General features: G+C 46.4%; 1 protein-coding gene across 1 annotated transcript; it reads left to right on the plus strand.

The window, feature by feature from the left end:
- Positions 1–23,333: 23,333 nt before the first annotated feature.
- Positions 23,334–56,682, plus strand: LOC310776300 (puratrophin-1-like; the record flags this gene model as incomplete). The annotated part of the gene is made up of 13 exons (XM_083636503.1): positions 23,334–23,463; positions 27,056–27,239; positions 30,317–30,566; positions 31,319–31,396; positions 35,166–35,390; positions 37,440–37,610; positions 38,391–38,571; positions 50,416–50,532; positions 50,818–50,959; positions 52,769–52,872; positions 53,277–53,464; positions 55,541–55,601; positions 56,591–56,682. 12 exons carry the CDS (start codon positions 23,334–23,336, stop codon positions 55,577–55,579), a joined length of 1,809 nt encoding a protein of 602 aa, XP_083492629.1. The 3' UTR covers positions 55,580–55,601; positions 56,591–56,682.
- Positions 56,683–72,089: the final 15,407 nt, after the last annotated feature.

Raw genomic sequence — 72,089 nt, forward strand, 5'->3', positions numbered from 1 at the left:
GCTTAGCGGCCTACTCACCACTAGGGATGCAACGGTATGATTTTTTGACGGTATGATAACCTTGGACAAAAATACCACGGTTTCACGGTATCGCGGTATTGCGGACCTTTATGTGGCATAAAAAATGCCAATGAACAGAAAAAATAAAGTCATGTTAATGTAACCTCCAACTGTAATGACAAGTACAAGTACAACAAGGACAAGTACAACTGGCAAGTATGTGTGTGCTTTGGTAATATAGTATGTAAACGATTTAGTTCATCTAATCAATTTGATGTAAAACTAAAACATAACAATCAAATACACGCTTCTCTTTTGTAATGGGTGAACACTGGACACAAATAATGATTGTTTCCTCACACATACACCCCCACTCTGTCTCACAGGAAACATACATACACAGCCCTGTCCCTGTCTCTCTCTCTCTCACTCACACACACACACACACACACACACACACACACACACACACACACACACACACACACACACACACACACAGCCCTGTCCCTGTTTCTGTCTCTCTCTCACACACACACACACACACAAAGTTTGTGCATAATTTTCCACTGCCAGATTGGAGGAGTCTTTCGTCATTTTCTAATGTTACTTCTCTTCAGTGCAATACGTTTTGATAACGACCTGCTGTACAGCGACGTTCAGTCAACTAACGTGTTGTTAATGTTAGTTAGAGGAGAAAGATAGCTGGTGTTAGCTAGCTAATTAGCCATGTTAGCTGCCTCAGTAGGTAACATTAGCCTATAGAGAGTATTTATCTGACGTTTATGTTAGCTACTCCTCAAACCTGCGGGTGGAAATGGTTTATGCGATGCGATGTATGTTGAAGCAAGACAACGTTTTAATGTACCTTGAATTTGACAAATTACGACGGGTCGTGCTCCGATCTAAGCCCTGGTCATCCTAGGCATCCTAGGCCTGGCCATCTGTATTTTTATAATAGCCGAAATATTCCCATACAGCCGACATTTTTAGATGGGGGAAAGTTCAGGGGGGTCCTTGCGTTCTCCTGCCTTATCACACACACGGTTGTAAACACACAGGGACAGCTCCTCACAGCTCCTCACTACTGTGCGTCTAGGTAGGCATGCAGCAAGGGGGAGGGGCCGCGTAAGCTGCACTCTGCAAAGCGACCTGGGCACGTTGTTTTGGGGAAACAACTGCGGTATACCTTCAAACCGGAAACTGCTGCATCCCTATTTGGGTGGAGGAACATCGAACCACCTCTATCCAAAGGGACTAGTGGACAGCCCGCTGTACCACCTGAGCCACGCCAGGCTACTGTACCAAGAAGGTAATTATTACTTTGATATAATTCTAACTATAGGGGAAAGCGTTACCATGCTAAAACTACTGTAAGGCCACAACATGAAGCTGCTAGCTATCGTTACTGTAGGCTACATGTTACTGCAACATTGGCCTGCTTTGTTTTATTGTTAAATGTAGGCCCACATACAACATAAATACACTGCGCATTACGTGAAAACCATACCAGAACAGATTAACTTTTCCTTTCGATCGGTTGGTGCAGCTGATTGGAGAACAGGCCGGCATCTTGCATCTCCGTGCACAAATCTTGCAGTGAAAAGAGGGTTTCTCTCGGCACGTTCGACTTTATAAAGGGGTACAATATGCCCATATATGGTTGTGCACCTGCAGCCCATCAGTGTCATTGGCCAGTGTACTGTAGACACTACAGAACAGAGCCTGTCCTCCCGGAGTCCTTCGCTCCGTTCAAGCTTAGCTTGTTTCGAACCGAAAAGGTATGATTTTCTGTTTATCCTGTCGCCTACAAAAGGTGCAATCATAGTGTCGGTTATATTGTTCAGAAAATCCCAATCAAAACAAAAATATAAGGCTTATATCTTTAGTGGATTTCAACTTTGTAGCTGCTAGCAAAGACGTTCCCTCTGCAACCTCCTTGGTTGTAGGTTCAGGTTGGTTTTAGTCAATGGTCAAAACAATCAACTACCTAGGCTACTAATAAGGTTTTTTTAATGGTACATTTAGATTGTATGTCTCACAGGCTTTTGAGTTTTACATAGCATACTGTATTTCTCCATTAGATTGTTTAAAGGTTGAATTAATGTCGGCTAATGTTTCCATACAGTATGAGATTGAGTGCTTGCAGATGTGGTAGGCCTAAAAGTAACGTTAGCCAATGAAATGTTTAAATCTGTATCTGCACAACTAGGCTACTGTAGATTAATAGGTATACACAGATGATGGAGAAAAAGGCAGGTAAGCACAAATTGAAGTATTTAAGTCTTTTCTCATTAACTTCTAGTTTGTGATGGCTACCACTGTGGCACAGAGGAGAGCGAGGGAGAGTCATCGACAAAGTGAGTCTTTAGCTGTCATTAAATGTAAATGAGAATCTGTTCTCCAAATCCATCCCGCTGAAGCTCATGCTGCTGGATGCTCTGCTCAAGGTCAGTGTCTGCAGTGTGACATCACACACAGTAGGGTCATCTCATGTGACACACTTCAGTGGCTGACTGTATTGGTGCTCCTTGTGTTGTGTGTCTCGGGCAGGAAGACATTCTCAGCATCTGAGACCTGTCCTCCCTCCAGGTGCTGCTCGAGATCCCCATCCCAGACCATCCGGCTCCAGAGGAGGAGGTGAGACACATCTACCTATCTATCTATCTATCTATCCAACACGTTCTCACACCGAGCACGTAGCATATTGACGCTTTGTCCCGTCCCTTATGCGCCACTTGTTACTAACATGGTACCCTTGAGCGACCCATGAAACGACTTGGGCTTTCCGACTAAACTCAATGCAAACCCATGGAAGTCATCTTTGACGCTTATGGCAACTGCTCCCCCATTAGCCTAACTGCTCCCCCATTAGTCAACTGCTCCCCCATTAGCGTCTGGGGGGAGGTTAGGTTTAGGCGTGGGGGGTGGGAGAGGTTAGGTTTAGGGTCTGGGGGAGGTTAGGTTTAGGCATGGGGGTGGGAGAGGTTAGGGTCTGGGGGAGGTTAGGTTTAGGCATGGGGGGTGGGAGAGGTTAGGTTTAGGGTTAGGGTCTGGGAGAGGTTAGCTCCTCCAGACCCTAATGGGGGAGCAGTTGACTAATGGGGGAGCAGTTAGGCTAATGGGGGAGCAGTTAGGCTAATGGGGGAGCAGTTGCCATAAGCGTCAAAGATTACTTCCATGGGTTTGCATTGAGTTTAGTCGGAAAGCCCAAGTCGTTTCATGTGTCGCTCAAGGGTACCATGTTAGTAACAAGCGACGCACAAGGGACGGGACAAAGCGTCAATATGCTACCCGCTCGGAGTGAGAACGGGTTGATCTATCTATCTATCTATCTATCATTGTATTTTCTACAGTGGCACTGGCATTGCACCAAAACCACAAAAAATAAATAAATACCCTTTGTTCTTTGTTTTATGACAATAATTATTCACCATGATGTACTACGGAGATAAAAGTACCCAAATCACTCAAAATACCTGCAAAACTAATTTTCAAACTTCTTTTGTTCATTGCCAACAATATGCAGCAGCGACATGTGAAGGGTTTCTGCAGGCCACACACACACACACACACACACACACACAAATAATATCAGATATACATATTTAAAATATCCACTTTACACCACACCTATTCTATAGTACTGTAGTTACTGTAAATGTTTGAAAATGTTTAAATGGACCTTTCTTGTCTGTTTTAACTTGTGCATACGTTTTTTCTGTATGTGAGTACTTGGCTAATAAAGCTGATTCTGATTTTTAATCCACAGAACCAAAAGTATGGCTGATTGGCAGCAGCTACATCCGGCGTGGAGAAGAGAGAGCGAGGCAGACCATGGGTACGGACCTTGGACTGGATGCTCAGGTCCAGTGGTTTGGCAGGGGTGGACTGAAGTGGGATGGAGTTCTCCCCATTTTCTACAAGGTCCTTGGAGGAAGAACAGCCCCGGATGTCCTGCTAATTCACTGCGGCAGCAACGACTTGGGTAACATCAAAGGTGTGGGGCTTGTCACAGCGATGAAGCTGGACCTGCAGCACCTCCACCGATGCTTTCCAAGGATGAAGATCATCCTGTCAGCGATGACCCAAAGACGCTGGTGGAGGAATGCTGCTAAGCCGGGGAAGATCAACAAAACCAGAATATGGGTGAACAGTGTGATGGGTGCTTTTGTTCGGGATTTTGGTAGGAGCGTGGTACATCATCCTCGCATAATGTTTGACAGCCCTGGGCTCTTTCTGGGTGATGGAGTTAATTTCACTCATATGGAGGGTGACTAATCCTCCTTCAAGTCTTTGTAGAGGGCAAGCTTCCATGATGTGTTGCATTGTCTGCTGCTCTCCACAAGCACACAGTGGGCTTGGGCTGCTGCCCCACTTGTGAAGGCTGGCCAAGCAGGGGCCATGTCCAGTCCAGAATCTATGGGTCTGGGTGGGGTCTGACACCAGGTGTTTGTTTGGGACGTCCTTGGACTATCATTGACATAGCATCAATCTCAATCACAATAAAACTGGCATCTAACGATTAAAAAGCACTGGGTAAAAACAATTAGCACATTTTAGTCGGCTCACTAGATCCCAGTATATTAACTCATTGAGTGCCAGCCACTTTTGGAGAACGGACACTCCCAGTGCCAGAGTTTCAGAGCGTTTTCAGTGATTTCTCGAGGCCCACAGAATATTGTGTGATATTACTATGTAAACACCGAACATGCACAAAGAACGATGAGACTCTCTTCTATCATCTGCAAAAAAAAGTGTATTGATATAATCTTCCGTTCTTTAGTTATCAGCCGGAGAAGATAGGTTGATTTAAGCAAAAACACACGTTTCAATTTAGAAGCTGAGATATTCAGCCTTTTGTGAAATGAACCATTTCAAGCACATCATTGACTCTGAAGCTAATATTTTCTGATGTAATGACACCTCAAAAATAATTTCCTTCAATAAAACAGTGAAAACAAAGGAATTTTGTTTGGCCAAATAATATTTTTTAGCTGCAACCAGCAGCGCTGGCCCCTGCGTGCGCAGACCCTACACCTTCTTGCTGGTCTTGATTTACTGCTGGTGGGCATCAGATATTCTAGCTTGTTTGCCTGTCTCTGTCTATCGAGCCTGCTGTCTGGGTCTGTGTTTACTGTCAATGGTTGTATGCTGCCCTGCGTGCCCCACCCCCCTCCTCCTCCTCCGTGGGAGTGTCTGGTGGCTCTGCTGCGTTTGCTCTGCACTGAAAAGTGCGCTGCACCCCGCTTTTACACATCGTGTCGCCGGCTCCCAGCTGAGAATAATGTAACTTTTCAGAAAGACACTGGTGTCGGCAACTAAATCATATGGAGGGGCTATCGCAGCTGAGACGAAGGGGCTCAATTGTGGCAGCAGATTGACTGCTGTTCACAGGCACAGCTAACGTTATGCTTCATGCATATCGATGCGATTTCCATTTCCCCATTACTTCTTCTCTCTTTTTTCCTCGCCTTTCTCTAATCTGGAGAGCACTGTCGCCACCTAATGGGTCCCTAAAATAGCTTTTACACATTCAACATCCACCATACTTTCACAGGATATGGATCTGGCTTTGATCCACGTCCCACCGTCAAAAAACGCAATTGATGAACATACTCGTCCTTGGCACTCTACGTTAGTATTTGAATTGACGAACATACTCGTCCTTGGCACTCAATGAGTTAATGTGATGTCAACAACTCAATCAATCTATATTTATATAGCACCAAATCATAATGACCACTCAACAGGTAGAAGCTACTATGGACTTTTACCACACAGGTCATGTGTCAATTAAACAATTTTGAGATTAGAGAAAAAACAACATGAGAGCGATGGTGATGAGACAGATATCTTTGAAAGCTATATCTTTCAAGTTTATTTATGACAATAAACAACAAAATCCTCCGATCAATCCTGACCCATAGGCTCTGGCCGTCTTCTCTCCATCGTCAGCCACCCCCTGAGGAAACAAAAATGTCATTACTCACGTTAATGTAAACGAGCTCATTGTAGCATATTATGCTAACGTTAAATTTCCATGCAGACCTGTTAGCCGTTTGACATACAATTCCAACAGCAAAAAGATGTGTTCATTATGCATATAAACCCCTAATACTGTCTAATTAAAATCTGCAACCGCACGGCTAACCACCTCTAAGCTGCTCTAAAGTTGTCCGAAGTGAATTAGTTATCAATTAGTAATGATATTGAATGCAGAAATGTCAAGAAACCTACCGCATTTCAACAATGGCTGCTCTTTCAACTTGGCTGTCTCTGGCTGTCTCATGAACGCGCATCTTCGGTGGGAGACGTCATGGAATACATCATGGCACACATGCGCACTTCGCCTTGGGCTACATGGTCAGGAAGTAAAACCCGGAAGAAACCCCCCCCATGTTGGCATCATGCGCCAATGAGCAACCTCCCTCCGAATGCATGGGTGTGCACGTCCCCTATCCAGTTCTTCTAATACATCCATGGTCTCAACCAATACATTAACGACCCACCGCGCAGCCTCTCCTGGTGTCTCCTCAAAGACACTGAGTTTACAACATGCAACAATGTATTCACTGGCATTGTGAAAACGCTGACAAAAAAGGGACTCGATATGACAGTCCATCAGACGTCGATATCAGAAGATGATTTCAAAGCTATCAAGAAAGCACTGGATCCCAACACACCGGAGGGACTAGTAAACAAAGTATGGTTTGACGTTCAACTTCACTTTGAACACATTAGATCTGCCCCTACTCTGCCTATTTTTAAATCCAAGCTAAAGACCTTTATGTTTACTCTTGCTTTTAACTGCTACTAAACTACTGCCTCTCTCGGCCTGTAATTTAAAAAAAAGATTCCTGTACATTTCCAACAAATGGACTGTGCATGTAATAATAATACTGAAGAATGCCTTGTAACTTATTTAAAACAGAAATAATGTTTCATGTTTGTTAATTTGAGTATATATTTTAACTAAAACTGTCGGCTGTGTTTTTTATGTGTTTTTTATATGTGCATTGCTTTGCTGCTTGTTTTTTCGATTATTTTTTTGTAAAGCACCTTGAATTGCCTTTGTGTATGAAAGGTGCTATATAAATAAGATTTGATTTGATTTGATTTTGATTTTGATTTGGGCGCAGGGGAAATGAGAGCAACAGGCAGCTCAAACCCACGTCATTCACCACCAAAAGAGACGAAAATGGACTAAAGTATGCAACACTGACCTTCAATGAACACAATGAATCACAATGACCCACAGGCAAAAAATGAAGAAAGCACATGTTTGAACAGCTTGGAGATCCTCTCTGCCCTGTTTCATCTTTAGAGAAATATCTCTCCTACTTGCCCTCGGACGCACCAGCCTTTTATCTTCACCCAAGAAGAAACGTTAGCATCGGCGTCGACAATGTTTGGTAAGTAAATCAGGCATAGTGCATATTAAGGTGATTGCTAGATTAGGATATCTACTAAAAATCTAATTTGCTGTGTTGCAAGTATACGCGAGAGCCAATGGGCATAAATCACCTCACCACAATGTTGACCAGATTATGCCACCAAGCAGGAAAGCAGCAGAGATACACTAACCACTGCCTCCGCAGTACCATGGTTCAGAAACTGTCAGATGCAGGTCTTGCAACCACATAGATTATGGCCATAAGTGGACACAAATGCAAAACGTATCTTCACAGCTATTGGCAACCGAAGCTCGGGGACCGCAGAAAGTGGAGCAACATCCTCGCCTCGTCAAGCAACACACCTTCGCCTGACAAAAAATGCAACCCTAGTACAAGCAGTTATCCCAGTAATGATGCGGTCCCAGCACGTCGCCTCGGCTGGTGCCTCGCAGCTGACTTAGAACTGGTGGGGACCAGAGGAATGTGATTTCTGCCCAGTTCTTTAAATGTCAAAGTGAAGAAATTGAATAAAGTGCGGGTAAACGGCCAGAGTAACTATCACTCTCTTAAGGTAGCCAAATGCCTCATCATCTAATTAGTGACGCACATGAATGGATGAACGAGATTCCCACTGTCCCTACCTACTAGCTAGCGCAGTGGTTCCCAACTTTTTTTGTGTTATGTACCCCTTGAGCTGTTTTTCCATGACAATAGTACCCCTCACTCATGCGTGTTCATGATTACATACAAGTAAATCTATACAAAATATATGTTTCACTGAACTGCCGGTGTTTGGGCTTTTTAGTTGTTGTTTTTTGCCATTATCAGTAGCAGAACAGTGTAGCAGTTGACACGTGCCAGCAGAACTAGTTGCGGCACACACATCACATTTTAACAATGGGCTATGAAATGACTTGGATATATATATTTATTTATCATTTTGGAAGTAAATTGTATTCCCCAATCATTCCAAGTACCCCCTGCAAGCTGCTCAAGTACCCCTAGGGGTACACGTACCCCTGGTTGGGAATCACTGAGCTAGCGAAACCACTGTAGTATATAGTGCCGCGGACTGATATGGGGGACGGGGAAGTTTGATGGTGTGGCACCACCGGATATAGAGAGGGCAGTTGTGCGCATGTGTTAGACGGTTGCTGGTTCTGTAATAAACACCGAGCGTAGCTCATTGGATTTAAAACATAGTCTCGTGCATATTCCTACAAGTCATCATGTACAGCAGTCAGATGAAACTATAACAACCACAGCCAAGGGAACGGCCTTGCCAGAATCAGCGGGGACAGAAGACCCTGTTGAGCTTGACTCTAGTCTGGCACTGTGAACAGACATGAGAGGTATAGAATAAGTGGGAGGCTTCAGCCGCCAGTGAAATACCACTACTCCTATCGTGCCCTGGAAAGCGTCGCGGTTCCGGCGTCATCCGGTGAGCTCTCGCTGGCCCTTGAAAATCCGGGGGAGAAGGTGTAAATCTCGCGCCAGGCCGTACCCATATCCGCAGCAGGTCTCCAAGGTGAACAGCCTCTGGCATGTTAGACGAAGGTGGGTAAGGGAAGTCGGCAAGTCAGATCCGTAACTTCGGGATAAGGATTGGCTCTAAGGGCTGGGTCGGTCGGGCTGGGGTCCTGAGTCCTGGGGAGTGAGACCGAGAAGCCCCGTCTGTCCAAGAAGCCTTGTAGGGCCATCCAAAAGAAATGCACTCCCGTGGTCATGGTCGAGCTGATCGATTGGTAAACAAAACTTGCCTTGGGGGGCCCCCGCCAGCCGACCCCAGTCGGGTTCGGATGGACGGTTCCCCCGCCTGCAAGTCTGCCTCTAGCCTAGTCCTGGGGAGCAAGACCGAGAAGCCCCGTCTGTCCAAGAAGCCTCGTAGGGCCATCCAAAGAAATGCACCCCTGTGGTCATGGTCGAGCTGGTAAACAAAACCCGCCAATGGGGGGCCCTACCGGCCGGCCCAGTCGGTGTTCGGGTGGAAGGTTCCCCCACCTGCGGGTCTGCCTCTAGCCTCAGTCCCAAGGAGCAAGACCGAGAAGCCCCGTCTGTCCAAGAAGCCTCGTAGGGCCATCCAAAGAAATGCACCCCTGTGGTCATGGTCGAGCTGACCGATTGGTAAACAAAACTCACCTTGGGGGGCCCCCACCAGCCGACGTAGTCGGTGTTAGGGTGGACGGTTCCCCCGCCAGTGAGTCTGCCTCTAACTGTAGCCCCAATGAGTGAGGCCGAGATACCCGATCGGCCTGAGCAACACTGCATGGCCACCAATGGAACCTCGAATTGGACCACCGCCCTGGCCCCTGGGCAGGATGGGAGAGCCAGACCAAAGCCCTGGGAGAGCAATAAAACTAACTCCCAAAACTCTCAAGTGTCGTTTGTTCTAATAAAGAGTGATACAACACTAGCAAAGTAGCACGACTCATGCTTTGCCTGGCCTGTATGTGCATCCCGCTGCTGATATGAATGTATCCCTGGTAGCTACCCTGCCAACCCTGCATGAATGATTGCTTGCTTTCGCAGATTAGAGAATGCCGCCCATAAGAAGGAGATACGGAGACAGGAGGCTCATGAACCAGAGTGCGGGGAGGCGAAGGAGATCAGCGGATGAGGTTAAGGGGGTGAAGATCCCTGACAGAGTGCCGCAGCGGCTGAGGTGGAGAGTCGGAGCGGCACTAGGTGCAATCACCGGCTACCTCGAGGACCAGGAGGTGGTCTTCCCGAGGGACGGGGGGCTACAGGCAGTCGTCCCGGAGGATAAGTACCAAATGGTCATCCACCTAGAGTGGCAAGCACTCTTTATCAAAGTCATCCCTATAGACAGGAGTGAGAACTGGGATGCCGGGAGAGCCATCAGCCTGGCAAACAGGAGAATAATGAGCATGGTGGAGCGGCTGAGACGGGAGGGAAAGATCAGGGAGGAACAAACTCCTGTCCCCGTCCCCCTGATACTGCCAGAGGGCAACTTCTGCTGTGCCGGCTTAGACCGGCTTAAGTTGTATATGGGATGGGGTGACAGCACCCTGGAAGACACTCTGAAAGCCCTATAGGGAGTGTTTGCACTGCTGCTTGCTTGCGTTGATGTTGATGGTACTATGCATGTGTTACAAATAAAAATGTGTTTTTGTTAACCCTGTCTCATGAGTGGTAAATGTGTGGCCTCATTACATCAATGGTGTGTGGAGAATAAAGGGGGTCTGTTGGGATCTGAAGCGGGAATTTGGTGAAGGGTCATACGCTTCTTTGAAAAGGTGGCGAGGGGAGAGGAGGATGACTGAGACCTAAAGAAGGGAAGAGAAGATCGAGGGATTCGCCGGAGGACATCAACATGGAACGCCCACCAGCGAGGACGAGGACGGTGCCATGGAGGGGATCAGAGGAGACATCGACAAGAGACGCCTTCAGCGAAAACGAGGATGGTGCCATGGAGACGCAAGGAGATCGGCGGAGCACCCTAGAGGTCGCCGAGGGGCGACCTGGGGCGAGCACAAGTATTCAAAAGAGTGAAACCCTATAGGTCGCCGAGGGGCAACCTGGGGTGAGTACATGGATTCAAGAGGACAATACCCTATAGGTCGCTGAGGGGCGACTTGGGGTAAGTACATGCAGTCAAGAAGCCCTAGAGCTCAACGAGGGTTGTCCTGGGGTGCATGTCAAGCCCGCAGATGGGTGGTCAATCGATCATGGGCAAAGAGGAGAGACCCACGCACTGGAGACGACCAGAGTGGGACTCAAGAAACCCCGGAGAGGGCGAAAGGAGAGCACACTCCTGAACCACTACAGGAACTTCAGGCACTACAGCCTAAGCCGACTCCGAAAGGAGACTCAGGCAAAACCGGACAACTCACAACAACGAGGATTGACCAAGGTCCTCTCTGAAACTGCCCAGAGTAAGACGCAGGCAAGGCCAAGTGCCTGACAGTCACCTCGTGTGGCCTGTCCACTAACGGGACATGTGGAGATGATGAATACTGCCCAACTACCAAGAATGAACGCCCAATAGATGCAGTCTCGAATGCCAAGAAGTCTGAGACGAAAATGCAGAAATGAAAGATGGTGGGATGACATACCAGCGGAAACCCTAGCCTCACGAGGCAGGACAAGAGGGTGAAGACTGGGGGGCAACCCCCCAACACACAACGCATACTGCCCAACTACCAAGAACGAACGCCCTAACAGATGCAGTCTCGAATGCCAAGAAGTCTGAGATGAAAATGCAGAAGTGAAAGAAGATGGGATGACATACCAGCGGAAACCCTAGCCTCATGAGGCAGGATAAGAGGGTGAAGACTGGGGGGCAACCCCCCAACACACATAAGCAGAACTGGAGTCCAAACCGACCGAATGGCAAACAAGACCCACCTCAAAGGGCCCTCATTGGCTGGCCTCGCCAGTGTTCGGATGAACAGTTCCTTTGGCCTGTGGGTCGGAACGGAGGGGGGTCAAACCCCCTCAGACAAACAAGAAGAAGCCCAATAAAAAGACTCTCACATGAAATGTTTGGCAAATTATTATTGGCATGAAGTGATGATATTTAAAATGTTTGGCAACTTATCTCTGGCATGAAGTGATGATGCAGTACCCAATCAAACGCTCCTAGTACCACACTTCCACTGAGTAAATCCGGGCCTTGCCCGGTAATCGAAGCTGTATCTTAGATAGATGAGAATACAAGGGTGACAATCAGACGAAAGGACACGGTTAGCCCATGTGAGTGCAGGAGCAAAAATGAGGGGAACAACTTAGGGGCCTCCTACACGAGGTATCAGCACAGTACAGAGATTAAGCTTCAGCAAGATATCGGTCCAGCTGATAGGCGCTGATGGAAGCGAGGGTGTGCGGTGGCTGCGGGGCCATCAAGGTGCTGGGAGGGTCTGCGTCATACGAGTGTTGTCCGGCTCTGCCTCTTAGTAGCAAACCAGAGCGGTGATCCGGCTTAGCCCTTACCTACCCACCATGACGGAATCGTAGAGGGCACTGGGCGGGAGGGGGCTGGCCGCCTCGTTGTCTCTAACCGCTGCGGGGGTAGGCACGTCGGTGCCCTCGCCCAACTCATGTGTCCCTCTTCGGGGGGAGCTGGGAGGGCAGGGATTCTCAATGAAGCAGCTTCCCTCACCCAACTCGCTGCAGGTACTAACGAACAATAGGAGGCAGACAAGAAGTAGATAGATACCCTACTAACCAATCCCCATGTCTATTTTCTGTGTATAGGACTGTTGGGGCAAGCATGAGCGGGAGGAGCCGAAGACAAAGGAGGAGGGCGGACGCGAGGGCGAGGAGACTCAGGGAGGCAAGAGAGAGGCGAAGAGGAGAAAAGGCCAAACTAGCATTCATGAACGCGGCCTACAGAAAGGGCTGTAGATTCTTCTTAAGCGAGATGGGGATCACCTGCAGGGACGGCATTAGAAGGAACTTCCCCCTTTGGATGTCCATAGGGACTTCTTCCTTCCTAGTGAAGATGATCCCAGGATGTGGAGAAAGTGAGGAAGAACAATTAGAGGCGAAGCGCCAGGCGGAGGTGGAATTAGACCTCATCGCAGAGGCTATGGCGAGCTGGGACTCGCCACTAATCAAACTTATTTACCATGTGGCGGTCCCAGTTCCCAAGGAAGACAGAACCATAACGGCCTGGTGCCTATGCGCGTTTCTAATGCTGCTGGGGGTTGAGGAGGAGGAAATGGAGGAGGAAATGAAGGAGGTGTGGACGATGGGGGATGTGCACTGCATTTGTGTACTATAAGAGGAGGTGAGGATAGAAACAGGGGACCCTAGAGGGTGGGGACGAGAGAGGGAGAGCGGGGGCCTGACGAACTTTCAGACTAAAAACAGCGATATCTGAAACAGAAAGCAATCCAAATAGTGCATATGGTCTGCATTTTTAACCCGCTTGTATGTATTACTTACTTATGTTACAGGTACCACAAATGGCCGATAATAGGAGGGTCGTGCTGGGGAGATGGCACCTCCAGCGGGAAGCAAGGATCAGGGAGCTGGCGAGGGACCTGAGGACAGCGGGAAGAGACACCACTGGCAGCTGGCAATCGGGTGCTTCGTGGGAGAAGGGATTATCGAACAATGGGACTATTACGAGATCAACAAACCGATGCTAGTGGAGGGCGGCCCGGTCAAAATAGACCTCATCATGACAAAGGACAGGAGGGCCATTATGGTGGGGGTAGTAACCAACCCACCCAGAGGAGAGGGCAATGAAGCAGCCATGAGGGCGAGAGCCCGGCTGGAAGAACCAGCCAGACACTTAAGGATTTGCAACCCGTGGCTGGAAAACATCACAACTTTCGGCGCTGCCCTAGCCGACATCGGACTGTGGTGCTGCCGAGCGCGGCCGATGTATTGGAGGCGATAGGGGTGGAGGATGACAGATGGGTAGAAGCCCACGAGAACCTTAAGTGGCTCAGGCCCATGAGTCTGGGGGCCATCCGAGCCCGTAGGTAGAGTCTCACATGAGAACTCCCAACAAGGACTCTTTATGTTAGCCAAGTGCTAGTTTGCCAAAGTTCAAGGACTCTTATGTTAGCCAAGTGCCAGTCTGCCAAAGTTCATATGTTCAAACCTCAATAAAATTCCTATGTTCAATCCTGTCTGTTGGTGTCACCTTACTTATGCGGGCTGCTTGCGGCAAGTCAAACAAGGGGTAGGGCGAGTAGAGTGAAACGCAGAGTCTGGGAAGGAGCACGCAAAATCAAGAAAAAGCCATAGCGATAGAGAGAATCAAGGTGTCAACTAGGAATAGAACAGAAGCACATAGTCCGAGGCCCCTACAACTTCACCACTTAGGGGGTCGATTCACGGTGTTCTCTGTGGATGGATTTCCCCTACCAGTGGAAAATTATAAATGGGTGCAGGCCCATTCATCTAACCACTTATTAATCGCAGGAACAGACAGGGAGCGGATGCTAAATTAATAGATTACACGGTTCCCCCACAGGAGGACCTGGAGAGAGCGCCGGGCAAACATTAACAACAGAATAGTATTATTTATCGCCCGTCTTTGTGTGTCTTACAGGTTTCACAGTGAGAAAGGCTCCCTGTAAGAGGCTCCACAACGCAAAGCCTAGATTCGCCAGAACCAGGGATCGACAGGGGGTCCAGACTGTCACCAAGGCTAACTTAACGGAGGAGAAAGCTTGTATTCAGGGAGGCAAGGGTGCTAGACCCTCTCCCTGAAGCCCACAGAATGAGTGAAGAAAAGGCCTTGAGCCGCTCAGCGCCAGGGGCACGACACAGCTCCAGACTCGGCAGGCCCCTGGGCGTAGGGACAAGCAGTAGGATCAATTTGTCGAGGAACAGTTCAACACCCAGAAGAAGGAGGTCTAATATAGCAGTAGAGGGGGCAACTACACCCCAAGAGACAACCCCAACACTCCAGGCACAGTCACCAACGGAAAGGGTAAAGGGTATCAACCGCCTCAGAAAGAAACTCTTCCTACCCGGCATCCCAATCAAACCAGTCTTCTTTATGAGCCATCTAAAGGCAGCGATCCCAGAGATCAAGAAGGGTCAGAAGGTCAGAGGCCTGGGCAAGGCAGTGAAGGTGGGCCTAAGACTGCCCTTTGATAGACACGCATGCCAACTTTGTAGAACATTCCTGACCAATGCCCACGCAGCCCGCAACCACTTTGCCATGAAGCACAGGACCAGAAACATTGCATATGTTTGCAGGCACTGCTCAAAAATGGGCCCAAACCTGAGGCCTATCGCCTGTCACGCAGCCAAATGTAGGACAACTAAAGTAGCTCCCCCCAGGGTAGGGACAGCCAAATGCACCACGTGTGACAGGAGCTTCTCCACAAAGGCAGGGTTGACTAATCACCGGAGGAGGTCACACCCCACTCTGGATAGAACACAGACAGACACAGCTCGTAGCCCCAAGAAAGCCCCTATAAAAGGTCAGGGAATGCAAGCAAGGGAGGTCACAGGGCCTTCAACATCACCCCAGAAGTGCAAAGTCTGTGACAGGACATTCGCCACTAGGAGAGGCAGGAATAGACACATCAGCATTAGACACCCAGGGTCAATAGTGGACACACCACCAAGACAGGCACGTCCGAGCGGAATAGCCAGGGTGAAATGGTCTCCTAGTAAGATAAAGACCCTAAACTCCATCTTAGATGATAGGGAGAATACCCCCGGACTCTATAGTAAGGCAAAAAAGATGCTACCCATGTTCACCAAAGAACAGATAAGATATAAAGTCCAGAAAATGAGGAAGGTCAGGGGAGAAATCGGAACCATTCCGACGAGTGAGGCCTCCTGGCAAGAGATGGTAGACGGCCTAGGGAAGGAAGAGACCAGACCCCTACCCCCAGACTTAGCTAGGTCCCTACTCATCAAAAACATGGCAGAAGCCACAGAGAGCCCTCCCATACCCCTCAGCAAGTTATCCGTGAACCCGTCCTGTGGCGAGATTGGCAAATATCTAAAGAGAATATTTAAGAAAATCAGCCCCAAGATGAGCGCTCCAAGAGGGACAGTGAGGCCCCAGCGAGGAAACAGAGTGACAAACCGCAGTAAAAAGCTCCAAGACATGTATGCGAAAGACAGAGGGGGACTGGCGGACATGATCTTCTCTGGGGTGGAGAAACTCCAATGCACCCTTGATCCCTCTGTGGTAGAGAAAGCTTATAGGGACAAGTGGGAAGCCGCTGACAGATTCAGGAGCCTAGGACAATTTAAGCCGTTTGCAGGGTGTGACAACTCGTTCTTGGAACAGCCAGTCAGCAAAGAAGAAGTTAGGGCCACCATCAAGAAGCTGAAGAGTGGTACAGTGCCAGGGCCGGAGGGAGTGACTAAAGAACAGATAGGGACGTGGGACAGGGATGGCAAGAAACTAGCCTATCTGTTCAACAGAATCCTTATACTGGGCAAAATCCCCACCATCCTCAAAGTTAATAGGACCACCCTAATCCCCAAAACCAGCGACAGGGAGAAGATGAAAGATGTAGCACTGTGGAGGCCAATCACTATCGGACCAGTAGTCCAAAGACTGCTCTCCGGAATAATGAACAAAAGGCTGGAGAAAGCCTGCGACTTAAACCCCAGGCAGAGAGGGTTTATAGCGGCGCCCGGCTGCGCAGAGAATCCCATGCTGCTAGACGGCATGGTCAAGATGGCCAAACGAGAGGGGAAAAGCATAGCGGTAGTGCTAATAGGCTTTGCGAAGGCCTTCGACTCGGTCTCCCACAAACACATCCGCGAGGTGCTAATGGCCAGAGGGGTAGACACCCTCTTCCTAGACTTCTTCAAGTCAGCTTATCAAAGGTGCACCACGACCATTAAAACGTCCACCAAGGACACTGAGAAGATAAGCCTCAAAATAGGAGTTAAACAAGGGGACCCCCTCTCCCCTCTACTTTTCAATCTGGCAATAGACCCTCTCCTCTGCAAACTGGAGGAGCAGGGGGTACCACCCTTTCATCACCCATGGCGCTGTCATGTCAGACAGGTAACGGAACGCAACCGTAACACATTGTAGCTTAAAGCGTTGCTTAAAGCGTTGCTCTAGGCATGTGTGTGAACCGGCCGTAACTCATGAGTGGTCGAACTATTGAGAGGTCGGATGGAAGACTATGACCCTATTATGTGAGTGTTGTCTGCGCCTTCATCCCTATTACGACATGCCTCTATGGGGCGGAGCACATGAGCGGGCCTTTAAACCCAATAAAGCTTGACATTGTATGCTTTAACATAGCCTACATGCCCGCAACAGCGGGGCTTACAAGCATTAACACATGTAGGCTAAGAGGAGAAAAATACTATTTCCCCGCCCGCTCATGTGCTCCGCCCCATAGAGGCATGTCGTAATAGGGATGAAGGCGCAGACAACACTCACATAATATTTAAAAAAGGCCTGGTAATCCCCGAGACAGAACTCAGAAATGATGGTGGGGAAAAAAATTACGTAGTCGGCAGGCCCTTTCCAAATGTTACGGAGAGTGTTGTCTTTTGATTGAATCACGCGATCATATGAGGTAGGCTGTTTTTGGCATTTCGGGAGAAACATCGGACCAGGGAACACAGCGCTGAACATAGGACCCTATTTGGGAAAAGCGGGGAACAAAGGACCCTTTTTCATAGAAAGGGTTCTATGTTCCCCGGTCCCACAAAAACGGGGAACATAGGACCCGGGGAATATAGGACCCGGGGAACATAGGTACGCTCCCAATATAGCCTACCGTTTCAAAACATGAACCCCTTGTTCTTTTTATAGCGGTATAACATCCATGAAGTCGGGACAGTTTTAATAAAAACGAAAGCTAATTTAATTTGAACCTTAATCTCGAAGAATCAATCAAGAATAACGTTTATCCAGTGCTCCTGCACACACAGGCTATACGAGACATGAATATAGCCTATACCGTAGGATTATGGCAGAAACTATTTTTTTTTTTTTTTTTTTTAACGTGGGCGTCAAGTCTTTGTGGATCGGACATCACAGTGTAACCAATTACAATCTGTGTAAGCAGAACCCCGAAACACATTAACACCGCTCAATGCTACATTCCAAATTACAACTCATAAATGTATAGTTTACGCCTCTCTTTCAAAACAATCTGGCAACAAGATATGCATGTGAGACAATTGCAGGATTCCCCCGCAATTCATCTCCTCGTAGTCCGACCTCCATGAATAAATAGTTTGTTAATCAGGGCAGATTGCACATGCAAGTGCTGATCACCCGGATTTTGGATGAATAAATAGCCCAGGCTGAGAAATACGTGATTGATTGCAACCATTTAGTTATCCTCATGGGTATTTCAGTGGTGAGTGCAATTAGTTGGATAGTGATACAGTGATAATCTGGGCCTGATCTGACGTCATGATATGACTTGAGCTGGCCCCGATTGGGCTCTCTCGATTCGTCCGGGTCCGTCCTTGCTTGCTGGGATGGGCTTTCCGTCTGACCAACCGCAAAGTCCTGAGGTGCCGGCGCAAACTCGACAGACAGACATCTATATGACTTAAAGACATGAGTATCTCCCAATGTCTCAAACTGAAAATAAAGTAAAGCTGGATTAAACTAGACAGGGACATGTTTACTTCCATGCAATCGAGCTCGAGAGCCTTCTCTTGTGATTTTGAGATAGCCTTTTTTTGTTTTTTTACTTAACTCGTTAATTCAGAAAAACAGGACTGAATTTATTCTTTTAAATATTATCTCGTTAATTCAGAAAAACAGAGCTGAAAATAATTATTTTGTGAAAATGTATCTCATTAATTCAGAAAAACAGGGCAAATATTTTCTTTTCAAGTGAATGCAATTCGCCACCATAGAAAATGGCCACTTTTCCAGCCTTAGGTGGCTCAGAGTGGAGGAAAGAGTGAATCAAATTAACACATTGAGTGCCAGCGACGCCATATGGCGTCATTAGAAATTTACCGTAGGCTGCCAGCGACGCCAAATGGCGTCAATAACTCGAAATGGTTTTTTTGACGGGGGGGGGGGGGGGGGTGTCGATCTATGCTTCTTACATCGCCTCTTACAATATGAGAGCTATTGAATGTGTCTAACCTATTTTACAGAACCCTTAGGTGGCGACAGCGCACTCCAGATGAGAGAAAGTGGAGTTAAACACACAGAAGAAGTCGTTGGGGAAAAGGAAATCGCATCGCATCCGTCCGTATGCAGCTGCTTCATTGAAGCATAACGTTAGCTGTGCCCCTGCAGCAGCCAATCTGCTGTCACAATTGAGCACCTCCGTGTCCGCTGCAACAGCCCATTCGCATGATCAGCCGTGGAGTTATTATTCTCAACTGGAACGCGGCTGTAAAAAAGCTGGATGGAGCAGACTTTTCAGTGCTGAGCACACGCAGAGCAAACGCACTCACAGCAGAGCAGAGCAGAGCAGAGAGACACTCCTCCCACAACGGGGGGGGGGGGGGGAGGAGCGGCACGCAGGACACTACAGCATACAACAGACCCAGGCACTGCAGCAGGCTCGATGCACAGAGAGCAAACAAGCTAGAATAGGCTATCTGATGCCCACCAGCAGTAAATCAAGACCAGCATGAAGGTGTAGGGTCTGCGCACGCAGGGGCCAGCGCTGCTGGTTGCAGCTAAGGTCGGGTTCACACCAGCCTTGTTTAGTCCGGTCTATCGGACCTTTCCCCTTTAGTACGGTCCATAGGGTCGGTGTGAACGCTCCTACTCGAACTCTGGTGCGGACTAAAACCCGCGCTCTGGTTCGCCTGTGAGAGGTCGGTCTCGGTCCGCTCTCAAGCGAACTCTGGAGCGGCCCATTTCTGGTGTGAACTCCACCCGTACTAGTCAGAGGAAGCACGTGATTTTTTGTGTTGATTTTTTTGGTTATTTCCTGTTTTGGAACTTGCTCCCGCGGAAGAAGAAGCTGCTTGCTAGCTGTAGCAGCAGTTAGCTAGCAGCGCGACATCACAAACAGACAAACATGACGAGTGGCAGGGGACAAACTTGGAGTCGGGAGGAAGTCAGATGCCTTCTGAATATATGGGGTGAACAGAGTATTTCCCAATTAATGGAGAAGGTGCACAAGAAGGCCGAGGTGTACCAAATATTCAGCGACAAAATGAAGGAGAATGGATACAACCGAACGGTCGACCAGTGTCATGTAAAAGTAAAAAAACTGCGTCAACTATATATCAAAGTGCGCGACGGGTTGCGTAAAAGTGGTGGCTCTTCAGACGTGAAGGACACATTTGAGTGGTATGACGACATCGATAAAATCCTTAGCACAAGACCCATTGTGAACCCAGTAGATTGTGTTGAGTCATATTGTGAGGAGAGTAGTGATGGCTCAGCCTCCAACACGCCATCAACGTCGTCTACATCTCCTGTCCCAGATCATGTTGACCGCAGTGCCTCCGCCTCGGCTGATGCAGAGGAAAGCAACAACAATGGTAAGTTGCTCATTTATGAAATACATACAATTGAAATGCTTTACCCACATGCTTTGAGGGCAAATAGCCTGTTTGTGTGTGTGTGTGGGGGGGGGGGTGATATATACACACACACACACACACACATATATATATATATATATATATATATATATATCAATAAATCACTGTCATAGGCCATGCCAATAACATACTGTCTGTCTGTCAACAGGTGACACTGATGCAGGCGACAGTGGACAGCCAGAGCACAGCCAGAGCACAGCCCAGTCTCAGCAGCCAGGAAAGAGATGGGCTATTCCTGGGGCTGCGTCCAGAAAGAAGAAGGCAAAGACCGCTGTGGACACCAGAATGAGAGAGTACATGGCTGAGCAAAACAAACAACTGACTGCCATGATGGAAGCTGAGCAGAGCCACCAGCGGAAGGAGGCTGCTGCCTTTGAGACGTATCTACGGGTACAGCAAGAAGCTGAAGAGCGAAGATTCAGGGCCTTACAGGAGGAAAAACAAGAAAGTAATAGAATGTTCATGCATCTTATTGGAACTGTGGTCAATGCCATGGCGAGCCAAACATCACATCCACCTCCGCCCAATTGGATGTCAATGCAACCTCAGACAGCATACTCCATGCCCCTGCTGCCACCACAATCCATGTCCCACCTGCCCACTCAATCAGCCATGCACACACCACCTTTCAGAGCCACCCGACTATTCATGCCCACTCCTTCAGCCATGCCCACCCCTTCCACCATGACCACTACTCCAGCCATGCCTCCTACTCCTCCAGCCAGACCAACTCCATCAGTGTCGACTCCTCCAGCCATGTCAACTCCATCGGGGACCCAAGAGTCTACACAGCCCATACCTCTGACCATATGCCTCGAGGAAGAGAATGATGGCGCAAGAATCTCCTTTATGTGAGCCAGAGATGGGGACTTGGACTTGAGTCGCACCCACACAGTGACTTGAGACGTGTCCTCAAAGACTTGAGACTTGACTTGGACTTGACGGTTTGGGACTTGTGAAGAAGAAATCTATTTTTCTTAATTTTATTTTTATATTTTTTTGGTGCTTTAACATTCAGGGAAATGTCTACAAATGTAATCTATCTGTGTGTGTGTGTGTGTGTGTGTGTGTGTGTGTGTGTGTGTGTGTGTGTGTGTGTGTGTGTCTGTCTGTCTGTCTGTCTGTCTGTTGTGTGTTTGTGTGCAGGTGGGAGATGAATCATCGCTGCCACTGTATTCGATAAGGAATTTTTAGTTTGCAGCAGATGCTCATACGCAAGAGACTTGAGACGACTTGGACTTGTGACCAAAGACTTGAGACTTGACTTGGACTTCCAAAAATGACTTGTGAGCATCTCTGTGTGAGCACAGGGTCAAATGCACCACACCCAAGTTTGCACTTATGTAGCACTTATTTTACTTTATTATGTTGAAAAGCCTGTTTGCACACATTGTTATTGTGATTACCCATTGTTTATTCTCAGGTACACATGTAATACATGCATACAGTATATTGAAATGTTATGCCTTTCCTACCTCAAAGCTGAAAGTACTTTCAATTTAATTATTTTACTTTTTTCAACGTATGCATTCTACACTGGAGTCAGTGTTGTTCCCCTGAAGAAATGGGTAAGGAGAAAATATAAACGCAGTTGTTCAGCAATGTGTTGTTCTATACCTCAAAGGCTCAAAACAATAGCATGCTGTGTCATTGCTACCTATTTTGCTACCTCAGTAGTTGTTATACTGTAGCAATTACATAGTTTTTGCTCTCGAGACATTTTTGAAGTTACAAAATAAACATGAATGTTTAACAAAAATGCAGCTGCATAGTGATTGATTGATTTTATTTTGGACGATGAACAAACTCCAAGGGATAACATGAAAAAGTGTTAACACTTATTTAGTGCGTTGAGGAAATTAACACCTGACCTAGGGATGCCGATTTTGATCAATTTCCTTAATCGATTAATTGGTCATGCTAACAATCAATGCATCGATACACCATTATATTACAAAATTGCTTGATGGAATATAGAATATATAAAAATACAAAATGCAGGTTTTACTTCTGTAGATGGATGCAACAAGTTGATCAACCAATTAAACCTCCTGCATTAGCTGTCATTGTGCTTGTGGACGTGACATATTTCAACATTGTACAATGTTTACAATACTGTTGTCTTTTTTGGTGTAATTCTCCAACACAGGACATTCTGCCTGCTGGCTTGGCTTGCTTATTCACCAAGGCACTGTCCAACCCTGATGCTAAACTCTGGCAAAATAGGCACAGAGGGCATCTCTAATGTCACGCCCAGTGCCAGGCTGATTCTGCTGTGCTGCAGCATCGTCCTCTCCTCTGCCCTGGCCAGCCTCCCTAACCCTTCCAAAAGCCTCTTCATCATAATGTTCATTATGGAGTTCACAAAAATTGTGAAGCACACAACAGGCCATTATCAGCCTGCTGATGAAGGTGATGTGGGTGTCATTTCTTTTGAGTAGACACCTCCATCTACCCTTGAGCCTTCCAAATGCTCTCTCCACTGTCATCCTCGCCTGACTGAGCCGGTGGTTGAACTGTACTTGTTCTGGTGTAACACCTCTTCCCTCGGGAAAGGGCTTCATGAGCCATGGGAGGAGAGGATATGCAGAATCCCCCAGGATGAGTAGAGGCACATCCACCCCCTCGAATGTCTCTGTCCATCCAGGGAACAGGGTTCCAGCTTGGCCGCGGCGGTAGAGTGAGGAGTTGGAGAACACTCTTGCATCATGGACTTTGCCTGAGTAGCCTATGTTGATGTCCCAAAACATCATCCGGTGATCCACCACACCTTGCAGCAGCACAGAGAAGAACCCTTTGCGGTTGTAATAGTCGGTAGGGGTATCGCTCGGAGCCTGGATCCCAATGTGAGTCCCATCAATTGCTCCAGCAACTTGTGGGAAGTGCCATCTGTCCCGGAAGGCTTGCATGATGGCTCTCAGCTCAGCTGCAGATGGAGGTTTAATGTGCGTCTTGCTCATGGTGTTGTTTATGGCCATGACTACTTCTTGGGTGATCATGCAGGCAGTAGATTTTCCTACTCCGAATAGGTGGGAGAGGGACCTGAACTCCAAGTTGGTGGCCAGCCTCCACACAGTAAGGGCAACCCGCAGCTCAACAGGGACAGGTTGGCGGTAGTGTGTGTTATTCCTCGTGAGACTAGGCCGCAGGAGGTCACAAAGGTGCATGAAGGTGCCCCTTCTCATGCGGAAGTTTAGCAACCATTGACTGTCAGCCCAGGTCCCACTCACCTCCTGCCACCACTGTGAGGTTCTGGGTTCAACCCACTGGCTCCTGTGGCAGGGGAAAAAAAATACATTATAATATAAATATTAACAGAATAAAATGTAAATAGCGCAGCACAGGCTACTCTCCTAACATCTGGTTGATGATAGACCTGCAGCCCGCCTGATCAGCTGATTTGACCAACTACAAAATACTAGTACAGATGGCTAGGGTGGCTACAATTTATGCAACTTTGTATACAAAAATGAAAAAAAATCGGTATGTAGCCTACATTTTATTGCCAATGTATACATCCAGTAATTAGGCTATTATGTTATAGCCTATAATATTTCATAATTGTATTTTATAGGCTTATTTATTGATGAAAGAAGGGTGGCAACCTTTTTTATGAGTAGCCTCTACAGTAGCCTATGTATTCATTCATTCATTCATTCATGGAAATAGCCCATGGAGATGCTTTTATGATAACACTTTCGCCTTCAGCTATTTGCTTTGGCCAACGTTGTGATTTATGCATGTTTGTGAATGTGAACGTACCTCACTGGTCCCCTTTGTAAGATCAATGCAAACAAGTCGTGGTAAGATTGCATTACAGCCAGCCGTCTTCTCTGATGAGCGCGTCTGATAGCAGAGCGTCTCCCACGATATGCATACGTCATTAAATTATTGAATGCCCGCATTCTGATCAGACGTTCATGTTCTCGTTCCGCTAAAGACTGTTGATATGCCTGCCAGATCAACAGCAACAGCAAAATAACCCGCCGATTATGCTCCATGATGCCGATGGCGATGAGATGAGATGACAGCAGCAACGCTAGACCATTGACTGTAGGTTCCCAGATGACTAGTGGGAGGGTTTGTTTACTTTTGCCCCGCCAAATTGTATGGCCAATAACAGAACGAGATTTCTGCCCACGTGACTTTGGTTCGTGTGGGCAGGACTAGTGGATTTTGGCCTTGTGAACGCAAACTGAACCAGCTGAAAAACGAAACAATGTATCATCATCTTCTCTGGCCCGAACCAAGGACCCGGACTTTCTGGTGTGAACCCGACCTAAAACATATTATTTGGCCAAACAAAATTCCTTTGTTTTCACTCTTTTATTGAAGGAAATTATTTTTGAGGTGTCATTATATCAGAAAATATTAGCTTCAGAGTCAATGATGTGCTTGAAATGTTTAATTTCACAAAAGGCTCATTATCTCAGCTTCAAGAAAAAAATTGCTGTTTTTGGCTAAATCAAGCTATCTTCTCCGGCTCATAACTAAAGAACGGAAAATGGGATCAATAAACTTTTTTTTGCAGGTGATAGAAGAGAGTCTCATCGTTATTTGTGCGTGTTCAGTGTTTACATAGTAATTATTAAAGAAATTATATGACTGTTTTAAAATGCATTGCGGCCTATGTGGCACAGTACAGCACCTTTTGCCCAAGGGCCGTGGCACTCAAAGTGTTAAGCTGTGCCTGGTCCATAAGATCTTGCATAACTTGGTCCCCAAATATCGCCAAAATTATTTCATCAAAGTAAGCGATGTCCATAACTACTCCACCGAGCTCCCACAACGTTGTCCCCACTAAATTTAAGAGTTGTATGAACAAAAACTCTTTCAAATACTCAGCCGGGCTGCTGTGGAACAGCCTTCCGGACAGCCTGAAGCTGATTGACACATTGAGCAGTTTCAAAATTTCTCTCAAAAACTGGTTCATGGCTGGTTCTGGAACATACATGTAAATATTTTGAGTATTGTTAATTCATAGCCAGTTTAAAGTTATTTTATTTATTTTAGACAGATTGGTTTTTTGTTTTTGTTTTTTAGCCTTTTTAACTCATTGAGTGCCAATGACGACTTTAGTCGTCAATTCATTTAGTGACGTAGAGTGCCATTGACGACTAAAGTCGTCAATTGCGTTTTTTGACGGGGGGATGTCGATCTAAGCCTCTTACATCGCGTCTTACAATATGGGAGCTAATGAATGTGTCTAACCTATTTTACAGAACCCTTAGGTGGCGACAGTGCTCTCCAGATTACAGAAATGTCAGGAATACATCCTGAAAAAGCCGTGATCAAAGCGAAACCGCTCATGCTGCAGCCCAGAGCCATGTAGATTGCTCTGGCTGCTGCTTGACGGTGCCTGCCAACAGCAATCAATCAATCAATCCGCCTCTGTCTGTCTGTCTGCATATAGTTTCTCCACACGATTACCCACCAGAAAGGCAGCACCCGACCCCGAAGGGCAAAACCCCTTTCACCTGCAGTCCCGTTTGGCATTTCCTTGTCGCGCTGTGAGCTGTCGCGCTGTGAGCCGCACCGCCCGCAAAAAGAAAATAGACTGGGTGCGTGTGGGGAGGAGTTTGCAGCTGAGTGGGGGAGAGGGGGGTGGGGCACGCAGGCTCCACAGAACTACACCAGGTCACTACATCAGAAAAGTCAGTGAATGTGCTTGAAATGCTGCATTTCACAAAAGGCTGAATATCTCAGCTTCTAGATAGAAATGCATGTTTTTGCTGTTTTTGACCTATCTTCTCCAGCTGATAACTAAAGAACGGAAAATGGTATCAATAAACTTTTTTTTGCTGATGATACAATAGAGTCTCCTTGTTCTTTTTGCGTGTTCGGTGTTTACATTACAGTAATATCACACAATATTCTGTGGGCCTCGAGAAATCACTGAAAACGCTCTGAAACTCTGGCACTGGGAGCGTCCGTTCTCCAAAAGTGGCTGGCACTCAATGAGTTAATGTCCGTAACATCATCACTGATGACATCATCATTGATGATGATGTCACAATGTCTACGACAATAACCGATGGCTGTCACAAATTACATTGTGACAACATGATAACTGGGACTGGCTGCAGCAATGGCGGATTCATGCTTGTTAAATTGCTTTTCATTTGCTTGTTATCATTCCATTTTCAAAAAGCCTTCTGTGACAGCGGATACAATAACATATTCTTCCATATTTGAAGAATATTTGGGAATCAACTTGATCAAGTTTGGTCAGAAAAGTCTGTCTATTCAATGAAAACAGCACCAGTGCGACCTGTCGTGTGTGATGCTACTGTACCTTCAAGCACGAGGACGTCTGAAATTAGTTATTTTTCAGTCACCGATATGAAAATGAGATACCTAATTAATCAACTATCGAGTTAGGAAGCTAGGTGATAGGTAGTCTCTCTAAGTGAACTCACAGTCCTTCACACCACAAACACCCAGAATAACATGCAGTAGGCTGCAGTACGCTCCTTCACCATGTGGGCGCAGACAGTCTGGGCCTAACACTGTCTTGCTGCTGCAGCCAGTGAGGAGCTGACAGTCACTCTCTGTCCTCCAAGAACCCTGGTGGTGAAGCTCTGGTCTAGAACCTCGTCCAACTAGAAGGCATTCAGCCAGCACAAACCTCCAACACTAAATTACTCTCCAAACACATGGCTCCTTTCACTTCACTTCTCAATTTAATTGATTTCTAGACTGCAAACTTCGCGGCAACACCAGCGTCTTCATCCGCGGCCTGGAGGTCAGCAGCACCGAGGCGGCCGACCGCACGCTCTGCCCCCGGACGGCCGAACACAGCTGGGCCGGACAGGGCCCGCGCACCCCTGCCACCCCCAGGACCCCCGGTGGCCCCGTGGCAGAACCCCGACCCAGGGGAAGGTGGGTGATGGGCTGGGGGGAAGGGGGTGGGCGGAGTCACCTGGGTGCCTGTTTAATGATTGACAGGAGAGCGAACTGACACACTGAGCTAGGGAAGGAGATAGCGGGCTAGTGTGAAGGAGATAGTGGACTAGGGAAGGAGATAGTATGGAAGGTGATAGGGGCTAGGGAGCGGATAGAGGGCTAGTCACGGAGATGGTGGGTTAGGAAAGGAGATAGTGGGCTAGAGAACGAGTTAGTGGTGTGGTCAAATCAAACAAAACTTAGAAGACAAATGATAAACAAACATGCTGCAGGTGGGATAACTGTTGAGTGTTGTTGGTTTGCGGTCTACTGAGTGACTTATTGTGTGTCCAGTATATTTAACTTTTATTTTGTAACCTGTAACACCTGTGTGTGATGTCCCCACAGTAAGCTGCGTCACATCGTGTGTAACCTGTAACACCTGTGTGTGATGTCCTCACAGTAAGCTGCGTCACATCATGTGTAACCTGTAACACCTGTGTGTGATGTCCTCACAGTAAGCTGCATCACATCGTGTGTAACCTGTAACACCTGTGTGTGATGTCCTCACAGTAAGCTGCATCACATCGTGTGTAACCTGTAACACCTGTGTGTGATGTCCTCACAGTAAGCTGTGTCACATCGTGTGTAACCTGTAACACCTGTGTGTGATGTCCTCACAGTAAGCTGCATCACATCATGTGTAACCTGTAACACCTGTGTGTGATGTCCTCACAGTAAGCTGCATCACATCATGTGTAACCTGTAACACCTGTGTGCGATGTCCTCACAGTAAGCTGCGTCACATCGTGTGTAACCTGTAACACCTGTGCTGTGTGTGATGTCCCCACAGTAAGCTGCATCACATCGTGTGTAACCTGTAACACCTGTGTGTGATGTCCTCACAGTAAGCTGCATCACATCGTGTGTAACCTGTAACACCTGTGTGTGATGTCCCCACAGTAAGCTGTGTCACATCGTGTGTAACCTGTAACACCTGTGTGTGATGTCCTCACAGTAAGCTGCATCACATCGTGTGTAACCTGTAACACCTGTGTGTGATGTCCTCACAGTAAGCTGTGTCACATCGTGTGTAACCTGTAACACCTGTGCTGTGTGTGATGTCCTCACAGTAAGCTGCGTCACATCGTGTGTAACCTGTAACACCTGTGTGTGATGTCCTCACAGTAAGCTGCATCACATCGTGTGTAACCTGTAACACCTGTGTGTGATGTCCCCACAGTAAGCTGCGTCACATCGTGTGTAACCTGTAACACCTGTGTGTGATGTCCTCACAGTAAGCTGCATCACATCGTGTGTAACCTGTAACACCTGTGTTTGATGTCCTCACAGTAAGCTGCATCACATCGTGTGTAACCTGTAACACCTGTGTGTGATGTCCCCACAGTAAGCTGCATCACATCGTGTGTAACCTGTAACACCTGTGTGTGATGTCCCCACAGTAAGCTGTGTCACATTGTGTGTAACCTGTAACACCTGTGTGTGATGTCCTCACAGTAAGCTGTGTCACATCATGTGTAACATGTAGCACCTGTGTGTGATGTCCTCACAGTAAGCTGCATCACATCATGTGTAACCTGTAACACCTGTGTGTGATGTCCTCACAGTAAGCTGTGTCACATCGTGTGTAACCTGTAACACCTGTGCTGTGTGTGATGTCCCCACAGTAAGCTGCGTCACATCGTGTGTAACCTGTAACACCTGTGTGTGATCTCCTCACAGTAAGCTGCATCACATCGTGTGTAACTTGTAACACCTGTGTGTGATGTCCCCACAGTAAGCTGTGTCACATCGTGTGTAACCTGTAACACCTGTGTGTGATGTCCTCACAGTAAGCTGCATCACATCGTGTGTAACCTGTAACACCTGTGCTGTGTGTGATGTCCCCACAGTAAGCTGCATCACATCGTGTGTAACCTGTAACACCTGTGTGTGATGTCCTCACAGTAAGCTGCATCACATCGTGTGTAACCTGTAACACCTGTGTGTGATGTCCCCACAGTAAGCTGTGTCACATCGTGTGTAACCTGTAACACCTGTGTGTGATGTCCTCACAGTAAGCTGCATCACATCGTGTGTAACCTGTAACACCTGTGTGTGATGTCCTCACAGTAAGCTGTGTCACATCGTGTGTAACCTGTAACACCTGTGCTGTGTGTGATGTCCTCACAGTAAGCTGCGTCACATCGTGTGTAACCTGTAACACCTGTGTGTGATGTCCTCACAGTAAGCTGCATCACATCGTGTGTAACCTGTAACACCTGTGTGTGATGTCCCCACAGTAAGCTGTGTCACATCGTGTGTAACCTGTAACACCTGTGTGTGATGTCCTCACAGTAAGCTGCATCACATCGTGTGTAACCTGTAACACCTGTGCTGTGTGTGATGTCCCCACAGTAAGCTGCATCACATCGTGTGTAACCTGTAACACCTGTGTGTGATGTCCCCACAGTAAGCTGTGTCACATCGTGTGTAACCTGTAACACCTGTGTGTGATGTCCTCACAGTAAGCTGTGTCACATCATGTGTAACCTGTAGCACCTGTGTGTGATGTCCTCACAGTAAGCTGCATCACATCATGTGTAACCTGTAACACCTGTGTGTGATGTCCTCACAGTAAGCTGTGTCACATCGTGTGTAACCTGTAACACCTGTGTGTGATGTCCTCACAGTAAGCTGCGTCACATCGTGTGTAACCTGTAACACCTGTGTGTGATGTCCTCACAGTAAGCTGTGTCACATCGTGTGTAACCTGTAACACCTGTGTGTGATGTCCTCACAGTAAGCTGTGTCACATCGTGTGTAACCTGTAACACCTGTGCTGTGTGTGATGTCCCCACAGTAAGCTGTGTCACATCGTGTGTAACCTGTAACACTGTGTGTGATGTCGCCACAGTAAGCTGCGTCACATCATGTGTAACCTGTAACACCTGTGTGTGATGTCCTCACAGTAAGCTGCATCACATCGTGTGTAGCACCTGTGTGTGATGTCCTCACAGTAAGCTGCGTCACATCATGTGTAACCTGTAACACTGTGTGTGATGTCGCCACAGTAAGCTGCGTCACATCGTGGAGGAGATGGTGACCACGGAGCGGGAGTACGTGCGCTCGCTGCGTTACATCATCCACCACTACTTCCCCGAGATGGAGCGGGCCGACCTGCCGCAGGACCTGAGGGGCAAACGCTCCGTCGTGTTCGGCAACCTGGAGAAGCTGCTGGACTTCCACAGCCAGTTCTTCCTGCGAGAGCTGGAGGCCTGCTGGAAGCACCCGCTCAGAGCCCCGCACTGCTTCCTGAGACACGTAGGAGGCACACACGCGCACGCACACACACACACACACACACATACACACTCACACACACACACACACACACACACACACACACACACACACACACACACACACACACACATACACACACACATACACACGCACACGCACACACAACTAGGTCTGCAACTAATGATAATTTTCTTTCCGTCAATTATTTTCTTGATTAATCGATTAGTCGTTTGGTCTGTAAAATATCACAAAATGGTGAAAAATGTAGATCATTTTCCCCCCAAAAGCCAGGATGATGTTCTAAAATGTCTTCTTATGTCCTGACCAACAGTCCACAACCCAAAGTTAATCAGTTCACTGTCATATTCACCTTATGTTCCAACACAGGGGTCAACCAGTTACTTCCTATTGTGTTGACACTTCCTGTGACAGTACAGTACTAGTGAGCAGTAAAACAGAACACTTCCTGTGACAGTACAGTACTAGTGAGCAGGTAAAACAGACGGTGTTTTGAGCAGGAAGTCATAACACAACTGGGTCAAGTGGGCGGGGCTACATAACGTGAATAGAAGACAAAAGAAACCAGAAAATATTCACATTTATCAATGTGGGCATTTTAGTCTACATGCATGTCTGTCCAGACTCATACAACCAGAAATACCTTGAAGCCCACAGCGCCATGGTGTGGCCATACAGCCTTATGACACTTTAGGCAATGTTTGTGTGGCTGAATGTCGAATGTGATGAAATGTTGTTTTGTGTTGGAGCAGCAGGAGCAGTTTGGACTGTACGCGCTGTACAGCAAGTCTGACGCCCTGCTGGCCAGCCACGGGAACAACTTCTTCAGGGTTAGGACACACTCACACGCACACACGGTGACCTTTAACCTCTGCTGTGTTGTAGCCATTTCATTTTAAAACTAAAACGATCTCCGTCCAAACGAGTGTTTCAGAAACGATCTCCGTCCATACATCACATGACCATTCACATACACTGGGCAGGCACGTGCCGGTGTAAACAGGAAGCAGATTGTCTACTCTGTGTTTGATTGGTCAGTTGCAGAAAAAACTACAGACGAAGAACAGCAATGGCAGCATTTTCAAAAGTCTTCATTTAAGGGGTTTGAGAATGGAAAGAGAAAGTTATGTGTTTTAAAACGAAAACGTATTAGTGTGGATCAGTGGTGGCTGGTGAGATTGGTAACAGGGGAGGTAGCGGTCGCCGTCGAAAAAAATTTGGGCGTTTTTTTTTTTCTCTTTTGCTTAACACGTTCACTGCCAACAACGAGTTGAGTCGTCAAACACAATCCAGCTGTTCACTGCCAACGACGAGTTGAGTCGTCAAAAAAAAAAATATATATTTTTTACGGTGCTACGTGGATCAATGCCCCCCGCGTCTCCTATGGAGATATTGGAAGTATTGAATGTGTATAATCTATTTTACCGACCAGCTAGGTGGCGACGGTGCCCTCCCGACAGAGAGAAAGTCAACCAAAAGCAGCCGCCTCCCGCGGCTGCTTCCTCCATTCTCAAGGAAATGGCTTGCCGATTTTACAGTCATCAGTCACCAGACTCGCCGCTCTCGGGCCGCGCCAGCAGCAGCACACGGGGGATTGCAAATTTGCATAATATATTATGGGTTAAACACACTTTGAAACGCCCGCAGAAAGGCCAGAATCGCACGCATTCCGAAAACCCAGAAACGAACGAGCCTCATTCTCATACTGTAGGCGGGGACGCTTTCGCGCTGCTGCGGTGGGGGGTTCCAGAAATGGACTGGGTGGGCAGCACAAAGCCTAGAGTCGCACGGGGCTTCATCGGGGCTCTCAAACCCAAGAGACGAGTGAGCCCTATCCACACTCGCTGCCAGGGAGGGAGGCTGCTCAAACTCGCTGCCAGGGAGGGAGGCTGTGAACTCGCAGCAGCAGCAGCAGCAGCAGAGCACTCGCTTGTGACAAACGCAGGCTGAAAGCCACTAGACCCGCCCACGGAGGGAGGAGTTGAAGGAGAGGGCGTTCGGAACTATATTGTTTGGATGTCTGATCTCTCACTGATGCCAAAAATAAATGGTTAAAGTGACTGTTCTGCCTGTTTGATTGAATTTCACAAAACTGCGATTATCTCAGCTTTCACTCTCAGACAGCTGAAACCATGCTGTACTCAACGGCTAATATCTACATAACTACTAACTCTACAAACTAACTCTTTTAGACAGAGAAAGCACACATTCTATTAGTACTTTTGTGAACTTTGTGTTCACAAACTCCAAGCAGAAAAGAATCCTCGGCTCTTTTAAAATGAGCCAGAATCCTCAAAAAACGGCCTGGCAGAAGCTACCTACAGCAAAAAAAAAACGGCTGGCAGTCAATGTGTTAAAACGCCCAAATCTCATTTTAAATTAGCATTAGGATTAGACTGTTGTGATGTCATTATTCAGTTTTAACCATCAATAATTGTTCCTTTTCTCATTATTTCATTTCTCAGAGTAAATACTGTATATTTATTTCGAGATTTTTGTCAATTATTTGTGCTGTTATGGTTATAATTAGCCTAGTTACTCACTTCTACACTATCTTAGATTGTGTTACTTATGGATGGCATGGAATTATAGTGAAAATAGATTATCCCCCCTTTTTGCTGGGGACCCCACTTTGAAAACCACTGGCTTAGGCTAGAACTGTTGCGAGAAGTTTTCAGGATTTATCTCTATGCATTAGGCTGTGATTACTATTTATATAAATCTATTTATTCACATAGATTCATGATATATTATGGTATACAGCCTACCTGTGACATCAATGTTTTGATTAATCTGCGCCAGTACCGAAAATGTAGCCTATTACTGCATGACTGATCCTATGATGTCTCACACTCAGGTGTGCTTTCCCAAGACAGGTGTTGTCCATTCAATCAGCCAACCTGTCTTTATAATGGCTGTCTTGCACTGTTTGTATGATACTTGACAAAGTCTATGGCCGAAACTGTTGTCAAATAGCGTTAAATTACACGTAATTGCATCTGGAACGAGAGTGTGTCTTCCCGTGCACAGTGCTGCACTACTCTAGTTACATTCCAATTCATCAACTTTGGAGCGTTATTTACCCCCCCTTCCCGACATCCTAGGTTGACATGCTTCATCCCAATCGATTCCTTATTTCTTCTACTTTCATATGATATAAAGATCACCACTCAAGCTTTAAAATTGAGCTCGCTGTCAGCTATCGATTTACAGGCCAAATTCAGTTAAAAAATGTGTGAATTTAAGGTTCGCGGGTTTTATTATAAAAAATTACAGGATGAAACTTCAATACGACAAAAATAGCGCTGCTCGGTGAACCATTTCCACGCCGAATTTAATAGAAGGCTCGGATAACTTGAAATCAATTGACTTACTTGAATATCCATGCTGTCCGTAGTGGAAACGCTGCAGTCGAGACGTTGCAAATATTCCAGTTTTCTGACATTGCAAAAAGCCCAGTACCGCGCAGCGCACCGCAAGGCTGAGGCTCCCGCAACTCGAAACTCGTTTTGGGTGTAATCCAATACAACGACTGTCTGGCTTGTGAACACTTACTGATTGATAAAAAAGTAAATAAAAATAAGGGGTAAATATAATATGCTGCTACTGTCTCAGTAAAAGTCGTAAATCCTTCCTGTCAGGTCATCACAGGCACTGGATTTCACTTCCTACTTTGATTCAGCTTGAGAGACCAGACAGTGGACAATACAAATGTCAATCAATGTCAGCAATCTATCCAACCAACAACCAATTAGATTTCACCTGGTTTAACCAGGGTAAGGGCGTGCTCACTTCCAGCTCAATCTTATTGGTTGGAAAACACATCACTCTCACGTGTTCTCTGTGAATTGCAAATGTTTTTCAACCAATCATATTTTTCATTAGATAAATTACCAAATAAATAAACGCCCACAGGGCGAATGTTTTTTTATCTGCCTACTAATGGCTGGGACCAGGGCCAGAGTGACTCTCTGCATGGAGCTCTCCTTTCCGTCAGTTCAGGTCACTGTTGTTGAAGCATTTTAAGCATATAAGAATATAATGAATGAAAAAATGAGCGTCTGCACATAAGAAAAAACACATTTGATTGATATTTTATTATAAAAAAAAATGAAAAATGAAAAATGAAAAATGAAAAATGAAAAATGAAAAATGAAAAAAAAAAATATATATATATATATATATAATATTTTTTTTTATATAAAATCCCCAATCTAATAGAGGAGGACCATCCTCCTATGCTCACTGGAAAAACCTCCTCTGGTGTGGATATAGCCAAAGTCGACCGCCACTGAGCCTTCTTCACCCAGTGACAGTCTTCTCCTTTTCTCCCCTCTCTCCTCCTCTCCTCTCTGCTCTCCTCTCTCCTCCTCCCCTCTCTCCTTCTCTCCTCTCTCCTCCTCCTCTCTGCTCTCTCTCCTCTCTCCTCCTCTCTCCTCCTCTCTCCTCCTCCTCTCTCCTCCTCTCCTCTCTCCTCCTCTCTCCTCCTCCTCTCTCCTCCTATCCTCTCTCCTCCTCTCCTCTCGTCCTCCTCTCCTCTCTCCTCCTCCTCCTCTCTGCTCTCCTCTCTCCTCTCTTCCTCTCTCCTCTCTCCTCCAGAGGAAGCAGGCAGAGTTGGGAAATAAGATGGATCTGTCCTCCTACCTGCTGAAGCCGGTCCAGAGGATGAGTAAATACGCTCTGCTGCTGACCGACCTCACCAAGGAGGTGGACGTGGCCCAGGAGGCGGAGCTAACGGCGCTGCAGGCCGCCGCCCACATGGTCAAGTTCCAGCTGCGCCACGGCAACGACCTGCTGGCCATGGACGCCATCCGCGACTGTGACGTGAGTGATGATGATGATGGTGTTTACATTTGCATTTGACTTGTCACTGTTCACATACAAGCCTATGTATACAGTACATTCAACTACCTATAGCATACATGGGCAAACTACGGCCCGCGGGCCGGATGCGGCCCGCGGGCGCCACCTGTGTGGCCCGCCATGGAATTGCAAAAAAAAAAAAAATTTTTTTTTTTTTTTTACACAGTGCACCTGAACGCAACATGCAAGATACCCGCTGAATAAGTGTCCAAATGTTCATGTCATTCTGGCCAATACTCCACTTCTGTTATAGCATTTCAGTCTGGAATATGGAATATCTTTCAATAATATTTATGACTAAAAGGCTACATTGAATTAGAAATTTAAATAATTAACTCATTGGTTTTGGATTTATTTAGCTTCAAGACTGCATTTTTGTTCGTGTGACCCTCAACACAGGCTTTGATCATCCCGGGCCACTTACTGATACTTATGCTTAAATTAACCCGCTCATATTCTGATTTATTTCAAGAAAAACATTTTGGCTAGTGGAAATTCTAATTGGCTGGTAACTTTAAAATCTAGCAGCCATATTGGCAGGTGGTCAAAAAAGTTAATTTCAAACCCTGAGAGCAGGTGGTGACATAGGAGTGAGTGAGAAAAGGATGAAATATTGGTGGTTAAGACTGAATAATGACATCACAACTGTTAATTTAAAATGAGTTATTCCTCTAAACATGGCTTCAAATGCACCAAATTTTTCACGCTGGCGCCGTTCGGCCCTCAGCAAAACCTGGTAGCGAGGACATTTTTTGTGGCCCTCTCTATCATCAAAGTTACCCATCCATGGGTTACGGCATGACAATATTTGTTCGGCCCCCGGCAACAATCTGGGTTTCTCATGTGGCCCCCCATGAAAAATAATTGCCCACCCCTGACCTATAGGCTAAGACAGTGGTTCTCAAATGGGGGTCCGTGGCACTTTGCCAGGGGGTCCGCGAAAGGTTTTCAGGAAAATACAAATAAAAATGTTTTTTGTTGTTGCAAAAGCTTCATAGTTCAATAAAAATATTTTTTGCTTTAAATCTAAAATGGTTCATGGATTACATTCTAATCTAACAAACCTATCAATTTAAAAGTCAAGCACGTTACCATGGAAACAATTAAGCAGACAATTACAAAAAAATATATGTAAATAAAAATATCTGTATATATACAGATTTTATATATATATATATATATATATATGTATATATATATGTACAGACACATATTACTGGTGCATGTCCGAGAGAGGGAGAAGAAAGACCTGAGAGCCTTTTATGGACGCAAGCGAGCGTGAAATGAACGCTAGTTACACATAATCATAAACAAACCCGGGACCCGGGTTTTTAATACAATGGAACCCGACCCGGACCCGATTGACCATCATTAAACGTGAACCCAAAACCTGACCATCATTAAACGTGAACCCAAAACCCTACGGGTCCTGGGTCGGGTGTTGGATCCCACGGTCCAGGTGAAGACCTCTTTTCTGGTAGCCTCGTGGCTTAGGTAGTCTGGTAGCCTAGTGGCTAGGTAGTCACCAGGCAAGACCGCGGCTTCGCTAAACCCCCGCCTGCGGCCTAGCGGACTTTTTCTTTCTCAAAACAATTGAAAACCACCGTCATGTTCAAGCTGAGCAAGGAGATTGATTTGATTTCACCAGAGCCGAAGGCAGCAACACAAAATAAATAACTTCTGGAAATAACAGAAGAGAAGGTAAGCCCCACTAAACTGGTATCCAGCATTGACAGTAGATGCCTACAGTAAACATGATTCTGCCTGACCAATCAGTCGTCTGCAGTGTTTTCACGTCACCGTATGGTACCGGGTCCACAGCACTGGAACCTCAACAGAGCAGGGACCAAAAGCAGCACGACTCAACCCCGATCGGTGGAATGAGACAAAAAAGCGAGACGAGGTGTGCGGGGCCGCGTTGATACCAGCGGTGGAAATGGGCCATTGGTAGCCTGGTGGCTAGATGTGATGTCTCTCTCTCTCTCTCTCTGTCTCTCTCTCTCTCTCCAGGTGAACCTGAAGGAGCAGGGCCAGCTGGTGCGGCAGGATGAGTTCACCATCTGGAGCGGGAGGAGGAAGTGCCAGCGCCACGTCTTCCTGTTCGAGGAGATGGTTCTGTTCAGCAAGCCCAAGAGAGTGGAGGGGGGCCTAGACGTCTACATCTACAAACACTCCTTCAAGGTAACGCACACAGGCGCGTGCGCACACACACACACACACACACACACACACACACACACACACACACACACACACACACACACACAGACACACACACACACACACGCAGCTGCTCTTTCCTTGATTTGTGTCAGTGTTTTCCGCTAGCTCAGAGAACGTCCAGCTAGCTGAAAGTAGCCGGGCCCCCGGGAGAACACTTTGCACGTTGAGAGCAAAGTTAGAGGTCTCTCTGTCTGTGTGTGACTGGCAGCAGACAGCAGACGTGGGGCTGACAGAGTCGATAACAGCGGGCTGCGTTTCCTTAATCCTAAACCCTAGGAGGGCTCAAACACACCTGACGCCTATCCTACGCTGAAGCAACGCCGCGTGGAGGCAGTTTCATTTTGGCGCCCATGTTCACAGGGGAGACTGGCATGACGTCAATGCAAGTTGTGACCCGGCGTGGGGCAAAACAGAGCGAGGCGTGGAGCAAAACAGAGTGCTTCTGGTGGGACTGGTGTAGCGTGGCACTGGAGCTGACAGGAGACGCTTCTGTGACGCGCTGCTTCTGTGGTGCTTCAGCTGTGAACCAAGAGTAACCTTCTCTCTCTGTGTGTGTGTCTCTCTGTGTCTCTGTGTGTGTCTCTCTGTGTGTGTGTCTCTGTGTGTGTCTCTCTGTGTGTGTCTCTCTCTCATGTCTCTGTGTGTCTCTCTGTGTGTCTCTCTGTGTGTGTCTCTGTGTGTCTCTGTGTGTGTCTGTGTGTGTCCCTGTGTCTCTCTGTGTGTGTCTCTGTGTGTCAGACAGCAGATGTGGGACTGACGGAGTCGACGGGGGACAGCGGGCTGCGCTTTGAGGTCTGGTTCAGACGGAGAACCGCCAAGAACCAGACCTTCACCCTGCAGGCCACCACGCCCGAAACCAAGCTGGCCTGGACCAATGACATCGCCCGCATCCTGTGGACCCAGGCCAACCGCAACAAAGGTACAGAGGGGGGAGGGTGTGTGTCCGTGTTTGTGTGTGTTGTATATTAGAAGCTTCTTCTTTACCTTGATAATGACCAGAACGGGTTTGATGAACTGAAACTTTATTTTCTCCAACGTAGCTGCAGCATGAGGAGATAAACAGTGGACCGCAGGTCCATCTTGCAAACACAATACACTCTAGCGAGGTTAAGCTAGTTCACTGCATAAGGCAGACACATCCGTCTTGGAGTTTCAAAGTAAAAGCGCCTATGCATGAAACAGGAAACGAACATGAAATAATCCGTGCATGACAAGTAAAGCATAAATGAAATTATCATTACCAGATTTCTTAATACATGTCGCATTTGTAGTAAATATAGTAACTGTAAATACTGTAAATATCACATATTTTAGCTATGATGAGAAACTATAATCTTTTGACTATTGATATTTATTCTATTTATTACTATTAATTGCCTTATTTAATTACTCAAATCAAACAATTCACAACACTCCCGCCCGATGAACAACTGTTCATCACTCCTTATTAGTCATCTCTTTAACTAATCTCTAAAGGATATATCAACTGAATGGGTCTCTTCAACAAACTGCCCGTGGTGGTACGAACAGTACATGAGCGTACGAGTCCATCTCTCCCTGGAAAGAGCTCTGTTATCCTGCCCATTTTCCAGGTCTGCCGGGGTACATTGTCCTCACCGATCAGGACGACATCTCCCACCTTCAGCACAGTGGGTACAGGTGTCTCACACTTGTGAGCCGATTTCAAGTCCATCAGGTAGTCCTTTCTCCAGCTGTTCCAAAAGCTGGTTAGGAGTCTTTGCCGGTACTTCCACCTCCGACCCATGTCCTCTCTGCTCACATTGGTTGCCTGAGATGGTGGAAGCATATTCTTTGGTGGCAGAGAAGTTAGTCTTTTCCCAACCAGGAAGTGTGAGGGTGTAAGTGGCTGCGGCTCTGATGCATCACTGTCCACATACGAGAGTGGCCTGGAGTTTAACACAGCCTCTACCTCAGCTAGCATGGTTGTCAGTTCCTCAAAGTTTAGTGAGGCCTTCCCCAGGGTTCTCTTTAGACATGTTTTTACAGATCTCACAAGTCTCTCCCAGAAGACACTAGGGGCGCGGCGCTGCTGCTGACCCTGCGTTTCACCTGTTGGCGTGTCTACTTTTATTCGTGTTTTTTGTCAGTTTTAAGTGATTGGACTCGTATATTTGTGTGGGCAAAATGAAGATCATACTGGGTATGATTTTGTGGCTGACTATGTGCCTTCTAGGCTGCCTGATTACCGAAGGACGAGGTTTCTCCGGGAAAAATCACGGCGTCCTCACTTACACACGTGAATGCCTGCTGTCGCTCAAGCCCCCAGCAAAGCCAGGAGGAGTTTTTAACGTGAACATTCTGGACAACTTTCCCGAATTAAAAAGGACCGGGACGCGAGGAAGGATTAAAGTAAAGAAAAGAGGCTCAAGAGGAGGAGTGAGACAAAGAGTAAGGAGACGCGGCTGCAAACATCCCCTGCCGGTAATCACTCTTTCTAATGTCCGCTCTTTGAGTAACAAAATGAATGAACTGACGGCGAAAGTCCAGTATGACAGTGATTTTAGACAAAGCAACCTCATCTGCCTCACGGAGAGCTGGTTAAAAGAGGGGATGACTGATCCAAACCTGCCCGGTTATACACTGATAAGGGCAGATCGGGACAATATAGAAACACGGAAATCCATCGGTGGTGGTATGTGCCTCTATGTTGATAATCGATGGGCAACGCAGTACAGCATTCGGGAGAAAGTCTGCACCCGTGATTATGAAATTCTGGTGGTGTCGTTCCGACCCTTCTATCTGCCTAGAGAATTTGGCCAAATCACCATCATATTAGCCTACGTACCTGGGCCAGACTTTGAAGGGGCGGCGACTAGGATTGCAGAGAGCTACAACAGCGCACTGTCCCGAGCAGCTGATCAACCTGTGTTCGTTCTGGGGGATTTTAATTCCTGTGACTTGTCTAATCATCTGCCCACGTTACAACAGTATGTGAACTGTCCGACCCGTTTGACGCGCACCCTGGATAAGTGCTATGGCAATGTGTTAGACGCCTACAAATCCACCTGCAGACCAGCCTTGGGAAAGTCTGATCATAACGTCATACATTTGCTCCCACGATACAGGGCAAAGCTGAAACGGGAAAAGCCATTGACTAAGGATATACAGATATGGTCAGATGATTGCAAGGAGGAATTGAGAGACTGTCTGGAAGAAACGGACTGGCAGTTATTTTTTGACTCCTGTGAAAATCCACATGATTTAACGGACACAATCACATCTTACATTATGTTCTGTGAAAGTAACATCATCCGTACAAAAACTGTTCGTATTTTCCCAAATAATAAATTATGGATTAATAGCGATTTAAAGGACTGTATTAACCAGAAGAATATCGCCTTTGCTAATGGGAACACAGAACTTGTCAAGGAAAAGAGATGTGAATTAAGAGCTAAAATGAAGAAGGCAAAAATAGAGTATAAGGATAAAGTAGAGAAACACTTTTATTCTGGCAGTGCTAAAAGAGCATGGGAAGGTCTGAATCAAATGATGGGCAGAGAGGAAAAGCAGAAACATACCCCTCTCTCCCACCTTTCTCCATCGTGGGCCAATGATTTGAATGTATTTTATAGCCGATTCGATAAGACAGATTTCTCTACTGAGCGGGATGAAGTGTGTAGCTCTATCCCAGAATATGTCCCAATCACACTCTCAGAACAGGAAGTTGCCTCAAGTCTGGCCTGTATCAAGCCCAATAAGGCTCCAGGACCGGATGGCCTTAGAGGTAGAGTGTTAAAGGATTGTGCTTACCAATTAAAAGGTGTTATGACCAAATTATTTCAGTTCCTGCTTGATTCATGTACAGTACCGAAAGCATGGAAGATTTCAAATATTGTGCCCATTCCCAAAAAGCCAAGAGCTTCTGAACTGAATGATTTTAGGCCCATTGCACTCACCTCCATCTTAGGAAAATGCATGGAGAGAGTCCTAAGCAGACACATGACATCATCTGTATCTAGCTGCCTAGACAACCTACAGTTTGCATATAAAAGTAAGAGAGGTACAGATGACGCAACTGTAACTTTGTTCAACACCATAGCGAAGCATCTACAAGCCCCCACTAATTATGTTAGAGTTCTTTTTATTGATTTCACATCTGCTTTTAATACCATGCAAATACATACACTTCTGCAGAGACTACTCGACCTAGGGGTAAATGGTGGCATTATTCACTGGATCAGAGATTTCCTCTCTGACCGCCCCCAAAGAGTCTTGGTTAATGGTTGTGTGTCAGATGAGATTGTGTTGAACACTGGCGCACCACAGGGCACAATTTTTTCACCACCGCTCTTCTCTGCGTACACAAATGAGTTTATGATTGATCAGGGGCACTTTCGTTTATTTAAGTACGCAGATGACATGGCGTTAGTTGCTCTCCTGCAGGAAGGGGACATAGAGAGAGAGAACATGTATTTTGATCATGTTACGAGCCTCCATAACTGGTGCTCTACAAGCTCTTTAGAAATTAATGTTGCTAAGACTAAGGAGCTTATCCTACAGAACAACAAAAAGTCAATCCAGCGGCAGCCCATAATCATTAATGGACAAACAATTGAGATGGTCAGTGATTTTAAATATCTAGGCACGTACATAGACAGTAGCCTGACCTTTAGAGCAAATACCGACCACATTTTCAAAAAATGCTCACAGCGTCTCCACTTGCTACGCAAGCTTAATAATTTTGGAGTGAGCCAAAACATTCTTGAAACAGTGTATAAGAGCCTAGTGGAAAGTATCTTATCTTTTAACATGATCATGTGGTATGGTAATCTGAACGTTAAATGGAGAAACAAGCTGCAGAGAATAGTGAATATGGCCTCTAAGATCCTAGGGAAGCCACAGAAACAACTGAGTAGTCTGTACGATGAAATAGTCACAAGTAAAGCTGAGAGTATCACTAGTGATCCGTCCCACCCACTTTTTAATGAATTTGAGTTCTTACCCTCAGGGAGGCGGTACAGACAACCGATGGCAAAGAAAAACCTCTACAAGAGGTCATTTGTCCCAGATGCCATTATGGCTTTAAATAAAACTAGGAAGCGATAGACTATGCTATGCTTTTTGTTTATGCCTTTTTGGCGTTGCTGCGGTTTTTTGCACAGTAGGTCTTTTACATTTTATATTTTATATTTTTAATTTTCAATTCTTAATCGACATGCTGTAGATCCATTGGGTCGTACTGCAAATTCCAAGGTGTACTAAGTTTGAAGGTGGATGAATGTGTGTTAACTGTATTGTATTGTATCGATATGTGTACTGTCATCTTTAACACCTTGTATTGTTTTTGTGTTTTTCAAGTTTGTAAGACACGTCTTGGTGAAATCAAAGACAAATTTCCACCTGTGGACAATAAAGTTTTCGTATCGTATCGTATCGTATAAGCCCCCCCACCAAGCGGCTCGCTCGGCAATAAACTTCCAGGTGATCCCTTTGTCAGTGAAGAACTGCGTTAGCTCTGATTCTCTGATTGACTGCCATAGCTCTTTCAGATCCTTGTCTGCTCGTTTGAAGGTCTTGGCATTATCCGAGTAAATAACTTTACACAGCCCTCGCCTTGCAATAAACCTCTTTAAAGAGCATGGGGCAGGTTAGAGACCCCAATCAGTCAATGTGTAGGTGAATTATGGAGGAACTTGATTTTCACATTAAGACACTTACATATACACTACAGTGACTTCTGGGGTCGTTTTATTTTTTGAACTTTTATTTTGACATCTTGGACCCCAAAACTCTGACGTCAGAGTGGGGAGTCGCCAGGCATGCCCGTCTGTCCCTCTGTCTGTCATCACTTAGGTCAGGGCTGTCAGTCACACACTATGGATGCTAACGCCGGTTTTCAGGAGGAAGAGGAGGTAGCAAATGTTTATGTACATGAATACGATGGCCTCAGCCTAATTTTGACAGTGAAAGAGAGCAGGAACAGCCCAGCTATGAAACAACGGACCGCGGAGAGAGTTGAGAAAGCAAGCGAGGCGAGCGGAGGCGGGCCGAGGTGCGGACTGTAATTCGATACACACGCACGCACGCACACACACACACACACACACACACACACACACACACACACACACACACACACACACACGCGCGCAAAAGTGACGTATGTGTCCAGCCATCTGGCCGAGTTTTCGAAGTCCCGAACACAGTGAGAAAACCTCCCGAAGCTGCTGCTGCAGCGGGGTGCATATTGTCCGGCCAGCCGACCGAGAGGCATGCGAGCCGGGCACAGTTGGGGTGTGTGAGGTGGCTGGCTGTGGAGGTGGCGGTTTCTCCTCCTCCTTCTTTCTCCCGCACAGCAGAGCAGACCCCAGGCTGCACACAGCCCGGCGCGGCGCAGAGCAGAGCAGAGCAGAGCAGAGCAGAGCAGAGCAGAGCAGAGCAGAGCAGCGGTGCTGTGCTGTGCGGGGAGGAAAGAGCCGCAGCCTCCCCCTCCCTCGAGTGAAGAGAGAGCGTGTCACACAGCGTAGACACACACACACACACACACACACACACACACACACACACACACACACACACACACACACACACCGAGTGAGAGAGAGAGAGAGAGAGAGGGGGACTGACGGAGGGCCCCTCCACTCGCTCTTTCCCCTCCCTCCCTCCCGGAGCGAGTGAGAGAGACGAAAAAGAGAGATAGAGAGCGTGTCACCGCGCAGACAGCAGGTACACACACACACACACACACACCGAGTGAGAGAGAGAGAGCGAGTGAGAGAGAGAGAGAGAGAGAGAGAGAGCGAGAGAGAGATAGAAAGAGTGTCACGCAGACAGGCAGCAGCAGCAGAGTGGAGCTGACTTGTTATCTGCATGCAGGAACCTGGCGACACCCGACCCAAAACTCACTGACAACGACTTACTACAGGCAGCTACTGACTAAATGACTAACTATATACTAAAAACTAACTAGTGATTAACCTACCAACTAACCGACCGACTAACTGGCTGACTGATTGACTTTGACTAGCGTAGTACCTGACCTGACTATCTGTCCTGAATATGCGACTGATTTGACCATGCAGTGGGAGGGGAGAGGGACACACGCACGCGGGAGCCACTCCCCACTGTGACGTAGCAGACTTTGTCTTAACAGAATAAAAGTCTGTTATTTCCTTCTGAAAAAGGAAGGTGTTTTTCTCCATATTTTTTTTCAAACTTTTTTTTTTTTTTTTTTAATGATGCATTAACTTTTCAAATATACATAGGGACAAGGTTAAGTATACATTTAGCAAAGGAATTACCCTGCTCCATGCTCTTTAAGGCTAAGAGAAACCTTTCAGTTGTCAGATCTGTGACGAGCTCTAAATGCACTGCCCTGGTGACAGCACATGTGAAAAGTGCAATATATGCCTTAGCCTGACCACTTGACTGACCACTAGACTTGACATATAATGGCCCTGCAAAATCTACCCCCGTAACTTCAAAGGGTGGGGACTCTGTGACTCTGTCTCTGGGTAGTGGCGCTGTCACTTGCTGCGCTGGTTTCACCTTCAGTCTCCTACAAATGTAACAGTGTGAGACCATTTTCTTCACTAGCTGTCTCCCCTTTAAAACCCAGTATCTTTCCCTCATCTGTACTAGAGTATCTCTGACCCCAGAGTGCATCAGTCTCTCATGGCAGTCCTGAACTAGTAACTCAGAGTATCTGTGTTTTGTAGGTAGCACCCATGGGTGTTGCTCCCTGAAACTAAGATCTGAGTGTTGTAGCCTGCCTCCTACACTAATTAGGCCATTCTCATCCAAGAATGGTTTCAGGTCTTTGATTTTTGACTCTCTCTTGATGTCCTTTCCAGATTTCAGCTGACTGAGTTCTTGGTGGAAGCTATGCTCTTGTGTCACCTTCACCCAATACATTTCTGCTGCACTGAGCTCCTCTGCAGTTAACTCTCCCTGAGTCCTTTGACTAGAGCGGGCATTGGCTATGAACCTTCTCACCCATGCAGTTATTCTCAGCACCTTTTTTAACCTGCTGTACTTCTCTAGGTCTAGCAGTGGCTCAGCTTGTTCAGTACTGGTGAACTGTACTACAGCCTGAAATTTAGACCTAAGCTCAGTGTTCATCTCACGTGCAACACAGTCCTCATCAATGCTCTCTGAATCCTCAGGTGATGACAGTGAAGTGGGTCCGCTCCACCACAGCTGGCTCTGGATGAGGGTCTCGACGCTCTGGCCTCTTGTAAGTAGGTCTGCAGGATTGGTCTTGCCGCTGCAGTGAGACCACGACCCTGGATTTGTGAGACTTTGTATTTCAGTCACTCTGTTCGCCACGAATGGCTTCCATTTATGTGCTGTGCTGCGTATCCAGTGGAAAACAATCATCGAATCAGTCCACATGTTGAGCTGATTTGTTTCCAGGTTCAGGGGCTTGAGAAGATTGTTTCCTAACCTTGCTCCAATCAGTGCGCCCATCAGCTCCAGTCGTGGCAGGGTCATTTTCTTTAATGGAGCCACCTTTGACTTGGAGGCTACAAAACTGGTCACAACTTCCCCTTTCTTATTGTGTCCTTGCAGATACGCAACAGCACTGTATGCCTTTTCACTCGCATCGCAGTAAACATGTAGTTTCATTTTCTGCGAGTTTGGTTGAATCTCAATTTGGTACCATCTCGGAATGGCCACCAGGTGGAGCTTTGGCAGCTCTTCACACCATTTATCCCATTTTTCAGCTAAGTCTGTAGGAAGCTGCTCATCCCAACTGATTCCCCTTTCCCACAGTTCTTGAAACAAACACTTCACTCGTATGGTGAAGGGAGTCAGAAACCCAATGGGATCAAATATACGAGCTGATGTCTGTAGCACACTTCTCTTTGTGTTTTCCTTGCCCTTTAACATGTTTAACAGTCCCTTCAGGTCAAACGAAAAGTCATCCTTCTCTGGTCTCCACACTAATCCTAACACCTTCAGCACATTTCCAACTGTGTCTGTTTCGGGTGCATGCTCAAATCCCTTTTCTGTCCACTTGGCTCTTAGCTCTGGGGAATTTGTAACCCATTTGCACAGGTTCATGCTTGCATGTGACAGAATCTCTTTTGCTGTTGTGGTAACAGCAAGTGCCTCATCCACATCATCTGAGCTGGAGATAAAATCATCTACATAGAGAGACTCTCTCAGCGTCTCCACTGTCTTAGACTGCTCTGTTTCATACTGTTTGATATGTTTTCTTATTGTTGCAGCTAACAGGAATGGGCTGGGTGAGACTCCAAATACTACTCTACTCATTCTCATGATGCGCAGCTCATTTTCACAGTCTTTGGCTGGAGGTCCATGTAGCCACAGGAACCTAACAGCATCTTTGTCTTTCTCTGCTAGAGCTATCTGCAGGAAAGCCTTGGTAATATCTGCAGTGAAGGCGATCTTATGGAGTCTGAACTTGATTAGCACATCTAGTAGATTTGGGTTAAGGTTTGGCCCTGTCAGTAAACAGTAATTTAGGGATGGGCAGCCCTCCTCGTGTGATGACGCATCAAATACTACTTTCAGTTTTGTAGTTACCTTGTCCTCTCGAAGAACAGCATGATGTGGCATGTAGTATTTCACAGTCTCTGTTTGTTCTGCTGCTGAAGTGCTCTTTGGTACATCCTCACAGATGCCTTGCTCCAGGTAATCCTGCATGACATCATTGTACCTTGAATACAAGGTTGCATCCATTTTTAGTCTCCTCTTGAGGCTTTCAAACCGTCCTTTTGCGACCCTGAAGTTGTCTGGAAGAGCTGAGCTGTCGGGGCGCCATGGTAACTCAACTTGGTAGCGGCCATTCTTGCATGTTGTAGTCTGTTCAAAGTTCTGGAGAGCCTCTGTTTGCTCTGGGATCTGAGTTTGTTCATGAACAATTCCCAGTGACTCTACCTCCCAAAAGGCGTGCAGCTGTTTTGAGATCTGGGTTTCCTCGCATACACTGATGTGCATGCATGTGGCGTCGGTTACACTGGATGATGAGACTGGCCCTTGTAAAGCCCAGCCAAAGGTGCTTTCTATGGCTACTAGTGTTTTTGTTATCCTCTGGACCTTGCCAGACACTATTTGCCAGTAATAGTCTGATCCTATCAATACTGACAGTTCTGGATCATTAGCGCCCTCCAGAGGAAAATCAGCAAGCTGCAGACCATTTTTCTTTAACTCTTCTTGGATGGGTAAACTAGGGACCTTTATTATAGCAGTGCACACTTGAGGGGTTTCTACTGCTTCGATCACAATTCTTTGCTGTGTGTTCCACACGTTCTCCAGCGATACCTTCACAATGTTGCGTTGTGCTGTTACAGGAGCAGTAGATCCAAAGGTGTGTAGATTCAGTGTCTCTTGCCTCACCACTGGAAGTTTTAGCGCCTTCACCACACCCTCATGAATGAAGCTTCTCTGGCTGCCTCCATCTAAGAGACAGCGCACAATTTTTCTCCCAGCTGGGCCCTCTGTCCATGCCTTGACTGTCTGGAGCAGTACTGTGTCCTGAACGTTAGCTTTCAGTTTCATGGTGCTGGACACAGAGGAGACCACGGTGTCTGTATGGGCATTGTCACTGTCTGGCTTTTCTTCACTTTGATCACAGACTGACTGGTGATGTCTGCGACCACACAAGGCACATGAAACACCTTTAATTCTGCAGAATTTGGCGATGTGTTTCGGGCCTAAGCATACGTAGCATCTTCCCAATTTTCTCAATTTCTCTTTACGAGCAGCCACAGAATGTTCTGGACAATGTTCTGGTTTATGGTTAGCACTGTCACAATATACACATGTCTGAGGCACAGTACTCGCTGTGTGCAGTGTAGCTGCTGAGGGCATACTCCATCTTTTAGGTCTGGTTTCACTGAAGGAGGATGGCTTACTGAATGACCTATTACTTGGCGGAATGTCCCTTTGATCTGGTCTGGTTTGATTTGGTCTGGTTAGCTGAAGTGCTCTCTCTCTGCTTTGCACTTCATTTTGCAGGAACTGTATTAGTTCGAGCACCTTCCATTCACCGCTGGAGTCTGACTTGCGTGTGTAGGCTAATGCTATGTCATCTGGTATGAGCTGCAGTAGTACTGGGCATAGCAGGCAGCCATATGTGTCACTGTGAACCCCTAAGGATTCTAGACTGCGAATCTGTATTTCACATTCATCGTACAGGTGCCTGAGAGCTACTATATCTGCAGATCTTTTCACTGGAGTTAAGGTGAGTAATTTTGACATATGTGCACTTACTACAATGTCTTTTCTTCCAAAACGGTTCTGTAGCAACTCTATTGCTGCATCATAATTCCCATCGGTCATAGCAAGTCCTGCTACAGCTCTTGCTGCTGCTCCAGTCAGATACGATTTTAGGTATGTGAATTTCTCCCTCTTGCACAGCGTGTTGTTGTTATGAATAGCTGTTTCATATTGAGACCAGAATTCTTGCCACTGGCTTATCTCTCCACTGTATTTCTCTATCACTAGCTTGGGCAGTTTAACAGTCTGTTGACTTGGTGATCTGACTGAATTTGAACTTGCATCGCTCACCCGCACTCTCACAGGCTCCTGTGTCTTCTCAATAAGCCTGCTGGCTCGAGCTTTCCATGTGAGAATGCGGTCCTGGTAGTCCTGTGTGCTTGCAATCTCTGCCTCCAGATCGTCCGTATGAGTTTTATCCTCAATGCCTTTGTCTAAATCCAGTAAAGTTTCTTCTTTTGTTGACAATACTGCAAGCATTTCACGGAGTTTCTCATAGTCAGGCAGATCTTCCCCCACCTCCTCTTCCATGCGCGTTAGCAGCTTTGTTGTTGAGGCACGGATCGTCCCCCGTTTCTTCTTCATCCTTTCAAAGAGCTCGGCCATTTCTGTTGTTAGCGTTAGCTACCGTTTAGCTAACTTAGCTTCCAACTTCAAAGTTCAATCATGTATCGATCTGATTCCCGCGTTTTCGGCACCAACATGTTGTATATTAGAAGCTTCTTCTTTACCTTGATAATGACCAGAACGGGTTTGATGAACTGAAACTTTATTTTCTCCAACGTAGCTGCAGCATGAGGAGATAAACAGTGGACCGCAGGTCCATCTTGCAAACACAATACACTCTAGCGAGGTTAAGCTAGTTCACTGCATAAGGCAGACACATCCGTCTTGGAGTTTCAAAGTAAAAGCGCCTATGCATGAAACAGGAAACGAACATGAAATAATCCGTGCATGACAAGTAAAGCATAAATGAAATTATCATTACCAGATTTCTTAATACATGTCGCATTTGTAGTAAATATAGTAACTGTAAATACTGTAAATATCACATATTTTAGCTATGATGAGAAACTATAATCTTTTGACTATTGATATTTATTCTATTTATTACTATTAATTGCCTTATTTAATTACTCAAATCAAACAATTCACAACAGTGTGTGTCCAGGAGGCCGGAGCTAAGTGTGCTAAGGCTAGGTGTTAGCTTCGCTCAGACCTGTGTGTGTGTGTGTGTGTGTGTGTGTGTGTTCAAATCTATGTATCCATCAAAGGAGGAAATGTGACTTGGAAATGGACTGTCGCACAAATCAGACTTAAAACCATGTTTAGCGAGCTAACGTCACAATATTGATTTAAGTATTTCAGCATACGAGCGATTGTTTTGCTTGCTATAAAGAAAAGGTAGATAACGCATTGAAATAACATGAAACTAAGATAAGAGGATGGTTATCATCTTTTTTCAATCTTTATCAATGAAGAAAATACTTATGTGTGCGTGCGTATGTATGTGTGTGTGTGTGTGTGTGTGTGTGTGTGTGTGTGTGTGTGTCAGAGATGCGGTTGAAGGAGATGGTGTCCATGGGGGTGGGGAACAAGCCGTTTCTGGACATCCAGCCCAGCGAGGCGGCCATCAGCGACCGGGCCGTCCACTACATCATGAAGAGCAGAGGTAAGACACGCACGGCCTCAAAGTTTGATAAAGTCACCTAGTTCTGCTTGTGACCCCAACTTTATGAGCTTCAAAACTATATTTAGCGTTTAAATTCCACAATAATCGTCACACAGAATGAAAGCCAATGCTTTATTTATATGCTGGACGCTAGGTAAACGTAGCAAAATTTATGCGTTTTGAACCAACAATGTAGCCTATGACACACACCACATCCTGGTAGATTTTTAACAGGTCTGTGTTGATGAAATAATAATCAGTGTGTGTGTGTGTGTGTGTGTCCAGGAGCCCGGACCCGGGCGTCCATCGCCGTCTCTCTGTTTGACCACTCGAACCCGTTTAAGCGCGGGGCGGAGCGGAGGACCTCTGACCCCACCGCCTTAGGCCCCTCCTCCTGCAGCCTGCTGGGCCCGCTCAACCTGCACATGTAGAGGTAATTTAGCTTGATGTAGACTAGTTAATGTAGACGCTCAACCTGCACATGTACAGGTAATTTAGCTTGATGTAGACTAGTTAATGTAGACGCTCAACCTGCACATGTACAGGTAATTTAGCTTGATGTAGACGAGCTAATGTAGACGCTCAACCTGCACCTGTACAGGTAATTTAGCTTGATGTAGACTAGCTAATGTAGACGCTCAACCTGCACATGTACAGGTAATTTAGCTTGATGTAGACAAGCTAATGTAGACGCTCAACCTGCACATGTACAGGTAATTTAGCTTGATGTAGACAAGCTAATGTAGACGCTCAACCTGCACATGTACAGGTAATTTAGCTTGATGTAGACTAGCTAATGTAGACGCTCAACCTGCACATGTACAGGTAATTTAGCTTGATGTAGACTAGCTAATGTAGATGCTCAACCTGCACATGTACAGGTAATTTAGCTTGATGTAGACTAGCTAATGTAGACGCTCAACCTGCACATGTGCAGGTAATTTAGCTTGATGTAGACGAGCTAATGTAGACGCTCAACCTGCACATGTACAGGTAATTTAGCTTGATGTCGACCAGCTAATGTAGACACTCAACCTGCACATGTACAGGTAATTTAGCTTGATGTAGACGAGCTAATGTAGACGCTCAACCTGCACATGTACTGGTAATTTAGCTTGATGTAGACGAGCTAATGTAGACACTCAACCTGCACATGTACAGGTAATTTAGCTTGATGTAGACTAGCTAATGTAGATGCTCAACCTGCACATGTACAGGTCAGTTAGCTTGATGTAGACAAGCTAATGTAGACGGGACAGACTAAATGCCCTTCCTGGGTGTTCCTCCCCACATGACAACGTTGAATTATGTCCCAAAGGTTGGTGTTGTGGTTGTGGTCATGGTTAGGCAAGTAAAACAATGGTGAGGGTTTGGATTCAATAAGAAAAATGTTCGTTAATATTTTTTATGTAGCCGAGCAAGACCATTGGTTCCCAAACTGTGGTCTGCGCGGACCACTGGTGGTAACATTTACTTTCAGAGGCTGCAGCAGGCTCAGTTTTAAAGCCAGAGTGAAGTTTCTGGTATCATATGAAACTGGAAGACCTAAGGAATGGATTTGTACCAACCATGTCATGCTAGTTTGTCAGGAAGGTAGTTAAATAACACTCCAAAGTTAGGCTACATTTTGGCGAGGGACAAAAAAACATTTTCAAAGGGGTCCTGTCCTCTTTTTCACAGCCTAATGTTGGCAGGTGTGTGTGTGTGTGTGTGTGTGTGTGTGTGTGTGTGTGTGTGTGTGTGTCTGTGTGAGTCCGTGTGTCTGTTTTGAACCAGCTAGTAGCCTTATATTGTTATTTAGCCTTTCTGCTGCTATTGCATGGTTAAATCAGCTAATTTTATTTTTAGGGGGGGGGGGGTGGTATACAAGTGCTCCCTGGGAAATTTGTTTTGGTACGTAGTGGTACTTGGACGGAGAAGTTTGGGACTCCCTGATGTAGACAAAGCAGTAGAGCTGACTTGATTCATATCGCCCTCATGTGTTCAGGAGGTGTAATATTTTTATTATTTTTCACAAAAAGAAGTCTGCAGTACAAAACAAAGAACTGCACAAAAGGGTAGAGACAGGGCAAAACACAATGCCACCCATCAAAACACTCTCTCCTCTCCTCTCCTCTCTCCTCCTCTCTTATCTTCTCTCTCCTCTCCTCTTCTCTTCTCTCTTCTCCTCTCCTCTCCTCTCCTCTCCTCTCTCCTCTCCTCTCATCTCCTCTCCTCTTCTCTCCTCTCCTCTCAGTAGTCAGAGTGTCCCCTCCGCTCCGCCTACTGAAAGCTCCTTCATCACTTCCTGTATCGAGGAAGACGAGCAGGAGCATGAGACCAGCAGCCAGCCTTCAATGAGTACGTGCACGCAGCAGGCGCACACACACACACACACTCACACACACACACACACACACACACACACACACACACACACACACACACACACACACACACACACAGTCAGTTAGTGTCTGCAATCTTACCCAACTACAACAGGCTGTAGAAACTTTACTAACACTTTCTATGTATTACATTCTAATCCTACTTATAACACATCATGCCATCATCATGCATTATAATACATTTTATTTATAATTATCCATAGATGGCTAATGCTGTACTTATAATCTGTTATATCTTCTTTTTTAAATTATGATTATAACTATACTTATAATGCATTGGTGATTGATGGAAAAGTTATCATCATTATTATTAATATTATTGTTGTTGTTATAAAAGTGTCCCTCTGTTCCTCTCAGCCACAGAGAGCTCTGGTTCGTCGTCTCGGTGTCTCTCCGGCTCCACTGGCTCAGACAGCGGCTGTGTCTCCTCCCACCTGCAGGAGGCGCTGGCCGAGGAACTGAGCGCTCCCTGCCGGCTCCCTGGCCTCTCCCCCGGCCCCCCGCCTGGCCACAAGCAGCTCCTCAATGGCCGATACATTTCAGCTGTGAGTAGTACAGATACATTCAGCTGTGAGTAGCACAGATACATTTCAGCTGTGAGTAGTACAGATACATTTCAGCTGTGAGTAGTACTGATACATTTCAGCTGTGAGTAGCACAGCTACATTTCAGCTGTGAGTAGTACTGATACAGTTCAGCTGTGAGTAGTACAGATACATTTCAGCTGTGAGTAGTACAGATACATTTCAGCTGTGAGTAGTACAGATACATTTCAGCTGTGAGTAGTACAGATACATTTCAGCTGTGAGTAGTACAGATACATTTCAGCTGTGAGTAGCACAGATACATTTCAGCTGTGAGTAGCACAGATACATTTCAGCTGTGAGTAGTACAGATACATTTCAGCTGTGAGTAGTACAGATACATTTCAGCTGTGAGTAGTACAGATACATTTCAGCTGTGAGTAGTACAGATACATTTAAGCTGTGAGTAGTACAGATACATTTCAGCTGTGAGTAGTACAGATACATTTAAGCTGTGAGTAGTACAGATACATTTCAGCTGTGAGTAGCACAGATACATTTAAGCTGTGAGTAGTACAGATACATTTCAGCTGTGAGTAGCACAGATACATTTCAGCTGTGAGTAGTACAGCTACATTTCAGCTGTGAGTAGCACAGATACATTTCAGCTGTGAGTAGCACAGATACATTTAAGCTGTGAGTAGTACAGCTACATTTCAGCTGTGAGTAGCACAGATACATTTAAGCTGTGAGTAGTACAGATACATTTCAGCTGTGAGTAGTACAGATACATTTCAGCTGTGAGTAGTACAGATACATTTCAGCTGTGAGTAATACAGATACATTTCAGCTGTGAGTAGCACAGATACATTTCAGCTGTGAGTAGTACAGATACATTTCAGCTGTGAGTAGCACAGATACATTTCAGCTGTGAGTAGTACAGATACATTTCAGCTGTGAGTAGTACAGCTACATTTCAGCTGTGAGTAGTACAGATACATTTAAGCTGTGAGTAGTACAGCTACATTTCAGCTGTGAGTAGCACAGATACATTTAAGCTGTGAGTAGTACAGATATATTTCAGCTGTGAGTAGTACAGATACATTTCAGCTGTGAGTAGCACAGATACATTTCAGCTGTGAGTAGTACAGCTACATTTCAGCTGTGAGTAGCACAGATACATTTCAGCTGTGAGTAGTACAGATACATTTCAGCTGTGAGTAATACAGATACATTTCAGCTGTGAGTAGTACAGATACATTTCAGCTGTGAGTAATACAGATACATTTCAGCTGTGAGTAGTACAGATACATTTCAGCTGTGAGTAGTACAGCTACATTTCAGCTGTGAGTAGTACAGATACATTTCAGCTGTGAGTAGCACAGATGCATTTCAGCTGTGAGTAGCACAGATACATTTCAGCTGTGAGTAGCACAGATACATTTAAGCTGTGAGTAGTACAGATAGATGACATAAGTGTATGAGTATGAAAGACAATGAGTTTTGGCCTGTCAGATGTGACTGGGGGGAGGGCATTCCAGAGGGAGGGGGTGGCTGCAGCAAGGCCCTGTCAGAGGCCCCCCTGTCACAGCTTTAGCAAAGAGATACCTGTGATTCTTGTCAAAGTGGATATAAATTGTATGATCATATTCAGCCAGACAGTGAGATGAAGATTTACAATGGTGAGCAAAAAAAATATATATACAAAATATAAAATAAAATATAAATATCTCCTCCTCTCTCCTCTCTCCTCTCCTCTCCTCCTCTCTCCTCTCCTCTTCTCTCTCCTCTCCTCTCTCCTCTCCTCTCCTCTCTCCTCTTCTCTCTTTCCTCTCCTCTCTCCTCTCCTCTGTCGTGCTCTCCTCTCCTCCTCTCTCCTCTCCTCTTCTCTCTCCTGCTCTCCTATCCTCTTCTCTCCTCTCCTCTCCTCTCTCCTCCTCCTCTCTCCTCCCCTCTCCTCTTCTCTCTCCTGCTCTCCTCTTCCCTCCCCTCCCCTCTCCTCTCCTCTCCTCTCCTCTCCTCTCGTCTGTCGTCCTCTCCTCTGTCCTCCTCTCCTCTCCTCCTCTCCTCTTCTCTCTCCTGCTCTCCTCCCTGCAGACTGCAGCTCCGGTCATCGGCCCGGCCACCATCGTGTGACTGTTTTGTTCACCTGCTCACTGTAAGTGCACTCACAGTCCTTCACACCACAAACACACAGAATAACATGCAGTAGGCTGCAGTACGCTCCTTCACCATGTGGGGGCAGACAGTCTGGGCCTAACACTGTGTTGCTCCTGCAGCCAGTGAGGAGCTGGCAGTCACTCTCTGTCCTCCATGAACCCTGGTGGTGAAGCTCTGGTCTAGAACCTCGTCCAACTAGAAGGCATTCAGCCAGCACAAACCTCCAACACTAAATCACTCTCCAAACACATGGCTCCTTTCACTTCACTTCTCAATTAAATTGATTTCTAGACTGCAAACTTCCCCTTAGGATTTGGAGTCACGCCTCTGTCTCTAGTTTCAGAGTTCTGCTAAAAAGACAAATCATATACTGACAGAAATCCCATGATCCCAGATCCAGATCCCCACCAAAATCAAATCAGTTGTTCCTTGGCTCAAGGCTGATCTGTCCACCAGATTTCATGGAAATCTGTTCATAAGTGTCTGAGAAATCCTGCTGACAGTGAGACAGGCTAACACACAGGTGAAAATATCCATCTGGACACCCAGCTAACCCTCTCTCTAACTCTTCCCCCTCTCTCTCCCTCCCCTCTCTCCCCCATCACTCTCTCTCTCTCTCTCTCTCACCCTCCCTCCCCTTTCTCCCTCCCTCCCCTCTCTCCCCCATCACTCTCTCTCTCTCTCTTCCTCCCCTCTCTCTCTCCCCCATCACTCTCTCTCCCTCCCATCTCTCTCTCCCTCCCTCCCCCTTCTCTCTCCCTCCCCTTTCTCTCTCCCTCCCATCTCTCTCTCCCTCCCCTCTCTCTCTCCCTCCCCTCTCCCCCCCCTCTCTCTCTCTCTCTTTCTCCCTCCCCTCTCTCTCTCTCTCCCCCCTCTCTCTCTCCCTCCCTCCCTCCCCTCTCTCCCTCCCTCCCCCCTCTCCCTCTCTCTCTCTCCCCCCCCCTCTCTCTCTCTCTCTCTCCCCCCCCCCCTCTCTCTCTCCTGCAGGATGGAGACCGTGCAGCAGTTTGATCCAGACACTGAAGTCAGTTGGGACTTAGCACTGTTCAAAAAACACTTCTGCTTTTGTATTGTTTTTGAAAAGAAAGTTGTTTTAAATATTCTTATATTTATCGTTGTTTCCTAAAGTGCTGCAGTAGATGACTGTTGTGTACATAATGTTGGAATTGTTTCTAATGTTCTGGCCGGGCCGCTCCGCGGGGTTTTGTGTAGTGCTGATGCCCGTCCTGCTGGTCCAGGGTCAGTCTACTCAGAGTCAGTCTACTCAGGGTCAGTCTACTGATCCAGAGTCAGTCTACTCAGGGTCAGTCTACTCAGGGTCAGTCTGCTGGTCCAGGGTCAGTCTACTCAGGGTCAGTCTACTGGTCCAGAGTCAGTCTACTCAGGGTCAGTCTGCTGGTCCAGGGTCAGTCTACTCAGGTCAGTCTACTGGTCCAGAGTCAGTCTACTGGTCCAGGGTCAGTCTACTGGTCCAGAGTCAGTCTACTCAGGGTCAGTCTACTGGTCCAGAGTCAGTCTACTCAGGGTCAGTCTACTCAGGGTCAGTCTGCTGGTCCAGGGTCAGTCTACTCAGGGTCAGTCTACTGGTCCACGGTCAGTCTACTGGTCCAGAGTCAGTCTACTGGTCCATAGTCAGTCTACTCAGGGTCAGTCTACTGATCCAGAGTCAGTCTACTGGTCCAGAGTCAGTCTACTCAGGGTCAGTCTACTCGTCCAGAGTCAGTCTACTCAGGGGCAGTCTACTCAGGGTCAGTCTGCTGGTCCAGGGTCAGTCTACTCAGGGTCATTCTACTGGTCCAGAGTCAGTCTACTCTGGGTCAGTCTACTCAGGGTCAGTCTGCTGGTCCAGGGTCAGTCTACTCAGGGTCAGTCTACTGGTCCAGAGTCAGTCTACTGGTCCAGGGTCAGTCTACTGGTCCAGAGTCAGTCTACTGGTCCAGAGTCAGTCTACTGGTCCAGAGTCAGTCTACTCATCCAGAGTCAGTCTACTCATCCAGAGTCAGTCTACTGGTCCAGAATCAGTCTAATGGTCCAGAGTCAGTCTACTGGTCCAGGGTCAGTCTACTGGTCCAGGGTCAGTGTGCCTCTGGTCAGCTGGTCAGAGTGATGTGTGAAGCTGATCCAGGAGCAGCAGGACGAGTGGAGGTAGAGACTAACTGTACATTGTGTGTAAATAGTTCTGATCTGTTTCTTACCTGTTCAATAAAAATGAATTGGTTCAAAGAGAAAAGCTGGTTTGCTTTTGCTTTAGGGGGGAAGTTAGGATTCTCAGGGCCGCTGACTGACAAGGGTCCTTACAACCTCTTAAACTGGTCAGCTGACATTTCTGTCTTTCAGAAGCTGTTGTGGGTTTTTAAAGGTAGAGTGAAGATACTGATATATGAAACTAGAAGGCCTAATGCATCCATTGGTCATGCTAGCTTGTCAGGAAGGCAGCTAAATAACACAAGTTAGGCTACATTTTGGTGAGGGAAAAACAGGCATGGCCATATTCAAAGGGGTCCCTTGACCTCTCACTTCAAGATATCTGAATGAGAATGTGTTCTATGGGTCTCCACGAGTCTCCCCTTTACACACATGCCCACTTCATGCTAATCTCATGCCATGGTGGCTACAAGCTCCTCTGTTCCCTCCGGCCGTGCCTGCTGTTATCGCCTAGCCAGAGTCCCTGTCGTCGGCCCTCAACACCCAGCCTGACCCTCAACACCCAGCCTGACCCTCAACACCCAGCCTGACCCTCAACACCCAGCCTGACCCTCAACACCCAGCCTGACCCTCAACACCCAGCCTGACCCTCAACACCCAGCCTGACCCTCAACACTCAGCCTGACCCTCAACACCCAGCCTGACCCTCAACACTCAGCCTGACCCTCAACACCCAGCCTGACCCTCAACACCCAGCCTGACCCTCAACACTCAGCCTGACCCTCAACACCCAGCCTGACCCTCAACACTCAGCCTGACCCTCAACACCCAGCCTGACCCTCAACACTCAGTCTGACCCTCAACACTCAGCCTGACCCTCAACACTCAGCCTGACCCTCAACACCCAGCCTGACCCTCAACACTCAGCCCGACCCTCAACACTCAGCCTGACCCTCAACACCCAGCCTGACCCTCAACACCCAGCCTGACCCTCAACACCCAGCCTGACCCTCGACGGCAAAATGCCAAACTCAAGGCTTCAGAACGGGAGTCCACAAACCAATGGGTGACGTCACCCTGCATGGCTACATCCATATTTTTATACAGTCTATATGGGAAATAGCCTAAGCATCATGTCATCATATCATACACTCTTTTTAGAGCCTTATTCAAAGCTCTAGTTTCACTGCACAATAAATGTTATGAGTGTTTTGACAGGACTTCTATTCTTCTGCACAGAAATGCTTCATAATTCATGACAGATTTGATGCTTTTATTGTGAAAGCAAAATCATTCACCTACTGGTTCTGTTCTTGCTGCCTTGATGGAGACTGTCCACTAGTGACGTCATGAGAATCCTGTGTGGAAATGGATACAGCAGAATGACATCATAGATCCAGAGATACATTCAGATGATCTGAAGCTCCAGCTGTTCTCAGGTCAGATTTACAGTCCAGATTAAAGGAAAGGGGAGGTGGGAGTGATAAAGATCCCCTAATGTAAAAACATGTTTTTCTTCTTGTTTCTCTGAGCTCATAGAAAAATACCATTTTAGGGGGCGGGCCTTCAAGGGTGATTTGTGACATCACCGTTTGGAAGCCAATCCCTGTCCACTATTCAACTTACAAAAGTGTGATGTGGAAACTTGGAGCCTCCAGTGCGTGCGCACGCAGACACACACACACACACACACACACACACATATATATATCTAGGCTATATATATATATATACACACACACATATATATAGGCTATATATATATATATATACACTAACACACACACAGAAGTAGGAGACATCTTGTGTCTCTCGTAACGGACAAGCCCGTCTTTTATTATCACACGAACACCACAATACATGCATGCGGCCACAACACACTCATGCTGACGGTGGCCGGTGAAAAGTGTCCTCCACATTTAACCCATCCAGGCATGTCCTTTCCTCCGGGGGGCAGGCCAGGAGCAGTGGTCGCTTTCTCGTACAGCGCCCGGGGACCAACTTCGGATGTTGTCGTCACTGGTCGGATGACGATGACGATCTGGGCCCCTATTCTCCCACAGGCCTTCGGCGCTAAAACGGGCCTTAAACGCAAAAAAACGTGCCTTGCGCCTGTTTTGGGACGATATCAATATGGCTTTACGCTGCCAAATGCGCTTTAGGCCGAATGGGCGTGGCGCAGTCCCAGAATGGGCCAAAGTGGGCGTGTCGGCGCTAAATACCGGCCTACTGATATCTTCCGACCTGGCGTTAATTTAGCGCCTTGCGCCTTTGAAAAGCAGGCCTATTCAGTGGGCCAGTTGCGCGGAGCGCTCCCCTCTGGCTCTCTCCTCTGTCACCCTTCTCTGTGTCACTCTCTCCCTCTCTCCTACTGACAGTAGCAGGCATTGGTGTGCGTTTACCAGTTTATTGTGAAATAAATCCTTCCGCGTTGAGTTACTGTCACAAGCCTGTGTGACAACAAGTCCAGCCTGGGTAAAACAAGTCCGTGTACCGCTTTGAGGCTGCAGGCAGTCTGACAGGCACAATACGACTGTCTCTCTCTGACTGCCTGTGAATGTCCCAGCATGCAATTGGGTACTCCATTTCGCTACTAAATAGCAACCAAATGAGGCGAAATAGATATAAAATGTCGATCTAAAATAATGTGTAATGGTAACACAGCCTGCAATTGTAGAACATTTCAATATTGGACCAAATAAATCATCGAAATTAAAACACCACCCTAAGTGAAACATATATGTCCTCCTGGGCCTATATATATCCTTTGTCGATTTAACGTCATTTAGATAAGTGTTAGCGGAACGCGCTTCGGAACGCGCTTCTACTATACTGTGATGTCCGCTCCAATAACTTGGCCCAACTTCACATTTAGTTTTACAATAAAAACACATTTATGCAATGACTTTACATAATGTAGGGTATATTTATGTGCATCATTCTACCTGCAGCAGGGGAGAGAAAACAATATCGTTCTGAACAAACTTTCACCAATATAAAATTAATCTCATCATATAGGGATAGGCTATATTTTTCTAGCTGATGCCTTTAGAACATTCTTTTCACTTTGATCTTGCTATAGTGTAGCGTATTTACATGCTTGCAGTATTTAAACTGCAGTTAGATTGGTTTGAGAAGCATAATAATATGGAATAATAGCCTATAATGGAGACAGACAGACTGGATGAAGGGAGGGGGGGGGGCAGAGCGTTTGGCTTTCGTCTGGTTTTGCGGGATCACTGGAATTGGAGCTAAAAAGGCAAGCGTGCGATTCGTTTATTGCAGTTATCCAATGAGCATGACGTGCATAATTTTACGCTTAAAAGGCATGGTTGTAATGCTTTAGGCTGCGTGTAGCGCCAGCACGACGATATCAAGTGCGCTGGTCCACGCCCACTGATTTGCGCTGCGCCAGGTGCTCGGCCTAGAAACAGCAGGGCCCTGATCTTCTGCATGTTTGTAGTGGGGTTATATATGGAGGAACCCCCTGGGGAGCACGGGGAGAACATGCAAACTCCACACAGAGAGAAAGGCCCTTACGACGAGATACCCCACCTGGGCAGTAGGCACTGAAGATATGGGGGGGGCACAACCACAGCGCCCACAGTGTCCCAGGCGAGAATCGAACTCAGGACCTTCTGACTGCGAGGCGACAGCTCTACCACTGAGCCACCGTACCCCCACTGAGCCACTGTACCCGTGTGTGTATATATAATATATATACATATATATATATATATATACACACATATATATAGGCTATATATATATATATATACACACACACACACAGAAGTAGGAGACATCTTGTGTGTGTATATGTTATATATATATATATATATATATATATATATATATACTTATTATAATAATATTATATACTAATTTTAATTATACTATATATATGCTTATGTTCTTGTAGCCTACATATGTTAAAACTCCAGGTAGGCTACTGTAGGAGCAGAGCAGACACACACACAGTTCACGCAGGGACCTCTGTCCTCTTTTTACATTTAACATTATGGTTCTATAAAATAATCTTTAATTTGTAGATAATTTCAGATCTTTGGTTTCTTCCAAATCTCCTCCATCCATCCATCATTCCTTTTGGATCTGAAACAGTTGTTTGACTATAATACTTACATGACACTGCAGATGATTCATACAAATCATATGTAAATCACAACATGTAAATATAGCAGACACGTCTCTTGACCAAGGAGAACTGTGTGTTCTGTCCCAATGAAAGATCTTTTTGCTCTTCTGGCAACTGGACAAGGAGATTCCACAAACCAGCTGCTTAACAAGACATGACTCCATCCCATAATATCTCCTTCAATAGCCACCTTCACAGTATATTTATGCACTCATGTAGGGAGGGGACATTCTTATTAACTCATTGAATGCCAATGACGACAGCTGTCGTCAATTCAAATACTGACGTAGAGTGCCAATGACGACGGTTGTCGTCAATTGCGTTTTTTGACGGTGGGACGTGGATCAATCCCTGATACATCTCTGGTACAACTATTGTAGCTATTGGAGGTCTATAACCTATTTTACAGAACCCTTAGGTGGCGACAGTGCTCTCCACATAACAGAAAGGCAAGGAAAAAACAAAGAAGAAGTCGTTATGGAAACGGAAATCGCATCGCATCCGTATGCATCGATATGCTGAAGCACGTTACTGCAGCTGTGCCTGCAGCAGCCAATCTGCTCCCACAATTGAGCCGCTCTGTGTCGGTTGCGACAGCACATCCGCACATCCACACCGTGGAGTTATTATTCTCAACTGGAAGCATCGTTGCCGGTGACAAACACACGCGGAACGCTGTAAAAAAGCTGCACCCTTCACTGTGCGCACAGCAAACTCAGCAGAGAGCCACCACAGACAGGAGGAGGAGTGTGCAGTTGAGGCGAGGCGGGGCGGGGCGGGGGGGGGGGGGGGGGGGGGGGGGCACGCAGAGCAGCACGCAACACCCAGACAGACCCAGGCAGCAGGACAGGATTGACAAACGCAAGCCAGAATATCCGATGCCCACCAGCAGCAAATCAAGACCAGCAAGAAGCTGCAACCAGCAGCGCACGCAGGGGCCAGCGCTGCTGGTTGTAGCTAAAAATATTATTCTGCCAAACAAAATTCCCTGGCCTAAACTGTTTTATTGAAGGAAATTATTTTTGAGGTGTGACTACATTAGAAAAGATTAGCTTCAGAGTCAGTGTGTGCTTGAAATGTTTAATTTCACAAAAGGCCAATTATCTCAGCTTCTAGAAAAAAATTGTTGTTTTTGGATGAATCAAGCTATCTTCTCCGGCTCATAACTAAAGAACGGAAAATGGGATCAATAAACTTTTTTTTGCAGATGATAGAATAGAGTCTCATCGTTCTTTGTGCGTGTTCAGTGTTTACATAGTAATATCACACAATATTCTGTGGGCCTCGAGAAATCACTGAAAACGCTCTGAAACTCTGGCACTGGGAGCGTCCGTTCTCCAAAAGTGGCTGGCACTCAATGAGTTAATTGCACATTAATTATTTTTTTCTAATTAAATGCAGTTAAAGTGAAGAGGGTCCCCAACCTGGACACATATCCTCATGTGTGTTACGAAGTGTACTCACGTGTGTGTCTTACAGTGTAATAGAGTGTTTGTGATTTATTATTGGTGGGTTCAGTCAGTTGGAGTCAGTTGGATCAGTGACAGGTAAGATATTCTCTTGGTCAGGGGTTATACATTGCACAATATTGCTCAATAGTGATTAATAATAGAATACTATTTATAATAATTTGTCATTATCATTTCAATCAATCGATAATTACATTCTTATTAATTACACTCCAGTAGCCCAAAGCCAGTGAGTGTTAGAGTTAGGTAGGTGCCCATCCTAGACACATTGACCTCTATCTTCCAACAGGCGCTATCCCTAAATAGCGCTTTGCGCACTGAAGACCCCTTTGCACTGACGTCGTGTACTCACGTGCGTGCATGCGTGTGTGTGTGTGTGTGATTTCAATTACTAACTTATTTTTCATTTTTAGGAATACTCATCCCACGTCATCAGTGACACAGGTAAGCTCTAAATGTATCTGTTCTGGAGGGGGGCTATGGGGAGGTACGCAGGGCAGGGGAACGGGCAGTTGACATATTAGCAATAGCCAGTAACTCTTGATAGCCCCTTGTGGGACACGTGTGGTACCTGGGGGCGTTCATGATGTTAGCATGACAGGGCAGGTGTAATGAGTTGGCCTGTGTTAAACATAAATTAGTTATTTATTTTCATTTATTTTACAGTCATGAAGCCCAACAACGCCTGGCCGTGCCCCCTCCCTGGATGCAAGGGGAAACTTTTTGAGGTGCTTTCAAAAGCACCTGAAGGGGAAACACCGGATTTTTAACCACCAGGAAAGGGCGATATTATATAAGCACGCCGGAGGACGGCTAATCCTGGCAGGCGAGCATTGCCCGATTAAAGGCTGCAAACAGCAGCAGGTCTTGCAGGACCCAAAATGCCATATTCGGCACCATATTGATTTGACCAAGGCTGAGGGTGAAAAATATATAGAGCAGCTCAGCTTTAAGGTGGCCCGCAAAAGGTTGGCTAATCTTAGGGCGTCCCAGCCGAACCCCCCCATGACAACGAGCCTGGACGTGGAGGACGGAGGTAAGGACGAGGCCGACACCAAAAGTGACGGGCCAGGCGACAGCGACGGGCCAGGCCCCAGCCGTCAGCCACCGCCCAGCCAGACCCCAGCCAGTCCCGAGGATGCAGCCAGCCCCCAGCACCCAGCCAGTCCCCAGACAGTGCCCAGCCTGGCACATCCGGGGAACCCTCTACCTCGGAGCTGAAGAGGGAGAGCGCCACTCTGAAGGATAAAAACGCTCTTCTGAGGCAGGAAGTGAAAGTGCTGCGCCTGGAAATACAGGCATACCGGAAGGTGAGTGAAAGGAGAGGGGCAAGTTTAAATGTTCTTGATTATCTAAATAGTTTTGTTCATCTTTGATCGTCTTTCCATTTATGTTTCATGTCTACAGAAAGATGCCAGCAGGGCTGCAGATGGTGGGGGGCAGGTGAGGGTCAGGAGACGGCCTAGGCTACGCCAGCAACCTGTCGAGGTCAGTGGCGGGAGAGGGATTGCTTTAATGCTGCACAGTAATGTACTGTATGTATGGTGAAATGGGGAGTGACTATCATTTTCTGTCCATCTTATTCTTTCTGCATGAACAGGTGCCTCCATCTCCAGGTGCAGACAGCAGCAGCAGCAGCAGCAGCACCGTCGACTTTGTGAGTACAATATTTTAGTGCCATAAGACATTTTATTACAACATATGAATATGTAATATAAGGAATGTTGTTACACATATGAGATATTGTGTGTATATCAGGCTGATATACTTACCTCATACCTGAGATACAACACAGTTATACAGTGATTTCTCAATGCACAGGTGACGCTCAGAAGTGGGCCCTCAAGCCCTTCAGAGGGCGACGTCAGCAATGTGAGTAAAATGTGCGCAACATTCCATTCCTTGTGTTTTTGTAGCTCTTCAAAGAAAACGGGAAACTGTTCTTTGCCGAAGAAGAAGAGGACAAGGAAGAGGAAGACAGGGAACTGGACAGGGCCATCGAGGCCATTTTCTCTTCCTTCTCCTCGGCTTCAGAGGACACCACCCTGCCATCCACCTCCCGCCCTTCTGCAGCCAGCCCTGCCTCCACACCGCCCTCCACCCCCCTCCGAAGGCCCCGCTCCATGGAGGACCCGTCATCGCGGCAGAAACGGGTGTGCCAGCGGCCCCACCCGCCCCCACCTGCCCTGATGCCAGTGGTGGTGTTGAGCCGGCTTAAACTTCCCCTCCCTTAGCCAGAAGAGCCCGCCCTCCAGCCAGAAGTGCCCCCCCAGCCAAAAGTCCCCACCCACCAGCCCCCCAGCCAGAAGAGCCCGCCCTCCAGCCATAGGACCTGTTGTTTGGGGCGGCTGTGGTGTGTGGCAAAGGACCTTCCCTCCCTCCGCCATTTTATTTCTTACATTTTTATTTGAGCCATTTTCATTTTGGACAAGAAAAGGGGTGGGACTCCCCCTGTTTTGTTTTTGACTGAGGATTTTTTTTTAGCCCTGTTTTACTTTGTTATTCCAAAGGGGTGGGTCTCCCCCATTGTATTATAGACCTCTGTATATATATATTTGTATATATATTTTATAGTTTTATATTCATATTAATGTTGATGTATTGATCCCCCGGGGGGATTTATTACTGTTAAAAAAAACAAAAAAACTGCCTAGCAGGAAACAAAAAAAATCAAAAAACAAAAAAAACAACAACCTCCACACGGACACTGCCTTGACGTTGGCGTGGCGGCTTAATGCCTGTGTGATCCCAGAGCCTCTGGAGAATGGCTCTCCAGAGACTCTAGGATCACCCAGGCTAACTAAAGTGTCCAATTAACCTTATTTTCAGACTGTCACTGAACTTTCTTGGTCATGTATCAGGAATGGCTACCCCCACCATTGTGAGGCTTGCTCGCTTTGGGCTACTGTGAATTTGTATAAGTTAGGCTAATGTATCATGAATGGCTACCACACCATTGTGAGGCTCAAGGTCAAAGTGTGCCAACCCGGACCAAAGTGTGCCAACCCGGACGGGGGCGGAGCCAGTGACATCATTACAAGGTCAAAGTGTGCCAACCCGGACCAAAGTGTGCCAACCCGGATGGGGGCGGGGCCTGTGAGGTCACCCCTCGATCGATGTTTTGCTCAGGGTCGCCGCCCGGTGGACACGTCCGGGATCGCATGCCTCCAATAAGGACGGCCGGCAAAACCTCCGTCATTTCCCTACCTATCCTGAGGGAAACTTCGGATGGAACCAGCTACTAGATGGTTCTAACTAGGGTAAGACTGTTAGACTTGTCCCTCTGTGTTCACTTACCCTCACTACCGCCCTCAATTTGGCCCGCAGGGCCTTGTTCTCCCGCTGTAGCATATAATTCATCTCAAGGTTCGCCCGCTTTAACCATGCATTCTCCTCCTGGATTCGTCTGTGCTCCTCGCGGAGCTCCGCCTCACTCAACTCAGGTGTGGGGGGGGGGGGGGGGGGGGGGTGCGTGGGCTGGCCCGGGCTCCTCCTCTGCTTGGCCTCCCTCGTCCTGGTCCATGGTTGTCGCCATGGGGGGATCGGGGTTTGATGCCGCCTGCTTTTGTAGGCCATCACGGAGGGCCTCCATCTCCTCCCCGTGAGCTCTCGGTGGATCAGCAGGTGTTTGCGGAGACACTTATACCACCTCCCCCCGCATGACGCAATGGGGCATCGGCCCTCTTCCAGGGGCAAGTGGCGGGTGGCCATCTTATTAAATATCTCCCTCTCATGGCTGTTCCGGATCTCAGTGTGCTGCTCCCTCAGGTTGCTTGGCGAGGTTGGCATATCTCCTGCCCGTTTCACGCCTCAGGATGGGGCATGTCACCTCGGGTCCCCTTCTTTTTTTTACTGTAGAAGAAATTAAAAAAGAATCTTTACCACATGCCAAACCATTACACCTGCCCTCTCATGCTAACAGTATCATGAAAACAAGCTACCATCACCCAAGAGTCTTTATCTATCATAAGAAAAGAGAGAAACATTCCAACATAACACCACGCTTGAGTTTGTATCTATTTGAAAAATTCAAATGAAAACATGCCAACTGCCCCCCCAGCCTTCCCATCATGTCAAGTCAAGTCAAGTTTATTTGTATAGCCCTAGTTCACAAGCAACACGGTTAAGTAGTGCCTTTGAGGCAAGGTAGTCCATATTCTTTGCGCCACAATCCAGTAGCTCATCTTGCAAGAGTTCAATTATCTAACCTTTAAAAATACGTTTTACTTAACTAACATGTAATATACATATATATCTGTGCAAAAAGTGGCCATTTCAGCCCTAAACCCACTAATTTATTGATTATAGTTTGATTAAAAATTTGAAATATGAATTGGAATGTTGAATATATGAACAGAAAACATTCTGCTTTATCATGTGAATCTATATCTTGAGCGATTTTGGTGTTTTGTGGCGAAAAAACAGCAAGAAAGTTACCTGTTTCACTGTGATGCTCTCAGTTCAACTCTCTGTCCAAGTGATGTCTCCCTCCTACTGCAAAGTTTGTTTACACAGGTGCAAGACTGAAAGGCGCAGGTCCCAATAGGCCCCGCCCACCGATGAAGAGAAGATGCTGTGAATTGCGCCTGTCTCCCGTGCCTCGTATTTTTTAAAGGGTACCTATGCCCGTTTTTTTCTTTTCTCCCCCCCCCCCCCCCATTTTTTCAGGATTGGCCACTAATAATGAGACAATGGCACAGTTAAAATATTAGCCTCCAAAAACAAGGCCTTGTGGAGTTATAGCCCTTTCAATTGGTCAAATGTAGAAATAAAGTAAAAAAAAAAAAAAAACGACCCGATTTGGCTCTAATTTGCTGACAGTAGGCGTTGAAAGATGCCCTAGCTGACAAATTTTGTGAAGTTACCTGTGGGGGTCAAGGTTCATAGGTCAATCCAGCAGGCCAGCAATGGAAGCTGCAACCAATGGGCGATGAATATAATTAAATGTATATGCACATTGTTCCCAGTCACCCACAAGCCCCTCGTTTCGTTCTCCAAGTGGTTTCTCTTAGTCGGAATGAAGGCAACTCTATTTACTTAAGCCTATGCTGACTTTATATTAGGCTATATTTGTCTGTATTCATAGAGTTACCTTGGTTGCTATGACTTGCCGTAAATTTCCAGACTCATGCCTACATAGTGCGTCAGTCTTCATGTGATTTCCATTGACCATTTATGGTTTGGTGGGTGTGGGATATGGGGCAGCCAGTTGGACTGTGATTGGTCAAAGGGGAATTGCCTGCAGCTGTGCACACAGTTGCTGATAGGTTAGTCATTCTTTTCCACAGTCGCAGGAATCGTTAGTAGGGATTCTATGCAAGGTTTGATAGATGAGACCCCTGGTATACTTACCTCGTACCTGTGAAACAAAACAGTTATACATTGATGTATCTATGCACAGGTGGCTTCACTTCACTTCCTGGAGTTTGTCCACGTGAGGAAGTCCGCTTCCAGGCGGACCAATAAAGTGGTATCCAGGACCGTCACGCTGCACTGGGTCAGAGTGAAGGAGACAAAGGAGAAAAGGTTCGTCCCGAAGCAGCACCTTCTGACCGTATTCACTGTATTGCACATTTGAATGCATCAAATATATATTTATTTTATTTGATATATTTATTTTTTCGGTATAGGACCATGTTTGTCGTGTGGCAACTACATGTGTCGCATGGACATCTGGCACTCCCTGTCTAGTGGCTAGATGACATGAAAAATACAACACACATTGAGTTTAAAAATATATAATGACACTATTTAAACACATATGTATAAGTATTGCGTGTTAGTCAAGTAAAACTTATTTTTAAGTGTTATATAATTGAACTTTTAGTATTTTAAACTGACCTCTCACTGATGGTACATCACTGCCACCACCGTATTGCAAATGTTTACTATGAAACTGTGCATTCATGGAGTCAATTGCATAAATCAGAATCTATGGGACTAAATACACATTTGAATGGATCAAATATATATTTATTTTATTTGATATATTTATTTATTCGGTATAGGACCATGTTTGTCGTGTGGCAACTACATGTGTCGCATGGACATCTGGCACTCCCTGTCTAGTGGCTAGATGACATGAAAAATACAACACACATTGAGTTTAAAAATATATAATGACACTATTTAAACACATATGTACCGGTATATGTATTGCGTGTTACTTAAGTAAAACTTATTTTTAAGTGTTATATAATTGAACTTTTAGTATTTTAAACTGGCCTCTCACCGATGGTACATCACTGCCATCACTGTATTGCAAATGTTTACTATGAAACTGCATTCATGGGGTCAATTGCATAAATCAGAATCTATGGGACTAAATACACATTTGAATGGCGATTGGCTCTAAGGGCCGGGTCGGTCGGGCTGTTAGTTAGCTGTTAGGGTATATTAACTATATTTTATGTTATACCATGGTCTGGGTGAATACTCGTTTCTGATTGTCCAGCAGGTGTGAATTAAAAGGGCATAATGCACACATAGTCCGGCTCAAGTCTAATCACATGTAAATTAATCCGCTGCCCAACCTGCACAGCTGTATAATTAACGTAGCTTACTGTAAACAATCAGCACGCGCACAGCTGGCAAAGCTTCAACTGCTGCAACTGAGTTAGCAACAATGTCAGATTTTAAGATTAACTTCAATATATTTAGACAGTACAACGATTTTGAAGCACGGGATGCAGCAGAGGAAAATTAAATTGAGAAGAAAAAGACAAATGGAAAACGGCATAAGGAACTGACACCCGCAGAGCTCAAACTGATGAAAGGATGAAATGAACCCAAAAAAGTCAACAAAATGGGCAGTCAATATCCTGACACTTTCTCCACCAAAAACAGAAGGGGGCAGACTTGGAGACATACTCTGCAAGTATGAGACACCTTGCGTGAGTTTTATGCCTCGGTTCAGTCCACTAAAGCTGTGTGGCAAGTTTAATGTGCATCCGAGCAGGTATAAACCTCCATGTATCACAGTGCAATATAATCAGTGACCCAGAGTTCAAATCAAGCAATGCTGTCTTTAAAGCCATGTTGAAACGCTACAGGAAAAACTGCAAAGACACCAGTAGCCATCATCCTCGTCATAGGTGATTCTAGGCTTTGCAAACAGAGGTAGCACCAGCAGGATGAAAATAGTAGTGTGACTACTAGGGGGGGCTGTGGACAAATACATTTTGTACATTTTAAAGTAAAATGCATGAATCTGATGGTGTCCACCCGCTATGCCGACCACTCGCAATGCCGACCTTAGGTTTAGGCGTGGGGGGTGGGAGAGGTTAGGTTTTGGGTTAGGGTCTGGGGGAGGTTAGGTTTAGGCGTGGGGGTGGGGGTGGGAGAGGTTAGGTTTTGGCATGGGGGCTGGGAGAGGGGAGGTCGGAACAGCGAGAGGTCGGAACAGCGACATGGAACCCGAATCTGATGCACTCTGAGAGCAAAATGAAGATGCTAGTAGATATGAAGAACTACACACATCACATTAATATCCTCTTCACTGTGCTGTGGCTTTACAATGATGAAAAAAATGGTCTAATAAACACAGGTGCAAGCAAAACACTAATGAGGATTTCCAAATTCCAATCATGGAAGTTTGAAGCCCTCATTAGTGTTTTGCTTGCACCTGTGTTAACCCTGCCTTTTCGACAAAAAATGGCCCCCGTGAAAAGGGTCTACTGTCCCAACTCCCAGGCTAGGTAAATAGCCTACAGTAAGCAACACATGTCACTAAAGTGTGTAGGCTACAATAAAACAGAACAGGTTGCTGATATGGGATTCATGGCTTCTGTTCACATATGAAACGCATGGCATGTTTGTGCCTTCCAACCATAGCATTAGAGTTAGTCAGACTTTTCTAGTAGAACAATAGTACTAATAGCTTATACTGAAGTAGAACCATACTGTAACTGTAGTAGGCTACATTACTGGTTAATTTGAACAAAACATGAATAATAAGAGCAGCTTATGGAATTTATAAATGTCCTTTGTAACAGCAGTGTAGAGACTAAGGCCATGTCCACACGGAGACGGAAGCAATCTTTTTTTTTTTCGTTTCAGAAAAGTTTTCCATAAACATGGAATCGTTTCAAGAAATGTGTGTATCCACATGAAACCACTGAATACCACTGAAACCGCTGTAGAATAACAGAGAATCAATAATGGCATACAACCTCTAGGGGCGCACAGTCTATAATGTGTATATCACTGTAGCGAGCAGCTTAAACCCTTGGCTTTGCCATGTCGATGAATAAAATGATTAAACCTATTCAGGCAAATGCAGAGCTGTTCAGCAGGGCTGATGGTCTCCCTGTAGCCTACAATATAGAACGTTAACTATCGGTGACGTTCCTGATATCATCCACTTCCATGATCTTTAGACATGTTGCAAACACATCCCAGCGTACTATTCACGTTGTATTTACGAGGGCTATATATAGGGCAAGCCGGGGTATGTCGGTTACACTCAGGGTTTACATTTCATTTCATTTAATTTTGTCCAATATTAAAATATTCCAGAATTGCATGTTGTATTAAAAATAAATATAATTTCTATCTAACACGTTAAGCCTGATTTTGTTTGTGTTATTGTAAAAATGTAGCCGCCGCTAAGCCTTCTGGGAAATATCCGATGAAGGGAGGGGAGGGGTGGATGGGAAGAGTCAGCTGTGTGGAGCCCTGAGGATGTTGCACACGCTGTTCTCCGTGTCCTCCACTT

This window comes from Poromitra crassiceps, assembly GCF_964638095.1.
Source record: "Poromitra crassiceps genome assembly, chromosome: 5".
Classification (NCBI taxonomy): Eukaryota; Metazoa; Chordata; class Actinopteri; order Beryciformes; family Melamphaidae; genus Poromitra; species Poromitra crassiceps.